Source organism: Nicotiana tomentosiformis, chromosome 10 (assembly GCF_000390325.3).
Source record: "Nicotiana tomentosiformis chromosome 10, ASM39032v3, whole genome shotgun sequence".
Classification (NCBI taxonomy): domain Eukaryota; kingdom Viridiplantae; phylum Streptophyta; class Magnoliopsida; order Solanales; family Solanaceae; genus Nicotiana; species Nicotiana tomentosiformis.
This window is the reverse complement of record NC_090821.1, coordinates 26409701-26481789: the sequence shown is the minus strand read 5'-3', so window position 1 is coordinate 26481789 and position 72089 is coordinate 26409701. Positions and strand designations below refer to the sequence as shown.

General features: G+C 39.6%; 2 protein-coding genes across 2 annotated transcripts; both read left to right on the top strand.

Annotated features, from left to right (window-relative positions):
• Positions 1-7614: 7614 nt before the first annotated feature.
• Positions 7615-10238, top strand: LOC138899906 (uncharacterized). Its single transcript, XM_070186605.1, has 4 exons — positions 7615-7954; positions 8403-8756; positions 9139-9350; positions 10059-10238. The coding sequence occupies exons 1-4, from the start codon at positions 7615-7617 to the stop codon at positions 10236-10238; spliced, it is 1086 nt and encodes a 361-aa protein (XP_070042706.1).
• An 18562-nt stretch (positions 10239-28800) lies between these two features.
• LOC138899905 (uncharacterized) lies at positions 28801-30833 on the top strand. Its single transcript, XM_070186604.1, has 2 exons — positions 28801-28986; positions 30600-30833. The coding sequence occupies exons 1-2, from the start codon at positions 28801-28803 to the stop codon at positions 30831-30833; spliced, it is 420 nt and encodes a 139-aa protein (XP_070042705.1).
• The last annotated feature ends 41256 nt before the right edge of the window (positions 30834-72089 follow it).

The following is a 72089-nucleotide window of genomic DNA, read 5'->3' as shown; positions in this document are numbered from 1 at the left end:
CCACAATGTGCTCAGTGTGGTAAGCAGCATGTCGAGCAGTGTTGTATGGGGTTGGGTGTTTCTTACTACTTGTTGTTCTCTAGGCCACATTCTGAGAGATTATCCGACGAGATATGGTGCAAGTATAGTTCAGCCAGCGGGATCTATAGCTGTTCGTCATCATCAGTACGCCGCCCTGGGCAAGGTTCACAAGCACCAATCGGTCGTGGTAGAGGCAGAGGTGGAGCATATAGCTCGAGCGCTTCTCAGAACCGCATTTGTGCATTAGCAGGTCGACAGGATCAGGAGTCGTCAACTGATGTTATTACATGTATATTATCAGTCTCCTCATATGATTTATATACATTGATTGACCCAGGTTCCACCTTATCATATGTCATTCTGTTGGTTGCTAGTAAGTTTGGGATAGAACCTGAGTTGGTTAAACCATTTGAGGTGTCCACACTTATTGGGGATCTAGTAATAGTTAGGCGGGTATATAAAGATTGTTCAGTATTAGTTCATAGTCCATCTACAATAGCAGACCTAATTAAGTTAGATATGGTAGAATTTGATGTTATACTGGGTATGGATTGGTTGTCTTCTTGTTATGCCAACGTTGATTGTAGATCAAAGATGGTTCGATTCCAGTTTCTAGGGGAGCCTGTTTTGGAGTGGAAAGTTAATACGGCATCGCCGAGAGGTAGGTTTATTTCCCATCTCAAGGCAGGGAAGTTGATTAGAAAGGCTATATTTATCACTTAGTTCGGGTTCAGGATGTGAAAGTAGAGTCACCAACCATTCAGTCTATCCATGTGGTTAATGAGCTTCCCGATATTTTTCCCGATGAGCTTCCAAGTCTTCCTCTAGAGCGAGAAATTGAGTTTTCTATTTACATATTACTAGATACTCAACCAATATATATTCCTCCCTATAGAATGGCACCTGCAGAGCTGAGAGAGTTGAAGGTACAACTAAGGGACTTGCTCGAAAAAGGCTTTATCAGACCTAGTAAATCACCATGGGGAGCATCTGTGTTATTTGTGAGGAAGAAAGATGGTTCCTCGCGGATGTGTATTGATTATAGACAATTGAATAAGGTGATGATCAAGAATAAGTATTCGCTCCCGAGGATTGATGATCTATTTGATCAGTTGCAAGGTGCCAAGTGTTTCTCGAAGATAGACTTGAGGTCCGGGTTCCATCAGGTAAGGGTTAAGGAGAAAACTATTCCGAAGACAGCATTCAGGACCAGATACGAGCACTTTGAGTTTCGTGTTATATCATTTGGTTTGACCAATGCCCTAGCAGTATTCATGGACTTGATGAACCGTGTGTTCAGACCCTTTCTAGATCTATTCGTAATTTTATTTATTGATGATATATTTGCGTACGGTGCTCAGAGTTCTACAAAACGAGAAGTTGTATGCAAAACTCTCTAAATGTGAATTCGTGTTATATTCTTTATCTTTCCTTGGACATATTATTTCAAGTGAGGGCATCCGGGTTGATACCCAAAAGATTGAGGCAGTGAAGACTTGGCCTAGACCCAAGACATCGACGGAGGTTTGTAACTTCCTCGGTTTGGGAGCAATGTTTCAATGGACTGGTGCTTATGAGCGGAGTTTCCAGCCATTGAAAGACAGATTAACTTCAGCATCGGTTCTAACACTCCCAGAGGGAACCGATGGTTATGCTATCTATTGTGATGTTTTGGGCATTGGATTGGGTTGTGTACTGATGTAGCATGGTAAGGTTGTAGATTATGCTTCTAGACAACTAAGAAAGCACGAGAAGAATTACCCGACCCACGATTTAGAGTTAGCTACAGTGATTCATGCACTAAATATGTGGATGCACTATTTGTATAGCATTCATGTTGATATCTATATAGATCATAAGAGCCTTCAGTATATCTTCAAGCAAAAGGAATTGAATTTACGTCAAAGGAGATGGTTGGAGCTACTGAAAGACTGTGATGTTGATATTTTATACCATCTAGGGAAGGCGAATGTAGTAGCCGATGCCCTCAGTCGTAGATCTATGGGTAGCCTATCATATTTACAGCCAGAGAATAGGGGGATAGCCCATGAGATTCATCAGCTAGCTAGTCTTGGAGTTCGATTACTGGATTCAGGTGATACCAGAGTTACTATTCAGGACACGACAACATCCTCTTTAGTAACTGAAGTGAAGTAACGAAAATGCGATGATCCTGTGTTAGCTCATTATAGAGATATAGCCCCTCAGAAGGAGAAGACACCATTTGAGATTACAGGAGATGGGGTCCTAAGATATCGAGGACGATTATGTGTCCCTAATGTTGCAGGGTTGCACCGACAAGTTATGGGAGAGACTCACTATTCTCGTTATTCTGTCCATCCAGGAGCAACAAAGATGTATCATGATATCAGGGAAATATATTGGTGGGACGGAATGAAAAAGGATATAGCGGAGTTTGTTGCTTAGTGCCCTAACTATCAGTAGGTTAAGATTGAGCATCAAAAACCCGGTGGATTATTGTAGGCTATAGAGATTCCGACTTGGAAGTGGGAAGTAATTAATATGGATTTCATCATAGGCTTACCTCATACCCAGCGTAAGTTCGATTCTATATGGGTGATTGTTGATAGACTTACAAAATTAGCCCATTTACTGCATGTTAGGACTAAATATACCGCAGACGATTATGCAAGGCTTTACATTAAGGAGATAGTATGATTTCATGGTGTCCCTATATCTATTATCTCAGATAGATGTGCTCAGTTTACAGCTAATTTCTGGAGGTCCTTCCAAAAAGGATTGGGGACTCAGGTAAGTCTTAGTACATCATTTTATCCTCAGACAGACGGGTAGGCTGAGCGTACTATTCAGACACTTGAGGATATGTTACGGGCTTGTGTGATAGACTTCAAGGGTAGCTGGGATGATCATGTGACGCTTATTAAGTTCTCATATAATAATAGCTATCATTCCAGTATTCAGATGGCTCCATACGAAGATTTTTACGGACGGAAGTGTAGGTCGCCTATAGGATGGTTCGATGCTTGGGAAACTAAGTTAGTAGGACCAGAGTTAGTACAACAGGAAATCGAGAAGATTAAGCTTACACAAGAAGGGTTATTAGCACCTCAAAGCCATCAAAAGGCTTATGCAAATAATCGACGGCGAGACTTGGAGTTTCAGGTTGACGACTGGGTATTCTAAAAGGTATCAGTGATGAAAGGTGTTATGAGGTTCGATAAAAAAGGAAAACATAGCCCTCAGTACATTGGACCATATAAGATCATACGCAAGGTAGGCTAGGTAGCATATGAGTTAGACTTGCCTTCTAACTTGGAGTCTACACATCCAATCTTTCATGTGTTTATGCTCCGTAAATGTATCAGAGATCCTTCCAGAGTTGTGTCAATCGACGATGTACAGGTCATAGAGCAGCTATCACATGAGGAAACTCATATTGCTATATAGATAGACAGGTTCGGAGATTGAGGACGAAAGACATAGCTTCCGTGAAAGTACTTTGGAGAAACAATATTGTGGAAGAAATGACTTGGGAAGCCAAAGAAGACATGAAGTCTAGGTATCCTCACTTGTTTCCTCTTCCAGAGGAGGATCCAACTGAGATATCACAGCCTTAAGGTGCGTGTATGGATTCTTGTGTTAGTTATTATCATTGGTCGTATGAGGCCATTGTCGTTATTGATGATTGTGGCCCTATGTGGCATTGAATTATTGAGTTTTCTACAGGAAGGGTTGGTAGTAGTACTGTTACAAAGGCAACTCTGCAAAAATATATATAGATCGTAGGGAGTTAAACATTTGAGGACGAATGTTTCTAAGGGGGAAAGGATGTTACATTTCGCTTTTTGTACGTTAAAGTTTCGTCGTAAGTTAATCGACGTAGGCTCGGGAATGAGATTATTTTGGAAGTTATAAGTATTTATGCCATTTATAACAGGTGATAAGTAAGTATCGTGAAGGTTAGAGGGTAAACAAATCGAAGAAAATGAGTTTCGTTGAAGTTTTACAATTTGGAATAAAATACGGTCCAAGCTATAATAACCCGTATTTATGGACTAGTGCCATACAATGTACCACATGACTATGACAGTAAGGTATATAAAGTGTGTTAAAAGTGATTAGTATTTTAAGTAATTTGAGATAATTCTGAATTATGTGGGTAATAGGATAATTATTGGTTTAGTGGGAGATTAACAAGCTAATTAGGAAATTGTGGATAAGCTTAACACCTCCCAACGTGGCAGTAAGTAGGGGCTCTTAATCAAGCCTAATATAGACTAGATAAGTTATGGGGCTAGGTGGCATATTTAGGGAATTCTTTGGCTAAGTCATCTTATAAAGTGGGGACCACGCCCACTATGATAAAGACACCTCCCTATATCATTAAAGGGAAATGTATATGCTTGCTATAACGGATGGAAATTCTCAAAAAAGGAATTCTTATGAACCCCTATAATGCTATAGCAGCGTGAGTTGCAAATTCTAAGGGAGGACGGTACAATCTTTCTCAAGAACATCATACGGATTTTCCCCTATTTCGATCCATCGTTATGTGTTTTGTCGCGATTGACGTGTGTTAGAGGGATTGTCAAGAGAATTAACTCAGGTATGTTAAGGCTATCCCTTATTTCATTTTGGCATGATCCATATGATACAACGAAACGAGAAAACATGCAACTTTCATAAATGACTCTATTCATAGAAGTACTAGGGGTGCCTATGTTATTGATTCACCATGTATCCTATTATTATATCGTCTGTTCATGGGTCTCAGAAAATACGTAAGTTAATAAAATTTATCCAAAGGCATATTGATCTTATGACATTCCAAGAAATCTTATTAACTTACTTTTTATGCATTTCATTCATTTATACATGTACATTGACCCATGGCTAGATGGCGTTATATACGCCTATATTATATGTATATGGGATATGGGAAAAGGTTACAGCATTATAAACGCACCACCACCTGATCAGTTGGTATACGATGATTATTCCGCCCACAGAGGTCGAGATGATATGATGGGATGCCCTCAGAGGCTTGATGATATTATATACACATATACCTATACATGATACGACATTTATACGCACATGCATGACTTTATAATATTTCAGGATTCACAAAGTTATTTAGACTTACAGGAGGATTCCTTTACTCTATGATTCTTTTATGTCTTTTGTACTAATTTTCATGCCTTACATACTCAGTACATTATTCATACTGATGCCCCTATTTCCTGGGGCCTGCATTTCATGCCCACAGGTGCAGGTAGACAGGCTGACGGTTTCCCTTCTTAGGATCCTTGCTCAGCGAGAGTTGGCATGCTCCATTTGATTCGTAGCTGCTTTTATGTTTTGGTACGATATATTTGTATACATATATGGATATGATGTAGCCTAGTCATGTCCTTTATACATATGTACACTCTATTAGAGGTCTGTAGATAGTCATGTATAGTCGGATAGTATGTGGCCTTGTCGGCTTGCCCTACCGTATTCTGTATATATATGTACAAATGTCTTTTGAGCACATTTTCTCGCTTATGTTATTCACACTATTAAGTAGTTTGCTGCCAGACGTTATGCATTTCCTACACTTATTTCATGTTTTATCTTAGACATATGCTTAGGGGTATTCGACAGGTAGGCTCGGGCACTCGTCATGGCCCATCGGTTTGGATCGTGACATAAGTGGTATCAGAGCAGTTCTATCCTAGGGTTGTCTACATACCGTGTCCAGTAGTGTCTTTTTTATGAGTGTGTTGTGCACCACAATTATAAACAAGAGGCTACAGGACATATAGGATGTTATCCTCCTTTCTTATCTTAGATCGGGCGATATAAGGATTCATTTTCCTAACGATATGTTATGTTTTCAGTGATGCCTCACGAAGGCTACAGCTTCCCGGAAGGGCTAGTCCTTGGCTGATGAGACTACTAGTCGAGTGCCACGAGTTACCAGGGCTCGGGGAGGGTCTCATAGTAAGATTCCATATCAGACTTCACATACCCCGCCCTCTCCAGAGGAGCTCCGAGGTGCACCAGCTCCAGTGCCTGCCCCTGTACACCCAGCTCCTCAGCCAGATGCACCGGGTCAGGATATGAGAGATGTTATTCGGCTATTGACTCGATTAGTAGCCGCACAATCTCAGCATCAGAAAGTAGGTATTGGTCATGCAGATAGGGCCATTAGTGCGAGGGTTCGTGATTTCATTAATTTGGACCCTCCGTTATTGACTAGAGCGGATCTAAATGAGGACCCTCATGTATTTATCGATAGGATGCAGAGGACTTTGAGGGTAATGAAGGCCACTGTGACTGAGTCAGTTGAGCTAGCTTCTTATAGACTTCAGGATGTTACAGTTAATTGGTAGGACTCTTGGGAGTTGTCTAGAGGTGAAGATGCTCCTCTAGCGATATAGCTTGAGTTTACAGAGGTTTGGCTTCATCATTATCTGCCACCAGAGCTTAGACGGGCTAGAGTTAATAAGTTCTTGACCCTTCGGCAGGGTAATATGAGTGTTCGGGAGTACAGCCTTCAATTTGATTATTTGGCGAGGTACGCTCCCATTATTGTAGATAAGATGGAGGATCGGGTTCACTAGTTTGTGATGTGGTTGGAGCCGCACTTTCTTAATGACTGTATGTCGGTCTCACTTCAGCTAAGCATGGATATTTCTTATATTCAGGCATACGCTCAGGGTGTAGTGGAGCGTAAGCAGAAGTAGAGGGCCAATCGTGCGCAAGATAGGGGCCAGAGTAAGAGAGAGAGATCTCCGGGTCCTTCTGGTGAGTTTCGAGGTGGTCAGAGACAATAATACCCGAGGTATCCAGGCCATCCATCAGCTAGCGCACCCCCTCAGTTTGCCAGTAAGAGATTTGATCGTTCCACATATTCAAGGCCTAGTCAGAATTCCAGGGCCTTAAGTTCTCAGTATAGGGGTGAGTCAAGTCATATGAGGCCGCCCTTTCCACGACGTGCTCAGTGTGGTAAGTAGCATGTCGGGCAGTGCCGTATGGGGTTGGGTGTTTGTTATACTTGTTGTTATCTAGGCCACATTCTGAGAGATTGTCTGGCGAGAGGTGGTGCAAGCATAGTTCAGCCATCAAGATCTGTAGCTAGTTTGTCATCATTAGTACGCCCGCCTGGGCAAGGTTTACAAGCATCAATCGGTCGTGGTAGAGGCAGAGGTGGAGCATCTAGCTCGAGCGGTCCTCGAACCGCATTTATGCATTAGCAGGTCGACAGGATCAGGAGTCATCACCTGATGTTATTACATGTATATTATGAGTCTCCTTATCTGATTTATATGCATTGATTGACCCAGGTTCCACTTTATCATATACCACTCCGTTGGTTGCTAGTATGTTTGGTATCGAACCTGAGTTGGTAGTTCATAGTTGATCTACAGTAGCAGATCTAATTGAGATATGGTAGAATTTGATGTTATACTGGGTATGGATTGGTTGGCTTCTTGTTATGCCAACGTTGATTGTAGATCAAAGATGGTTTGATTCCAGTTTCCAGAGGAGCCTGTTTTGGAGTGGAAATGTAATACGGCATCGCTGAGAGGTAGGTTTATTTCCTATATCAATGTAGGGAAGATGACTAGAAAGGGCTATATTTATCACTTAGTTCGGGTTCAGGATTTGAAAGTAGACTCACGAATAGTTCAGTCTATCCATGTGGTTAATGAGTTTTCTGATGTTTTTCCCAATGAGCTTCCAGGTCTTCCGCTAGAGCTAGAAATTGAGTTTGCTATTGACATATTTTCAGATACTCAACCAATATCTATTCCTCCCTATAGAATGGCACCTGTAGAGCTGAGAGAGTTGAAGGAACAACTAAGGGACTTGCTTGAAAAAGGATTTATCAGATCTAGTACATCACTGTGGGGAGCACCTGTGTTATTTGTGAGGAAGAAAGATGGTTCCTTGTGGATGTGTATTTATTATAGACAGTTGAATAAGGTGACGATCAAGAATAAGTATCCGCTCCCGAGGATTCATGATCTATTTGATTAGTTGCAAGGTGCCAAGTATTTCTCGAAGATAGACTTGAGGTCCGGGTACCATCAAGTCCGGGTACTATCAAGTAAGGGTTAAGGAGAAAGATATTCTGAAGACAGCATTCAGGACCAAATACGAGAACTTTGAGTTTCGTGTTATGTCATTTGGTTTGACCAATGCCCCTGTAGTATTCATGGACTTGATGAACCGTGTGTTCAGGCCCTTTCTAGATCTGTTCGTGATTGTATTTATTGATGATATATTTATTTACTCCCGTTCAGAGGCTGAGCAGGTAGATCATTTGCGTACGATGCTCAGAGTTATACATAAAGAGAAGTTGTACGCAAAACTCTCTAAATGTGAATTCTGGTTGCATTCTGTAGCTTTCCTTGGACATATTATTTCAAGTGAGGGTATCCTGGTTGATACCCAAAAGATTGAGGCAGTGAAGACTTGGCCTAGACCCGCGACACCGATGGAGGTTCGTTGCTTCCTCGGTTTGGCAGGTTATTACAGGAGATACGTAGAGGGATTTTCTTCTCTTTCAGCACCACTGACAAAGTTGACTCAGAAGGGAGCTAAGTTTCAATGGACTGATGCTTGTGAGTGGAGTTTCCATGCATTGAAAGATAAATTAACTTCAGCACTGGTTCTAATACTCCTAGAGGGAACCGATGGTTATGCTATCTATTGTGATGCTTCGGGCATTGGATTGGGTTGTTTACTGATGCACCATGGTAAGTTTGTAGCTTATGCTTCTAGACGACTAAGAAAGCACGAGAAGAATTACCCGAATCACGAGTTAGAGTTAGCCGCGGTGATTCATGCACTAAAGATGTGGAGGCACTATTTATATGGCATTCATGTTTATATCTATACAAATCATAAGAGCCTTCAGTATATCTTCAAGAAAAAGGAATTGAATTTACATCAAAAGAAATGGTTGGAGCTACTGAAAGACTATGACGTTGATATTTTATACCATCAAAGGAAGGCGAATGTAGTAGCCGATGCCTTCAGTCGTAGATCTACGGGTAGCCTATCATATTTACAGCCAGAGAAGAGGGGGAATAGCCCATGAGATTCATCAGCTAGCTAGTCTTGGAGTTCTCTTACTAGATTCAGGTGATACCAGAGTTACTATTCAGGACACGGTAACATCCTCTTTAGTAATTGAAGTGAAGGAACGCCAAAACAAGGATCCTATGTTAGCTCATTATAGAGATACAACCCCTCAGAAGGAGAAGACACCATTTGAGATAACAGGAGAAGGGGTCCTCAGATATCGAGGACGATTATATGTCCCTAATGTTGCAGGGCTGCGCCGACAGGTTATGGGAGAGACTCACTATTCTCGTTATTCTGTCCATCCAGGAGCAACAAAGATGTATCATGATATCAGGGAAATATATTGGTGGGACGGAATGAAAAAGGATATAGCGGAGTTTATTGCCCAGTGCCCTAACTGTCAGTAGGTTAAGATTGAGCATCAAAAACCCAGTGAATTATTGCAGGTTATAGAGATTCCGACTTGGAAGTGGGAAGTAATTAATATGGATTTCATCATAGGCTTACCTCGTACCCAGCGTAAGTTCGATTCTATATGGGTGATTGTTGATAGACTTACAAAATTAGCCCCCTTTTTGTCTGTTAGGACTACATATTCCGCAAAGGATTATGCAAGGCTTTACATTTAGGAGATAGTACAATTTCATGGTGTCCCTATATCTATTATCTCGGATAGAGGTGCTTAGTTTACAGCTAATTTCTGGAGGTCCTTCCAAAAAGGATTGGGGACTCAGGTAAGTACATTATTTTATCCCCAGACAGATGGACATGCTGAACGTACTATTCAAACACTTGAGGATATGTTACGGGCTTGTGTGATAGATTTCAACGGTAGCTGGGATGATCATCTGTCGTATTCCAGTATTCAGGTGGCTCATTACGAAGCTCTTTACAGACGGAAGTGTAGGTCGCCTATAGGATGGTACGTTGTTGGGGAAACTAAGTTAGTATGACCAGAGTTGGTACAACAGGCTATCGATAAGATTAAGCATATACAGGAAAGGCTATTAGCAGCTCAAAGCCGTCAGAAGTCTTACGCAGATAATCGACGGCGATACTTAGAGTTTCAGGTTGATGACTGGGTATTACTAAAGGTATCACCGATGAAAGGTGTTATGAGGTTCAGTAAGAAAGGAAAAATTAGCCCTTAGTACATTGGACCATATAGGATCATACACAAGGTAGGCCAGGTAGCATATGAGTTAGATTTGCGTTCTGACTTGGAGTCTGTACATCTAATATTTCATGTGTCTATGCTCCGTAAATGTATCAAAGATCCTTCCAGAGTCATGTTAGTCGATGATGTTTAGGTCACAAAGCATCTATCATATGAGTAAACGCCCATTGCTATACTAGATAGACAGGTTCAGAGATTGAGGACTAAAGACGTAGCTTCGGTTAAAGTACTTTGGAGAAACGATAATGTGGAAGAAATGACTTGGGAAGCCAAAGAAGAAATGAAGTCTAGGTATCCTCACTTGTTTCCTCTTCCAGAGGAGGATCCGACTAAGACATCACAGCCTTAAGGTGTGTGTATGGATTCTTGTGTTAGTTATTGTCATTGGTCGTGTGAGGCCATTGTCGTTATTGATGATTGTGGCCCTATGTGGCATTGAATTATTGATTTTTCTACAAGAAGGGTTGGTAGTAGTACTGTTAAAAAGGCGACTCTGCAAAAATATATATAGATCCCGGGGAGTTAAACATTCGAGGACGAATGTTTCTTAGGGGCGAAGGATGTTACATTTCGCATTTTCGTACGTTAAAGTTTCGTCATAAGTTAATCAATGTAGGCTAGGGAATGAGATTATTTTTTAGGTTATAAGTATTTATGCTATTTATAACAGGTGATAAGTAAGTGTCGTGAAGGTTAGAGGGTAAACAAATCGAAGAAAATGAGTTTCGTTGAAGTTTGACAATTTGGGATAAAATACGGTCCAAGCTATAATAACCTGTATTTATGGCTTGTGCCATACAATGTACCACATGACCATGATAGTAAGGTATATAAAGTATGTTAAAAGTGATTAGTATTTTATGTAATTTAAGATAATTCTTAATTTTGTGGGTAATTAGATAATTATTGGTCTAGTGGGAGAATAACAAGCTAATTAGGAAATATTTGGATAAGCTTAATACCTCCCAACGTGGCAGCAAGTAGGGGCTCTTAATCAATCCTAATATTGAATAGGTAAGTTATGGGGCTAGGCGGCATATTTTGAGAATTCTTTGGCTAAGTCATCTTATAAAGTGGGTCCCACACCCACTATGATAAAGATATCTCCCTATATCATTAAACGGAAATGTATATGCTTGCTAGTAATGGATGAAAATTCCCAAAAAGGAATTCTTATGAACCCCTACAATGCTATAGCAGCGTGAGTTGCAATTCTAAGTGAGCACGGTACAATCTTTCTCATGAGCATCATACAGATTTTTCCCTACTTCGATCCATCGTTACGTGTTTTGTCGCGATTGACGTGTGTTAGAGGGATTGTCAAGAGAATAGGCTCATGTATATTAAGGCTTCCCTTCTTTTATTTTGGCATGATCCATATGATACAACGAAATGAGAAAACATGCAACTTTCATAAATGACTCTAGTCATAGAAGTACTAAGGGGTGCATATGTTATTGATTCCCCATGTGTCCTATTATTATATCGTCTGTTCATGTGTCTTAGAAAATACATAAATTGATAAAGTTTATCCGAAGGCATATTGATCTTATGACATTCCGAGAAATCTTATTAACTTACTTCTTATGCATTTTATTCATTTATACATGTACATTGATCCATGACTAGATGGCGTTATATACGCATATTTTATATGTATATGGGATATGGGAAAAGGTTACGATATTATATATGCACCACCACCTGATCAGTTGGTATACGTTGATGATTTTGCCCACAGAGGCCGAGATAATATGATGGGATGCCCTCAGAGGCTTGATGGTGTTATGTACATATATACCTATGCATGATTCGACATTTATAAGCAAATGCATGACTTTATAATATTTCAGGATTCACAAAGTTATTTAGACTTACAGGCGGATTCCTTTACTCCGTGTTTCTTTTATGTCTTTGATACTGATTTTCATGCCTTGCATACTCAGTCCATTATTCGTACTGACGCCCCTATTTCCTGGGGCATGTGTTTCATACCCCTAGGTGTAGGTAGACAGGCTAACGGTTTCCCTTCTTAGGATCCTTGCTCAGAGAGAGTTGGCGTGCTCCATTTGATCCGGAGCTGCTTTTAGGTTTTGGTACGATATGTTTGTATACATATATGGGTATGATAGGGGCAAGTCTCGTCCTTTATACAGATGTACATTCTATTAGAGGTCTGTAGACAGTCATGTATAGTCAGATAGTATGTGGCCTTGTCGGCTCACCCTACTGTGTTTCGTATATATATGTACATATGTCTTTTGGGCACATTTTTTCGCGTATGTTATTCACACAATTAAGTAGTTTGCTGCCAGACGTTATGCATTTCCTACACTTATTTCATGTTTATCTTAGACATATGCTTAGGGGTGTTCCACAGGTAGGCTCGTACACTCGTCATGGACCATCGGTTTGGGTCGTGACAGATATGTTCATGACATGTATCAATATCTGGAACATCCACCCCAAGTGGGGAAATAAAGGCCACGGTAAGGCTACTTAAGTTCAACCAAACAAGAGGGAGACCATATACCGATGATGTCTGAATATTATGGTGAAGTCACACATGGGTTGGAGGGGTTCTAATGGTTAATTTGATGCTCTGGAGAGAAATGCAAAAGATAAACCCATGTCCACCTAAGGATGTGGAATGCTAAAGAAGGTAAACTCTCCGCACATGAGAATGTATATGACATGGTAAGCGATCCTAGAAGCAGAGCATTAAAAATAATGGAACCCGGGGAAGTACTATAGAGTAGATAGGGAAGGTTCGCGTGTGTTCATAATAAGTCCACAATAGGTTTGTGACTTGGGAAGCACCTAGATGCCAAAGAAAGATGGGACAAGCATGCGAAACATATGTGATGTTATAGTAACCCAAAAGTGTATTCGGACTTAATGGAGAGCCTATTAAGGATCCTATGAGAAAGAGAGTGTTAAAGTGCTACATGGAAGGACACTCTCCCTCATGGGCACCCCAACAAGTGTCCAGAGACTAGCAGAATCAATTTATAGCTAAGGGAAAATAGTCAGAACATGTTGTAAAGGTGGAAAGAGCGGATGAACACTTGTTATGAGCTAGACATATTTTTGCCATAATAACTCTCAAGTTGTAATACCAGGCCATATCATTGGTAGCTACAATACTAGAAATGAGGTGAGTTACTTTTGTTGAGGATGGAATCAGGTGGATTTAGGGCACCACATCATTCGTGCAAGAATCTATTCTATTCTACTAGTGAACTACTGAAGATCCATCAGTACATCCATACCATACGACTGCACCATATTCCGAGATAATAAACCACGCACCCACATCCCGTAACATCACAAGCAAAACCTTCTCGTTATGGCAAAGCTCTTCAAGAACAGTCCTTAGATGCATAACAGTTATCATATATTCGCCTCGCCATTCTTCCACGACATCAACACAAGCAGTCGGTGCCCAATGAATAACATGCCCTATACAATAATATGAAAGAAATAAAGAGAAATCTAAGATTAAACTTTAATTGATTCAATGTCATAAGATAAGGGAAGAAAGAAGGTGAAATTTTCTATCACGCCAAATTTGGGTGAGGCAGATCGGCACCCGATGCCTTAACTTGACCGAGCAAACCAACCTGTCATATCTCTTCTAACAATCATATAAACCTGGAACATCTGTAAAGAGAAGATGACAACATTCTTCTATAAAGAACTGTTTGTATATAACAAAAACTGAGGATCTAAATTCAAAAGACTGAAACATAACTTATTCAAAGCCGAGTCATAGAATCTATACATATCAGAAAGCATCAACATATGTCTTTGAAGCCCTTAGGATAGTCTAAACTATATAAGTGTCACGACAGGGCCCTGAACTACCCAAAACATATATATGCATAAAAAACTATAGGATGGACCCTAGGTAGTAAGTGGTGCTCATCAACTATAGCTGAAGTGTAGCAACTGCCTAGCGGGAAGGATTGATGCTTTGTGCATCTAAAGCTGCATCATGAAATGGAGCACCCCGACAAAAGGGACAATGATGAAAGATATAATTGTTTAAATGCGTTGAAGCTAATAAAAGTGACAAATGAAACATAATCAAATGAGTATACCTTGTGCTGCTAGGAAACAGCCGATAGAAACACATGTTATGTCTTACCATTCTTATGTTACAAATACTTTTGGAGTACTTTTTGAGTTATGAGAAATCATACGACTCGTTAAGATGAATCATTACCTAACTTTTAGATTCTTTCAATTCATGGATATGATAAGCCACGTAGGGCACATAACATGTTAAACCATTCTTCTATATATATATATATATATATATATATATATATATATATATACATAGATACACACACACATAGACCCGAGCAGTCCTGTGCGAGGCATGACCTTCAAAATATAACATAAAAAATAGACCATATACCCGGGCGAGGCACGACCTTCATATATCATATAGATAAATCGACCCTATTGGGCCCCGTGTGAGGCATGACCTTCATATATCATGCAGATAAATAGACTGTATTAGCCTAGTGCAAGAGCGACCTTCATATATCATATAGAAAAATGTACGTAAAGGTAACTTAACAAGGTTCTTGTTTCTTAGCTTCTGAAACATGTTCATAATTTACTAAAGTAGTTATGTATGTGAATGGTTCGTTGATACAAGTATGTTACGGATCCTTCATATCAAGAAATCTAAACACTTTGAAGACACTAAGAATTGTACGAAATCGTCTGAAGGTTCGGCACTATAGAATCAATTTCACACGAGGGGAAATAAGGAATATCGATTATATGAATGGAAGCTTCACGACATTTCTCTCTTTAGCATTTTTATTAGGAGGAAATATATGATATGGACTCATACCAAGGTAACAAAAACAAGATAGCTAAAACACACACTCGATTCGAATCCTTAGCATACTACAATGATCAAAATACTTCTTTGCAGCTTCAATCTATAACAATAATGATAATAGAAATTCATGTTATAAACCTAACACATGCTCTAGCAATTTAGGAAATTGTTTGAACATTTAACGAGCATAAAGTTCCAAGTTTCTTTAACAATGGTGTTTCACCCCACCTTTCCTCTCTCATAGCTTACAACAGCACACTAAACATCTTATGAGGACAAGCAATTCCTCCCTTATGGCATTAAAATATAAAACAACCCCTAACAATCTCAAATAAATAACAAAACTTGGACTACCGGCTTCTGATCACTGTCCAGTGAGCCCTCACCATAAAATATACTAGAAATACTCATATGAACCCATGTTATAGATTAGAAGAAGATTTCTTACCTTGTTGAGAGATCCCTAGAATTGTTTCATGCAAATTTTCTAATAGGAGGACCTTGCTTCTGAAACCCAATGGATTGAGGTGAGATTTGTGTCCTTGATGAAGATATAAGCAAGAGGAGTAGTTGTAATACTTACCTCGATCTTGAAGGGTGAGAGAAGAGGAGAAAATTGAGATATTCTGGACCAAAACGGTTAGAAAGTGACTAAGAATGAATTCTTAAATTTCACCTTATAAAACATAAAGTTTGGCCGACTTAACCTAGGAGGTGTCACGTGCCCCGTATACATTTGGCACTGCATATGTTCATAGTAAAACACGCATAACTTCTTTTACCATGATTGGATTAACAAATTGTTTGTTGCGTTGGAACTAGACTTGAAGACCTTCAATTTGATAGGTACTTTACCACCGAAATCATCATACACAAGTAGGTATGCTTGTTTGAAGTTGAAGCTTGTGCAAGCTCCTTCAGAATAGGGGGTCCGTTGGTTAACTTCTCAATTGACTTTGTGCTTGGGATCTCCTTGTATCTTAATTAACTTTCAAACCACCTCCTACACTTATTATTATGACCATATGATATGCTATTATTCTGTAGCCTCCTTGGGCATGCAAAACAATATATCTAAACATCGTTGTAACATCTTAATGTCTTAAATTGTTTAGTCACTTTTGACTTTATTATCATTGTTGGTTCCTACACTTCCAATCTTGGTTTTATTATAGTCACATCATACGGATAAACCCTTAGCTTGATATTACAGACAGTTATATCATCTCCCAATTGGGAACATTCATCCTCGAATAAGAGTTGTACCTCAAGAAAAGTCTATGTCTGGAGTTTTCTAGAAATTGCAGCAGTCCTTTGTAAATAGGACTATCTAATATTGTATCAGCAAACCAGAAACAAATATATGAGCCTCATAGGGTATAAAAATACTTGCAACATGCAGAAATGAAAGATAAACATATAATTCTCCTCCTGGACATGCAAAATCAGAAATAACTTACCTTTCAACACAACTTACCTCCTACTTCTTTTCTCAGTATCTTGATGCTGGGTTCTAAGGACTATCATGACCCAACCTAGGGCGATGATGGATAACCAATACTAAGTGTCGATCATCATTAAACCTGCTGATAATATACTAATCATGAATATAAACTGAACAAGCATAAGCATAGCTGATAAGGCTAACACAAGTTGACATATAAAAATATACTAACTGCATAGGTGCATATCTACATGCCTCTAGGAGTATTGAACTGATCGAGTACCGAACTAGAGAGGGCCCCGCCATACCCAAACTAGTTGACTATACACATACCAAAAGATAAGAAACTCCGGGAGTAAGCGGAGTGACTCCAATAGCTGGTGGATGGCCTACTGATGTGGATTAAGCATTGATCTATCTGTACCTACACGGCATGAAATGCAACTCTCTGGAAAGGACGTGAGTATGATATGTACAAGGTATGTAGGGTAGAAAGCATATGTAAAGCATATTAAAGTATGACTGTAAGCTAGAAATCTTAATATAAGCTGAAAGCTAATCTAGAGTCTGAACTAGCAACTGATCTAGAATAGAACCAAAGTTTAAGCTGAAATTGTGCTGAAACTGGACTACTATCTGAATTGGTACATGTCTGGCATTATGGACTATATCCCCCCAATTAGGTAACTATACATTTGACCTAGCCTCATGTATGGTCATGCAATACAAACTGTATCTATATACGCATATAGTATATAACATTCCAAACTGGTGTTATGGGCTATATCCCCCCAACATGAAAATATATAGTCAATAGATCCGGCTAGTGTTATGGGCTATCTCCCCAAGCATATAATCAATAGGCTTCGCTTGCGTTATGGGCTATATCCCCCCAGCATAATCAATGTAAGCATGTATGAGGCATAATACATGTCGCAACATCATATGGGCTCAAGAGACCATGAAGGAAACCATAAACAGAATCACAAACGTAATCTGACGCTCGTCGTCCATAAGTTGGATGGAGGAGCCTGTCCCTATTTTATGGAGAAACGGAGTATGTACATGAGATATTAAGTCAAATTAACTCATTAGGATCTCTCTTGAATCAATTTAGAACCAAGTAACTCAAAATGTGTCCAATTGTTCGAATTTTTAAAAATTTTGGCATAGTTTCCCCTAAAACTAGATGATCCCCTAAAAACAACAGCAAGAACCACAATATACGCGGGAATGGACACCTAGAAAAGATGATAACATCAAACTATAGGAGATCAAGTTATCCACAATAGTGTCAAACGATAGACAAAATGAAATTATGAACGTAATATCGGCTCATAGCAGCTAACTTGTGACATGAAAGTCTAAATATGATATAGGAATAAACAAAGAATCAACATATGATAATTAAGCTTATATAATCTTAAATGAAGCTATTAGGATCATGTGAGGGTTAGGTATACATAAAAATATTAAAGGAACGGAACAAGCGGAAGTCCGGATGGCATAGGCCAAATGGCCGATTTGCCCTATTCGTTTTTGTTGTGTTATGAAGTTCCAACCTAAACTAGTTTCTTCCATACTTCACGTATGGAATTGAATACTATACAAGGATACAATACATGCTGAAATTTCCTTTAAATAAATCTTAAAAGATCAAGAAGAAAGCCGAAAATGAAGCGAACACCCTATATACCTATTATGTTCTTTCTTCCAAACTTTTAGTGCATGAATATTCATGGCTAGATCCAAGTCATAAACATGAACGCAATAGAAATAGTGCCTCCAAATCTTCAGTGCATGAATATTCACTGCTAGATCCAAGTCATGTGTAGGATAATTCTGCTCGTGCTTCTTCAACTGTCTGAAAGCATAAGCAATTACCTTTCCGTGCTATATTAGCACACAAGCTAGGCCAATCCTAGAAGCGTCACAGTAAATAACATAACCCTCGGATCCTCTAGAAGTGTAAGAACCAGAGCTGTAATCAACATGTTCTTCAACTCCTTGAAACTCCGCTCACATTCATCTAACCACTGAGAATTAGGCGCTTTCTGTGTTAATCTAGTCAGTGGCACTGCAAGTGAAGCAAAACCCTTCTACGAACCTCTGTAATACCCTGCAAAACCCAGAAAACTACGTACCTCAGTTGGCATCGTTGGTCTGGGCACATTCTTCAGTGCCTCTATATTCTGACCATCTACTTTGATGCCTTCCGATGAAACTATATGTCCATGAAATGCTACTGAACTCAACCAAAATTCACACTCTGTGAATTTGGCATACAACTTCTGGTCTCAAATGATACATAAAATTGTGCATAGATGCTCTACATGTTCTGATTTAGACATGGAATATACCATATTATCATCAATAAACACTATCAGAAACAGGTCCAGATAAGGCCTAAACATGTTGTTCATAAGATCCATAAACACTGCTGGGGCATTAGTCAGCCCGAACGACATCAGTAGAAACTCGCAATGGCCATACCTGGTTCTAAATGTTGTCTTAGGTATGTCAAACTCTTTGACTCTAACTTGATGGTAACCTGATCTCAGGTCTATCTTCGAGAAGCACTTGGCAACTTGAAGCTGGTCAAACAAGTCATCAATTCTGGGAAGAGGATATTTAATCTTGATCGTAACCTTGTTCAGTTGTTTGTAATATTTGCACATACTTAGGGAGCCATCTTTCCTTTTCAAAAATAATATCGGTGCTCCCCAAGGAGAAGTGTTGGGTCTAATGAAACCATTATCTAATAGATATTTTAACTCCTCCATAAGTTTCTTCAATTCTGCTGGTGCCATCCTGTAAGGAGGAGTAGATATTGGTTGCATACCTAACTATATCGATGGGAAATTCAATTTCCTGCTCTAGAGAAAGGCCTGGAAGATCATTTGGAAATATGTCAGGGAACTCATTCACTACTGGAACTGATTTAGGAGTCGTTGTTCCCTTCTCTATGTCTCGAACATGAACTATATGATATAATCATCCCTTGGCGATCATCTTCCTCGCCTTAAGGTACGAAATAAATCTACATTTTAGCAATGCAGAAACACCTTCCCATTCTATATCTGACCCTCCTGAAAAATTGAACTGGACCGTCTTCGCTCTACAGTCTAATTAACATAGCAAGAAGATAATCAATACATACCAAGTATAACATCAAAGTCAACCATTTCTAAGTCAATTAAGTGAGTTGTAGTAAAACGGTCGACAATCACAACAGTGCAATCGCTAAAAACACGCCTAACACTATTGTATCACCAATTGGGATGGCTACCTCAAAAGGTTTAATGTCTTCTGGTTCTATCCCAAACTTAGTAGCAACAAAAGGAGTAAAATGTGATAGTGTAGAACCAGGATCTATCAACACATACACATAATGAGAATTCACTCATAAAGTACTTGTAACCATGTCTGATGAAGCCTCCCTTTCCTGACGACCAACCAGGGCGTAGTTTTGGTCTCGGGGACCGCGTGTAGTAAGAGTTATGCCTCGACCTCTACCATGGCTCACTAGTGTATGAGGAACTTGCCCTTGCTGGCATGCTAGTGCTGAAGAAGATGTAACTAATATTGCTGGCTAAGCTACACCACTACCACCCCTAGACGAGCAATCTCTCATAAAATGGCCTGAACATATATGCATCTACACCTAACTGGCATCGGCCCAAATAGTGTCTACCATAAACAGAACACCTAGGGTAAAGTGAACCACCCTGACTAGAAACACTTAGATGTTGGGATCCTGAAACCTGTGATGCTTGACTAGATTTAGACTGTGGGGTAGATAAGATCTCGGCCCCTAAAATCATGAAGGAGTACTACCTATTGGCTGCCTAACACTCTGGTGTCCACTAGCACCAGATGTCTCACCAAACAAACTTGAAAATCTGCCATTGTTCCTTGAGCTTCTATCTCTGTCAGCACTCTGCTTGTGTTTCCTTTCCTCAAGTGCTAAGGTGAATGCATGAATACGTGAAAGGTCACCCGACTACATAGAACATTCACACACTCATTTACTAAGTGAGGACTATGTCCCACTACATACCTGTGTACCCTGTCCTCCACATCTGATACAACTGCAGAAGCAAACTTCGCCAAAGAATTAAAGCAGAGGTTGTGTTCTGCAACACTCATACCCCCTGTCTTAATGTTAGGAACTGATCCTATCGTACTTTACTTATCTCTGTAGGTAAGTAATGGTGGAGGAATGCCTCTAAGAACTCCAATGTAGCTAAAGTAGCATTTTATCCCCTAGACATCTCCCAAGTGATATACCAACCTGCTGGTAGATCCTGTAATCTATTTGCTACCAATTCAACTTACTCTCTGTCTGTGGCATGCATAACTTTGAGGGCTCTGGCTACTTTGTTTAGAAAATCCTAGGGATCCTCTACTGTACTGGATCCTGTGAAAGGAGGCTCTAATCTGAGGAAATCACGAATCCTGGCACCTGTATTGTCATACTGAAGACCTGTATGCTGTCGTTTGGCCTGAGTAGTTGCAATGTGAGCCAACAATCTGATGACATCCCTCATGTCGTCATGCTGAGGAGCCGGAGGTGCGATAGCTAGTGCACCCCTAACCTCTCCCTGAACAGACAGAGTCTGTGAAGCTCCGGATGGAACCTCACACTTGACTCCTCATGCTTTTCCAACTCAGAGGGTACTCTACAAGTACCTTGTCCAGCAACAGCTTTGCCCTTTGATAAGTTGGTATTTTACCAACTTATCTCTTCTTGATACTTAAGCTTTTGTATAATTTTGTTGAGAAACTAAGGCATTTACTGAGGTTTATTGGCATAATTCAGGTATCAAGTGATTTAGAGAAGATACGGAAGAAATCAAGTCAAAATGTGCTAAAATTAGAAAAAATGACTGCTGCTAGTTAATGCTCTTTGCGATCGCGGATGTCCAGGAAGAAAGCTGATCAACAGCTGTGAAGTGTCCTATGCAAATGCAATGTTTCGTTTGCGGTCGTAGTTCATTGTAGGATTACTCTTCGCGATCGCAGGCTTGTTTTCGCGAACACAATTCACATGTTTGGGTAGAAATCTGGGCAGTTTTGGCATTTCTCATTTTTGAACACCAACCCATTTAATACACGACCTAGCTCATTTGTAAAATATCTTGGCCGATCTCTGAACATCTTTGGCTAATTTTTCAGTCTTTTGACTAGAGAAGACAAGTATTGGAGCTAGGGTTCTTGCACACACACTTGGGTCTTTAAGATTTGATGTTTTTGGTTGAGAGTTTCTTACTCATTTATGTTCATTTCCTCATTTCCTTGCTTTGTATTGTATATCTAACTGTGTAGTATTTTTTCCAACACTTGAATCTTGTTTATGGGAATATTCATATTTAAAGTGTGGATTAAATATCTTGTTGTACTTGTAGCCATATTCGGGTGTGCTTAATCTCTTAATTATTTTAGGGATAATTCAATTAGGAAGTCTTGTTAGTCTTTGGAAGAATCTAATAAAGAATTATTACCCGAGGCTAATTAACATAAACTCGCTCATATTTGTAAAATCGTGAAATACATTGGATCATTACTTGAGTGTAATTCCCATTGCATCCATGCTTGAAGCCATTGATCATTTTACTTGCTTTCTAGGTTAGTTTAGATTTTCATATTTAGATATAAATATTTCTCAAAAAATCCTCTCTAAGTGTTTGGCTTAGCAGAATAAGTGATTATTCTCTTACACGCCTAATCGCCTACATATTGTTCTCTCTGGGATTCGACCCCGACTCATAGTTGGGTATATTATATTGCATGCGACCGTGTCTATTTACTTTTTAGTAGTGAATTTGGATGTCATCAAATTTGGCGTCGTTTCTGGGAAATAATTTGGCATATTTAGGTTGTTTGAGAAGTAAGCGTACGTGCTTTGGTCCAAACTTGTGAATATTTGTATAATTATTTTCTTATCTTTGTTTATCTACTTAATTTTTTTCTTGTTTATTTTCTTAGTTTTGAAAAATGGCATCACATAATAAAAATTTGTCAAATGGTAGTTGTTCATACTTTGATGACCCTTGTCCTTATTATGGAGGACCACACTTGTGGCAAAATTATTTAAATTCTCCCGGGGGCAGATTATGCGTACAATCTCAATCCATGAGTGAAGTATTTGTGATAAGTATGGTGGTCAAAATGGTCATTGGACTAGTTGTGGTTATTTTTCCTTCCCTTCCCCAAACCCCCAATATGATGCTTCTACTTTTTGTGATAACAAGTATAGGGATATGGAAGTGGAAGAAATTGAGCGTGGTAAAAAATGAAAAGTTCAAGCTCATGATGGAATGCCTACTTGAAAGAGGAAACAAAGAGCAAAATTCCTTGGAGGAGCTTTAGGAAAATAGTCTCCAAAATGATTTGGCGCTTGAAAGGTTGAACTCAAAAATGGGAGAAATACTTGAAGCTTTAGAGGTCCAAAAAGCCTCGAAAGTGAATGATAGCCAAGAACCTTCCTTAGAGGTTGAAGCCAAAAATCCTCCTTTGGCACTTGATCCAAATCAAGAAGAACTCTCAAATTCTCAAAATGAGAGGATGATGCTCATGTTGGAGGCCATTCTTGAAAATGAGGAGAAGCACAACTTGGCACTCGAGGGCTTGAAACAAGTTTTGGCTCAAAATGATGAGAATATCTGCACTTTAGAAGATCATATAAAAATATTGGTTGAGGCTCCCTATGCCCACCAACTTGAGAGTGAGGAAAGAGGTCAAGAAGAGTCCAACACCGAGGAAGAAAGTGAGCTTTATTTTTAGGAATCAAGAATTAAAAATCCACCAACCGACTTCATACTTGTTGGTGATGCCGAAAAAAAATAGAATTAGAGTCAACCGGTATAGTTGAAAAGATGGTTGAATTTGACTCTAGTTCGGGGGACCAAGATGATGTCGAAATCTAGAAAGAATTACAATTTGGAGGCTTGATGTCACATTCCAAGCATTTTTCAACATTGTAATTGTGTGGTGATATGGGAATTGAACTACACGGGTTAATGAGGGATTGCGAAGAGGAAATGCAAGGGCCATACATCTTACAATTTGAAGGTACAAGAAGGCAAAATGACATTCTTCACATGAAAGCCAAGAAATGCAAAATGAAGCAAATGGCATGTGGCTTGATCGTCTACTTATCACTCCCCGTCGCTCGTGGTCACAAACTTGATTCCAAGTTAGGTGCCCAGTTCATATCTTCCAAGTGGTGAGAAAAGTGATAAATTTGATTAATGCGGCACTTGGTGGGAGACAACCCATTGTTTTCAAAATTTTTAGTCATTTTTCAAATCTTCCTTTTTAGAATAGTTTAGTATATTATTTTTGACTAATCTGCCAAGTTTTATAATTTTCGGAGTTGAATTGAGCAGGTCGGGGTGACCAAACAACCAAAAACCAGTAGCTGAAGAAAACTGCAGAAAACTGTAGAACTTCGCGATCACATAAAAGGTTCTGCATCCGCGAAAAACAAAAAATTTCCCTTCTCTATGCGATCGCGTAAAGACAAATGCGGTCATGTATGTTTGGTAAGTTTGTTCTTCGCGAACACTGGTTTTGAAACGCGATAGCGTACAGGTAAGTTTCTAAACATTAAACACTAGAAATAAAAATAAAGATACCCACTTTTGCCCAAACAAAGAAATGATTGTTCCCACTCTTCTAACCCCTGAGAATCATCCCCAACTTTTCATTCTTCAATTTCATCACCATTTTCACTCATCATTCTTCAAGGTATGTGCTTCGTCACTCTACTCGTTCTTGAATTTCAACTTCTCCCTTGTGCTAAAAGTGTAAAAGAGCAGCCATGGTTTTGTTTTTCTTTTGTTATTTCATGCTTTGGTTGTAATTTTGACTTTCTGAAGTGCAAATCATGTGTGAAATTATTCTTGCTTGCTGGGTGAGGTTGGTTGAGTGTGAGCGTTTTGTTGTTGAAAATATTTTTGGCAATCTTAACTGGACTAAAAAAATGAACACAAAATTGGTGCACATGAAGTGTTTGATGGAATGTCCAAACGAACTGTTACTAAGCGAGGAAGAAGACCCTCGTGTTCGCGATGCCCCATTCTGCGATCGCATAGGTCTAATTATGCTGAGAACCAAAATTGCCTATCACGATCGCGGATTCCCCTCTGCGATCGCGTAGCTTTAAATTTGTTGAATATCAAAATGCTCTTCGCGATCGTGTGGCCATTTCCGCAATCGCGATTTAATAGTGCCCAGGCAGTAAAACTGTAAAGAACCAGAAAAATTTCGCTAAGTAATTTAAGGTTTCATGGTGACAAGGTAGGCCAATGTATTATAATTTTGGATTTTTTGGGTTGAACAGTGTGTTGGGGAGTTGAAATTTTTCACTCTCACGTCGCCCAGCTTGTAGCGCGCTAGACCGTGCTATATCCCTCGCCTAGCCAGGTCTGTAGAACCCTGGACCGTGCTATATCCCTCGCCTAGCCAGGTCTGTAGCATGCTAGACCATGCTATATCCCTTGCCTAGCCTAGTCTATAGCTCTCTACAGAGCGTGCCTCGCCTGGTCTATGGCTCGCTACAGAGCGTGCCTCTCCTAGTCTATAATTTGCTACAGAGCGTGCCTTGCCTGGTCTATAGCTCACTACAGAGCATGCCTAGCCGGGTCTATAGCTCGTTACAGAGCGTGCCAAGCTTGGTCTGCAGCCTGATTCGGAATTTCGGAGTATCCATTCTCCTTTCTTTTAAACCCGACCCTATTCCGTTAAAACACCTACCTTGGACCATTTTGAACGTATTTTCTGATTTTTTTAGAGTGAGAGAGAGGGTCCTAGAGGAAGAAGTGATCTTCATCAAAATTGCTCTTCAATTCTCACTTAAAACCTTGAAGATTATCAAGAGAGGCACCTAGGTCTTCTTCTGAGAGGTAAGAATCTATATCCTAGCTCTCGATTTTGAAAATTTACAAAAATGGGTTAATTAGAGCGACAATTATTGGGTGTGAGGGTTTTTGTCTTGCATGTATGTATCCTTGAAGTATGTGGGGAGTTTGTGAGCTAAAAATGGTAGAGAATGGTTTGGGGAAAGATGTAATCTTCAAAAAGGGGGCTTAAAACATTGATGCATACCTAGTGTTTGACAATATGATCAAATGAGCTAAAACCATGTTGATCTTCTTAATCTTGGTCCAACTTGTTATATTTCTAAATTAGATCAAAGTTGCTAAGAATTCCAGAATATTTCAGAGATTAAGGAAGCTCAATTGAGGTATGTATGGCTAAACCCCCTTCTTCTTAGAATCGAATCCCACGGTGTTCACATAATTGAAGTAAGACCTTGATAATTATTGAATTGGCTATTCCTAATGTGGTTGGGTCGAAGGATATATGTTCAATTTTTATTCTAAATGCTTCATCATGTCATCTTTCCATTTCAGGATATGTTCAAAATGTGGAATATGTGTTAGAAATGTTAAGACTTCATGTCAAGATCGAAATAAATATTTTTATGCCAAATTGTATGAAAAGCCTCTATGTGCCTAAGATTCCCAAATTGCTGTGTTATGTGAATTTAATGTCTTGAACGGGAAGTCTTATTGTTGTTGATAATGATTATGATAATGATATTTGAATGTTGAAAAAGGGGACTGGAATTATGAAATACGGCCAAGTGCCAAGAATCATTTTGTAATCGTGATCACTAGTTCCAATGAATCGAAAGAATATGAAAGAAATATGATGTGAGATAATTGAAATTGTGGTTATGATTGATGTCTCAAGTGCGATGGCCTAGCCGATCGGGCCGTGATCGGACGCCATGTCGCACACTTAGTGGTAACTGTGCTGGAAATGATAATTGAAATTGTGGATATGGTTGATGTCTCAAATGAGATGACCTAGCCGATCGGGTCGGGATCGGACTCCATGTAAGAACATGGTATTGTGGATTGTGGCATATGGCACTAAAGATTACCCAACCTAATAAGATGGAAATTGTCTTAAGAACTTATGTGATCCTTACTTGATGTTTTAGTATTGTTTTGAAGCTCTTATTGAACTCATGACTGTTTTCCCCATTGTATTATTGTCCATTATATTGAGATGGTGTTTTAGCTTTACATACTAGTACTATTTGACCGTACTAACGTCCCTTTTGTCGGGGGCGCTGCATCTTTAAATGGATGCAGGTAGTTACATAGCAGACAGTGTTGATCGCAGTTAGTGGTACATCATCATCTTCCCAGCAGACTCGGTGAGCCCCATTTCATTCCGGGGTCATGTATTGTACCTTTTATTTATAGTTTAATCACTTTTTGAGGTATAGCCGGGGCCTTATTGCCGGCACCATCTTTACTCTTTTTTGTATCTTTAGAGTCTCCGTAGACACTATGTAGGTTGTATATGGGTGTTGGGAATGTTAAACTAGTTATGTTGTGTTTGATCACTTGTTCCATTCGAACTATAAGAAATATGTATTTTGAGACTTAAAGGCGCAGTGGCTAATCAAATGATTTAGCATCGTATGTATGAACTTCCTGCTGTATAATTTATGAAATTATGTCTTTTCTTGATCATGGGTGAGTTGGGTAGAAAGAATCCAACATTCTTGCTCAACCGAGTTTACTCGGCTGAGCGCCGGTCGCGCTCCTCGATTTTGGGGCGTGACAAACTTGGTATCAGAGCCTAAGGTTTTAAAGTGTCCTAGGATGTCTTGAAGCCGTGTCTAGTAGAGTCCTTATTATTGGTGTGTTGTCAACCACATCTATAATTATGATGCTACATGGGCCTTTAGGAACAATACCCGTCTTGCATGTTCTTGATCGTGCGATCAAGCTAATTGTAAGATATTTCCTCCTTTAACTCGTGCTTTACTTTAACTTTCAGTACATGGCACCTAAGAAGAAGGCAAGGACTGGCCAAAGAGCCAATGTCACCCCAGGAGTGACAGTTGACCCTATAATTGATTATGCGGGTGAGCACCCGAGGAGTGAGAATATTCCTCCAGTTACTACAACTGATCAGACCATACCTGTCCCTACTCCTACTAAGGATACAACGGTCCCTTCAACTGATATACCAGTTCCACCTCCAGTCCCAGCTTCCGATTTTGGTGTTTCTAATGTTGATCTTAGGGGAGATATCGAGATGCTAACACAGATAGTGGCTTCTCAAGCCCAGAGATCAAATGTTGCACCCACTTCTTCTAGCCAACCAGGGGATTCTAGTGGTTCCAGGGTGAACAGATTTCTTCAGTTGGATCCTCCGGTATTCACGGGTGTTAATCCCGAGGAGGACCCACAGGACTTCATTGATGAGATGCATAAGACTCTCCGGGTTATGCGCGCTACTGAGACGGAGGGAGTGGAGTTGGCCGCCTACCGCCTGAAAGGGGTGGCCTATTCTTGGGTTGAGCTGTAGGAGGACTCTCGGGAGGCAGGGTCCTCCAGTGAGGTGGAGCAAGTTTGCTGACACTTTCATGGACCTTTTCTTGCCGGTCGGGACTAGGGCAGCTCGTGCCGCAGAGCTTGAGAATCTTAAGCAAGGGAGTAGGAGTGTGTGGGAGTATCACATGGAGTTCGTGCGCCTGTCAAAATATGTCATTCTAATGTTGCTTACTATGGAGGCTAGAGTGCGCCGGTTTGTGCAGGGCCTTATCCCCTTGGTTATCAATGAGGTCGCTACAGCTGCCTTGAATTCATATATGAACTATGGGAAAATAGTAGAATTTGCTCAAGCTACAGAGGACCGTAAGTTGAAGAACAGAAGGGAGCGAGAGGGTACCAGCAAGGCCCGGTCCGTGGGCAACTTTGGGGAGTCATTTGGTGGGGGAAGATAAGCTTTCAGGGGAGGGTCATCAGGGCCATCCCAGTCTTTTGCTCATTCTTCAGCCAGTGCACCGCCAGCAGGGGCTAGTCAGCAGTAGGCAAGTCGTTTCAGGCCCAATCAGGGCAGCAGGGGACCCCACCAGCATGGCCGATTATGAGGGAGATTCCAGTAGTAGTAGAGGGCCCCATGCCCCAAGTGTGGGAGGATGCATTTGGGAATCTGCTATATGGACCTGCCAGTATGTTACGGGTGTGGATTGAGGGGTCATATTCAGAGAGAGTGTCGTGTATCCCTCCATCCAGTTCAGCAGCTGCTACATATTCAGCACCCCCTCCAGCTCGAGGCACTCAAGCACCAGCAGGGTGTGGTGCACCTAGTGGTGGTGCGTAGGATTCAGGAGGACCCAGCCGTTTCTATGCTATGAGTGGTCGCCAGAGTGTAGAGGCTTCTCTAGATGTTGTCACGGGTATGTTGACTGTCCAATCTCATGATGTATATGCTCTTATTGATCCCGGTTCCACTTTGTCATATGTCACTCCTTATGTTGCTATGGAATATGGGATAGAACCGGAACAACTTCATGAGTCATTCTCTATATCCACTCCGGTTGGTGAGTCTATTTTGGCCGCACGAGTTTATAGGTATTGTGTTGTCATGTTGCGTGGTCGGGACACCGTGACCGATCTTATTGAATTTAGAATGGTCGATTTTGATGTGATAATGGGGATGGATTGGATTTATTCTTGTTTTGTCAAGCTTGATTGCCGAACCAGGACTGTTAGTTTCGAATTTCCAAATGAGCCAGTTATTGAGTAGAAGGGTGATGATGTGGTACTAAAAGGTAGGTTTATTGCTTTCCTTAAGGCCATAGAGATGATCAACAAGGGGTGTATTTACCATTTGGTCCGGGTTACGGACACCGATGCTGAGACACATACACTTGAGTCTGTGCCAGTGGTGAATGGATTTCTGGAGGTCTTTTCTGATGAGCTCCCTAGGATACATCAAGATAGGGAGATTGATTTTGGGATTGATATGATGCCAGACACGTAGCCTATATCTATTCCACCCTATAGAATGGCACCGACAGAATTGAAAGAACTAAAGGAACAATTGAGAGATTTGTTAGAAAAGGGTTTCATCCGACCAAGTGTGTCGCCTTGGGGCGCACCTATTCTCTTTGTAAGAAAGAAAGATGGGTCACTGATAATGTGTATTGATTATCGGCAGCTCAATAAGATCACAATCAAAAATAAATACCCACTACCAAGGATAGATGACTTGTTTGATCAATTCCAAGGTGCCAGGTACCTTTCCAAAATTGATTTAAGATGCGGGTATCACCATTTGAAGATCAGGGAGTAGGATATTCCGAAAATAGTTTTTAGGACCCGGTATGGGCATTTTGAATTTCTGGTGATTTCTCTTGGGCTAACAAATGCCCCAGTAGCCTTCATGGATCTTATGAATCGAGCTTTCAAGCCATTCCTAAACTCTTTTATGATAGTGTTTATTGACGACATCCTTGTGTATTCACGCAATCGAGAAGACCATGTCGATCATCTCAGGGTAGTTCTACAAACCCTATATCAGCACCTGTTATATGCAAAGTTTTCGAAGTGTGAATTTTGGCTTAAATCTGTCACATTCTTGGGTCATGTAGTCTCTAGTGAGGGAATTAAGGTTGATCCTCAGAAAATTGCAGTTGTGAAGAATTGGCCGAGGCCTACAACTCCAACAGAGATTCGCAGTTTCTTAGGCTTAGCTAGATATTAGTGAAAGTTTGTGGAGGGGTTTTCTACTCTTGCCTCTCCATTGACTATTTGACGCAGAAGATAATTAAGTTCCAATGGTCAGATGCTTGTGAAAGGAGTTTCCAGGAATTGAAAGCAAGATTGACTACGGCACCGGTATTGACCCTACCAGAGGGTATAGATGGATTTGTGGTATATTATGATGATTCAAGGATCAGGCTTAGGTATGTATTAATGCAACACGGCAAGGTGATAGCTTATACTTATAGGCAACTCAAAAATCATGAAAAGAACTATCCAGCACACGATTTAGAACTTGCGGCGGTGGTATTTGCATTGAAAATTTGGCGTCATTATTTATATGGGGTCCATGTAGATATATTCACGGACCATAAGAGCCTTCAATATATTTTCAAACAAAAGGAATTGAATCTGAGGCAAAGAATATGGCTTGAGTTACTCAAGGACTACGACATTGATATTCTATATGATCCGGGAAAGGCTAATGTTGTGGTAGATGCCCTTAGCAGGAAATCCATGGGTAGTTTAGCATACTTGAAGGCATATCAAAGGCCATTGGCCAAAGAAGTTCATCGATTGGCTAGTTTGGGAGGTCGTCTTGCGGACTCTCGTGAAGGAGGGGTGATTGTACAAAATAGGGTTGAATCATCACTTATTGTGGAAGTTAAGGAGAAATAGTACAACGATCCATTATTGGCATAACTAAAAGTGGGGATTCATAAATATAAGACCATGGCCTTTTCTCTTGGCATGAATGATGTTCACGGTCGAAGCCAAGACTTGGCTCTCCATTGTCTGTGCTCGAGTCATGCCTTCTCGTAATGAGACAAAGGTTACACTTGAGAAGGCAAGGGTGATTTGCGCGATTATAGTGGGCACAACAGTATATGTGGGACAGCTTATTGTTGATGAGATAGCAGAGGTTGTTGCGGAAAAGACTAGGAGTTTATTCTTTCCCTCCTTGATCACTCATTTATGCTATGAGGCGGGGGTGGAGAGGAGGCCTACAGAGAAAGAAAAGAACCCCGAGAAGGTCATTCATCCATTGCTGAGAAAGGGAGCTAGGAATGCACAAAAGAAAAGAAAGATTGATGTCTCATCTCGCTCATTTGGCCAGTTTCCTGACACCATTACTGAGATGCTTGATTCTCCCGCAGATGCCACAGGGACTTGTACTGCTATTGTACCACTTGAGCAGGGACCTCTCACACTCAGGTACATCTCTCACCAGGTCTATGGCATGGAGACACAGGTCCGCCAGCTTGTAGCTGGTCTCACTTTTGGACCGTCTTGAGAGAGCACATCTATAGGTCCACCTGTCCAAGGAAAGGTTCCATCTTTGACAGATATTATTAAGGAGAAGCAAGCCATTAAAGCCAAATTCGGTAAGATTGAGCGGAGGTAGCTGAAGCAGAGAGAACATGAAAAGAAGAAGAGCAAGTTCTTGACAAAAATGAGGAGCACACTGAGGAAATTTTGTGGATCAGATGACGATGACGAGAATGATTTGGAGCTCATAGTTCCCAGTACCTCTATCTCGGAGTGATGCATTTTCAGGGATCACCTATTTCATTTTATCTTGTTTTTTTTAGTTTTATTGAGGACAATGCAACACTTTAGGTTAGGGGTTGCTCTTTTACATGTGATGATGTATGTGGAGCATGACTATTTTTTGAAAACTTGGGTAGATTGGTTAACGTTTGTAGTTTATTAGTGATATTTTGTAGTTTATTTCTAGCATGTTAGCAATAGTTTTTATTTTCTTATTTTTTTTCTTGATTTACTTGTAGTAGTATAAATTAAACTCCATGGTTTTTCTTTTTCCCGCGGTTGTTTTTCAAGAAAATAATTTGTGTCTAACCGGGTGACTTTTTCCTATGATGAATGGCGTGACAACTTTCTTAAGGGATTAGTCTTGTCAGTTTTTCTCTTTTTAGGTAATTGTTTTTTTAAAGTTAGTTCAGTAGCTAGTAGTGAATAAATTAGTTATTGGGTGTGATCTTTTTTGTCTATAAACCAACGTGTGGCTTGTTTGGTACCAACATGATTTAAACTTTGGCATATGAAGTCTTGATCTTTAAAATGAAAAATGAATGAAGTGATAATCCTTGTTGTGACTTTTAGGTTTTATTTTTGGCTCTTTGATTCATTAAATAGTGTTTTAGTCTATATATGATTTTCTTTGGGTTCATTAGTTTTAATTAGATTTTGGATTTATATGTCACTCGAGTTTGCATGTGCCATGTGTGCTGAGATTTGTTGTGAGTTCCTTTGCATTATTTGTAGTCTAGAACTTGCCCAGAAAGTGCTTCAAGGAGAAATCCTAGACTAACTTGGTTTGAAAAATGATGTTAGGCCTTCCTTGGACCGTTATTATGCCTTAAATTACCTACCCTTGCATATTTTCCCTAGTCAATCCCTTTTGAGCTTTTAAACTTTTTCTTTGGCAACCATATTACAAGCTTTAACCGTTCGTTCTTTATTGATCTATCTTTTGGCATCCTACCTCCCTAAGTACTTTGAAAGTGTAAACATAGGCTAAAAGCCTAAGTTTGGGGGTGAAGGTTGGAAAATTTGTGATGTGAAAGTTGCTTAAAAGGTGAAAGGTAATATAAAAATAAATAGTGAAACCTTCCTTGGTTTTTGAAAAAACAAATAAGTAAGAAAGAAGAAAAGGGAAGGAAAAATAAGGAGTTGTGAATAAAGAAAAGATTAGGTGTGGAATGAAAAGTGAAGAAAGGATGGAATATCTTTTTGAAGGAAGTGTGCTTTAATTGTTGCAAATTGTTGTGCTTAGGGAGGTTTTGAGTCACTCTTATCCAAATTGTGCCCTACCTTAACAAAAAAACCTACATTACAATCCTTTAAGTCCTACTTGATTTTGAACCAGGTGTGTCTACGTTAGTGGAGAAATACATGAACGGCAAGCCTATGGCACTACTTATATGCATTTGAATATCTTTGTGTGTGTGTGTGAGAGAGAGAGAGAGAGAGAGTTAATTCCTTCCATTCGATACCCCATTTGTGTTTAAATTGCAATTTATAAGTTGGGATTCTCTCTTAAGTGTGAGGTCACATGAAGATTTGGGTTGTGAACTTAATCCAATCTCCAATTGGGAGGAATGAACAAAAGAAAATTATTTGTGATAATGAGGCAAATTTTGAAGCTTTAGTATCATGACTTGGTTACTACTTTGATGGTGTTTGAGCACTTGAATTGAAATGAAATTTGTGAGAAGTAGTTGGCAATTCATATGTTTAGGATTAATTGTTGGTACCAACCAAAGTCACTAGATTGTGTTTAATTTGAACCTTTTTGACTTGATATGATGTTTGGTATGCCATTGAGCTTAATTGATGATTTTATTTAAGGATGTTCTTAGTTTTTGAATTGATTGAGGACAAGCAATAGTTTAAGTTTGGGGGTTTGATCAGTTGGTATTTTACCAACTAATCTCTTCTTGATATTTAAGCTTTTGTATGATTTTATTGAGAAACTAAGGCATTTATTGAGGTTTATTGGCATATTTAAGGTATCAAGTGATTTAGAGAAGATACGGAAGAAATCAAGACAAAATGAGCTAAAATGAGAAAAAGGGACTACTACCAGTTAATGCTCTTCGCGATCGCGAAGATTCGCACGTGATCGCGTAGTCCAAGAAAATTCACATCGCGAACGCGGGGCAGTTTCTACGAATGCAAGGAAGAAAGCAGAACAGTGGTTGTGAAGTGTCATACGTGAACACAATGTTTCATTTGCGATCGCAGTTCTTTGCAGGATTACTCTTCGCGATCGCAATCTTATTTTCGCAAACGCGATTCAGCAGTCTGGGCTGTTTTGGCATTTCACGTTTTTTTACCCCCAAACCATTTAATATACGACCTAGCTCATTTGTAAAATATCTTTGGCCGATCTCTGAACATCTTTGGCTTATTTTTCAGTCTCATGACTAGAGAAGACAAGTATTGTAGCTAGGGTTCTTGCACACACACTTGTGTTTTGAAGATTTGAAGCTTTTGGTTGAGAGTTTCTTACCCATTTATGTTCATTTCTTCATTTTATTTCTTTGTATTGTATATCTAAGTATGTAATATTTTTTCTAACACTTTAATCTTGTTTATGGGAATATTCATATTTAAAGTGTGAATTAAATATCTTGTTGTGCTTATATATTGAACGATTTTTATTTATTATGAAGTGAGTTATTGTTTCTTTAATTATTCTTGTTCTTTAATGTTTCCAAAAAGATTAGCTAACCCTAGGAACCGCCCATTAACTTCGAATTAATTTTGGAAAAGATAGTTTGGGGTTGAAAAATATTAATTAATAAGAACTTGAGACGTTAACCCTTACTTTATAGATTCTACCTAGGGATAGGATTGAACTACTTGTAGCCATTTTCGGGTGTGCTTAATCTCTTAATTTTTTTAGGGATAATTCAATTAGGAAGTCTGGTTAGTCTTTGGAAGAAACTAATAAAGAATTATTACCCAAGGCTAATTAACATAAACTCGCTCATATTTGTAAAATCGTGAAATACATTAGATCGTTACTTGAGTGTAATTTTCATTGCATCCATGCTTGTAGCCATTGATCATTTTACTTTATTTATAGGTTAGTTTATATTTTCGCATAATAAGTATTTTTAGATAAACATTTCTCTAAAACTCCTTTCTAAGCGTTTGGCTCAGCATAATAAGTGATAATTCACTTACACGCCTAATCGCCTACATATTGTGTTTGTGGGATTCAACCCCGACTCATGTTGGGTATATTATATTGCATGCGACCATATCTATTTACTTTTTAGTAGTGGATTTGGACGTCATCACCCTTCTAGGCAGTTGTGAGTCTCTTCGGCGGCATCTCTATAGGTAAAACATTTTGTTAGAAGATTGAATTCTTATAACATAGTTGTATCACACGATCTAGAGAAGAAGGAAGGACAACCATCCTATAATGCCTTGTAGCCTCATGTTCATAAGTATGGCAGGCAACATACTCCTGAAAAAGACTCTACTAGACACGGCTTGTAGACACTCTAGGACAGAACTGCTCTAATACCATGTTTATCAAGACCAAGCCTAGGGCTACGACGGATAATCGAAAAGTGTCCATCATCACTAAATCTGCTGATAATCTACTAATCATGAATATAAATTGATAAACTGAATATACATAAGCATAGCTGATAAGAACTGTACAGTCTGGAAAGCCGACAAGGCTAACACAAGCTGGCATATAAAAACATACCAACTACACTGGTGCATAGCTATAGGCCTCTAGGAGTGCTGAACTGAACGAGTACTGGACGGGAGAGGGCCCCGCCATACCCAAACTAGATGATTGTACACATACCAAAGGATAAACAACTCTGGGAGTAAGCGGAGTGACTTCAATAGCTGGTGGATGGCCTACTGATGTGGCTCAAGCGTTGATCTATCTTTTCCAGCACGACATGAAATGCAGTGCCCCATAAGGGACGTGAGTATGATACGTAGAAGGTATGTAGGGTGGAAAGTATATTAAGCATACTAAAGTATGAGTGTAAGCTAAAAAATTGAATATAAGTTGAAAGCTAAAAAAGAGTCTGAACTAGCAGCTGATCTAGAACTGAACCAAAGTTTAAGCTAAAACTCTGCTAAAACTGAATTACTATCTGAACTGATACTTGTCTGGTGATATGGGATATACCCCCCCCCCCCCAAATCAGGTAATTGTACATCTGAATAGCCTCATGTATAGTCAAGCAATGCATTGTAGCTATATACATATATAGTATATAACATACCTAAGTGGTGTTATGGGCTATATCCTCCCAGTAGATAAATATATAATTAATAGGCCTGGCTGGTGTTATGGGCTATCTCCCCCATCATATATTCAATAAACCTCTCTAGTGTTATGGTCTATATCCCCCTAGCATAATCAATGTAAACATGTATGAGGCATAACACACGTGGCAGCATCGTATGGACTCAAGCGATCATGAAGGAAACTATAAACGGAATCACAAACGTAATCTGACACTCGTCATCCATAAGTTGGACGGAGGATCCTATCCCTATTTTTGGGAGAAAGTGAGTATGTACATTAGATACTAAGGCTAATTAAATCATTAGAATCCCTCTATAATCAATTTAGAACCAAGGAACTCAAAATTTGTCCAACTCATCGAATTTTCAAAAACTTCAGTAGAGTTTTCCCTAAAACTGGTTGATCGCCAAAATAACAACATGCACCATAATGTACAAAGGAATGGATACCCAGACAAGATAATAACATCAAACTAGAGGAGATCAAGTTATCCACAATAGTGTCAAACGATCGACAAAATAGAATTATTAACATAATATCGGCTCATAGTGGCTAACTTATGACATGAAAGTCTAAATATGATTTAGGAATAACTTAAGAATAAACACATGATAATTAAGCTTTTATAATCTTAAATGAAGCTATTAGGATCATATGGGGGTAAGGTATACATAAAAATATTAAAGGAACGGAACAAATGGAAGTCCTTTTGGTTTTTGTTGTGTTTTGAAGTTCCAACCTAAACTAGTTTCTTTCATACTTCACATATGAAATACATGCTGAAATTTCACTTGAAAAACTCTTAAAAGATCATGAAGAATTGCTAGAACATAGCTAAACCAAATCTTGCCGAAAACGAAATGAAAACCCTATATACGTCTTGTGTTCTTGTTTCCAAACCTTGTTCCCTTTGATCCACACACATCTTTATGCTTTTATAGATAAAATACAGAGGTAAAAACCTTGCTTAGCCACAAAGCTCTTTCCAAAACTCGAGTTAAAAGGATAAAGGAGTATGGCAAAGTCTTACCTATGTCCTAAGGATCGCGTTGATGTGTTCGCTTCTTTATTTTGACTCGCGGATGATGGACTTACTTCAAAGCCCTAAGGATTTTATTGGAGAGCTATGGAAGCTATTCTTGTGCATCCATTTTCTGTAAAAATGAGGAAAAATAAGACAAATTCTTCTACTTATAGTAAGGTTAAAAAGTCAACCATATGTGTGCTTCACCGGCCCTTCTTCCGACGCTCATATCTCTTTATGCAGACGTCATATGAACGAATGGACAAGATCTTTGGAAACTAAATTTCAAGACCTTAAATTTGGTATATAATGTGTCCCCAAAAAACTTCATATAACAGAAGAAATTAATTGCTCAAAAATCATCGTTACGAGGCAAATTCTTAGTCGAATTTTCTGCAACTTAAATCCGATTTTTCTTTAAACTTCATATTCTATATCCAAACATCATATATAGTCATATTATGAATTTAAACTCATTTAAATCATGCTTTGCATGTAATTTAAAAAATATACGACATCACTAAAGTACAAGGTGTAACAAGGACAACTTCTTTTAGCATGACTTATCATTTCGTTATAACATTAATGTTATCATCAGACACTTAAAGACTAGAACATAGATTTTTTTTACATAACCATGCTAGATACATGAGATAGGAACATGGCTTGAACTTTAAAAGTATGTATATCTCGGTGTGAAGCATAGCATAGAAAATATACATGAATCATAAGGTATGAATAAGATGTTGACTCTTAGGTTATGAACATAGAACATTGAGTTCGAGCCTATGCGTAACATGAATACATCAAATCTGAATACAATACTTTTGAGATAAGTACCACGGGGTACCTGAAAGGAATTCCTTTTGGAATTGGAACATAACATTGCTTAGACCTTATCTTACTCATTCTAAACATTGTATACGGTGAAAATCGAGCCCACCCAATTTTTCTATCTGACAGGCACCGGGGAACTCCATCGAAGGTCGGCCCCGTAGTGGATGAGACCAAGGTACGAGGATAAGGTACCAAGTTCGGGATTCGAGGTACCTGTCGAGATCGAGGACAGCAGCGATCGAGATCGAATGAGACAGACATCGAGCAAGATCGAAGATAACATAATAACGGAAAGGCAAAATATTTGTGACTGGTCAAAGATCATAGCGAAAATTTTGGAACGGATCAAATTAGGAACGTTTAATTAGCTAATCATGGGATTTTCTTCTGTAATTAGAGTTATACCATTAGTAGAATTCCTCTACTATATAAAGGGGAGTATTAACCATTTGTAAGATACATTGTTCTAACATAAAAAGCCAATATAACGCTCTCTCTTTAGCTTATACTCACTTGTTCATCAGCTTGATTTATTTTTAACTATTTTGGTATCAATCAGTTCGAGGGAACCCTAGCTCGAGGGTTGAATTTTATTTTAACACTGGTTCGCTTTACTTTATAGTTCATTTCTGTTATTAATCTTCATATTTATCAATTGGTATTAAGTGAAATCACGTATCCTTAGAACCTCATTATAAGTTTAATTGTTATCCAATTTAAAGGGTAAACAATTTGGCGCCCACCATGGGGCTAAGGATAATAGTGATTGCTTAATACTGATTCTAATAACACACGTTGCTTTATACTTGTTCTCGTAAGAATCTTTGTTTTCAGGATAAACATGTCAAACTCACAAGTAATGCCTACACATGGTGACAACGACCTCGGATTTCACGGGAAAAATGACAATATAGCCGCCCCAAAAATCGAGGTGCCTAAGGCTGACCTCGAGGAAGCACCAATTGCAAATCCCATCGATGTCAGATCACATGTCGCACTAAATGCAAATTTGGGCGTGGATCCCGAAGGTAGCATACGCAGGGGAAGTTCAATCAGGTGGTCGGGGTACGCAGGGCGGAGAAGATGGTGGAGTTAGCCTCCAATTGATATTCGAAATGTTACAGGTTCAACACCCTCTTCACAGACGGTGCCTCGAATGTGAAGGGGTCTGGGCTAGGCATCGTTTTGATGCCGCCCATGGGTAATGCAATTAGACAAGCTATCAAAACTTCCATGTTAACTAACAATGAGGCCGAGTATGAGGCCATGATTGTAGGTTTTGAGCTAGCTAAAGGTTTGGGAGTAGAGGTTATCGAGGCCAAACTACAGGTGACTCTACATCGGTTTAAAGAATGGACCCTACAGCATGTGCCTCGAGAAGAAAACAGCGAGGCCGATGCCCTTACAAATTTGGGGTCATCAGTCGAAGACAACGAGATTAGCTCGGGAACTGTCGTATAACTTTCAAGGTCGGTAATCGAAGAAGGCCACGCCGAAATCAACTCCACAAGTCTGACCTGGAATTGGAGGAACAAATATATCGAGTACCTAAAGAATAGGAGGCTTCCTCCGGATCCTAAGGAATCAAGGACTCTACGTATGAAGGTCACACGATTCACATTGGCCGAAGATGGAACACTATATAGAAGGACGTTCGATGGACCATTGGCAATATGTTTGGGACCAGGAGATACCGACTATGTCCTACGAGAAATCCACGAGGGCACCTACAAAAATCATTCCGGTGCTGAATCATTGGTTCACAAAGTCATCAAAGCAGGATTCTATTGGGCCGATATAGAAAAAGATACAAAAGAGTTTGTTCGAAAGTGTGACAAATGTCAAAGGTATACGCTGATGATTCACCAACCTGGAGAGCAACTTCACTCAGTCTTATCCCCATGGACATTCATGAAATAGAGAATGGATATCGTCAGCCATCTACCATCAACCCCAGGTAAAGCTAAATTTATTTTGTTTATGACTAACTATTTCTCTAAGTGGGTTGAAGCACAGGCTTTCGAGAAAATTAGAGAGAAAGAAGTCATAGACTTTATCTGGGACCACATTCTATGAATTTCATTATCAAATCTATGAATTTCAAAATAGAAATTGGGGGTTTTGGATATAACTTAGGAATTTCTTAAAATTGAGATTTAGACCTCGAATTGCGGTCGGATTTCAAAACAAATCACATATACGGGCTCAGGCGTGAATGGGTCATCGGAATTCGATCATAATCTCAAATTTTGACCACGTGAGCTCGGGTTGACCTTTTGTTGACATTTTCAATTTAGTTAAAGATTAAACATTTTTCATTCGTGAGTAATTTCTAAAGATTGGTTTGAATTATTTGAACTAGATTTGACTGGTTTGGAGGCTTTGAATATGAGGGTGATTCCATGCAAATTCGTTGATTTCCTTGCGATTTACCTTGATACTTGGAATGTGAACTTAACTTGGTGGTTTCGTTCCTTACTTCGGAAAGAGGTTACTCGGTGATTCTTTACTTGTTGTTTTTTCTTGTAGTCCCTTTTACATGTCCCTATCCCGTTGTCATATTTGATTCTTTATATTTTATTTTGTTATTTTCTGGTATATAACTGCACAGGTTTTTAGTAGGTATCCTATCTTAGCCTCGTCACTACCTCATCGGGGTTAGGCTCGACACTTACTGAGTACATTGGGTTGGTTGTACTTATACTACACTTCTGCACTTTTTGTGCAGATCCGGATATTTGTACCGGCAGAGTCTCGAGAGTGTCACGACCCAAAACTATGTGACCGGCACCCTGCATAGTACCTAATCCGGGTGGACCAACCCGTACAAGAATACCCAACTATATGCCTAATAGATGCATGTAGAAGTCATTTGGAAAACACAATCATTTTAAATGATTAAGACCATACATTAAACATAATCTTTAAATCCATCATCTTCAATATTTGAAAATACATAAAGATAAACATATTCCTTTTATACATGTAATATGAATAACTCTCAGTTACAACCAAAAATAATGATAATTGTCTGTGGAATATCTATGACACAAGAATAGAATAAATACTTGGGACAAATCCCAACTAGAAGAAAGTAAGATCAACATGATAGCTACCACGAAATAGAAGTAGTGCCTCACTATATACCTTGAAAATAGAGTCATCCTAGCCTCATCCGCTCATCACATACCACATCTCATCCTGAAAATATGTAAAGAAAATAGGACCCTGGAGAGGGGACCCTGAGGGCTGAGTACACCATCATGGTACTCAATAAGTATCATAGACTCTCTCTAACTCGAGTTCCTGGGATAAATCTTTACAAAACATATGCAACCAACATTTTATATGAAGTGATAAACCATTACACAAGTTCATACTCTTTAGCATTTTAAATAAAAAGACTAGTAAAATTTAAATCATGATACAAACTTTTAAATTATTTATATCAACCCATGATTCTAATAAAATCATGCAAAATTATTTTAACTTCATTAAATAATTAAGATCACAAAATAGCACAAAATAGCACCTCTCAAGGAGGATACTCTACCGTAGTCTATACCATAAAGTGGCCATCTACGCCTACACCGGCACGTGTAGTTTTATGATGACGAATATAATATATCTAAAGCCAATGTTGGTGAACACAAGTAACTCCCAAAACATTTGATACTCCAAAAATAGATCCACAGCTAAATAGCCTCAAAGTATATATGTTATCAAATCATGACATTTATAGTCAATCCAAATCATTTGAATAAAATCTAATAAGGTCTTTCCTCATTTCATATTAAGCAATTAACAAAATGATCTTTCAATCCTTAAATATGTAACAAGTGCTACTTCGAAATATAAAGATTTAGAAATATTACATTTCTCATTTTATAAAACAAAGGTAACAATAGAACTCAAAAGCTTAATACATTTATCATCAACATAAGTTTTTAATAAAACTTATAATATTTACCTCAAACATCATTTGCTAACAAGTTTTTGAAAACAAGATTTTACAAAACAACATGACACCATTCCATAAGCCGCACGATGCAAAGACCATGGTAAAATCCCTCCCCACTTGTCCCAACGATTGCGGATGCACATTTATGAACAATCTCATGTATCAAGTCAAAATATGTGTTTAGAGAAAATCCCTCAAGTAGAGTAAGTTTTAATCAACTTACCTCAACTTCAAGTTCCAAAATAGTATTATAAGGCTCCAATTCATTTAGAACTCTCAAACGTCACCAACAATCTAATATCTACATAACAACTCATATTCATCAACGACATGTTACGATAAAACCAACTAACTTGTATGTCCAACTTTACAAGTCTAGTAAAAATCGATATTCCCACCGTAGAAGTTGGTTCTTGAGTTTTTAACTCTATATCTCTTATTGCATACCCAACAATACGATATTCAATAATTGAATTGCTCACAAGATTATAAAGAATATCATTTAACTCATTTTCACCAAATCGAGACTATTCATCGTCTCTACCCACTAGTCAATCATATTCACAATACCCATCTCTAGGTTTCATCTCCCAACTCAACCAAACTATAATATTAAATCCAAATCACCTTCTATATACTTATTTATACACAATAGATGAATATTGAGTAGTGGGATTACCTCTTGAAGACAAATCTTGAAAATGTCCATTTTTGAGTCCTTGGAGGATTTGGAATAATCTAACAAATTCTATGGTTGAATCTTGTTACTAGTGGTGTTAATCAACTTGAATTATCCTAAAACTTGGATAAAAACTCACCTTATATGATCTAAAGTTAAGCCTTGGTCGAAATCCTCTTCAAAATCCCCAAAGAACACCCAAAATTTGGCTCCAAATTATCTCTCCCCGACCTAGGGGGTATATATAACCTTCCCAGGTGTGCTTCCGCATCTGGGACTTAAACGCGCATTTGGGTGCACACTTCGGGCAGTCGACTTCTTCAGATGTGCTGCCGCGCAGTCGGGCGCGCATCGGACAGTGCTCAGTAAATTGGTCATGTGTGACCTTAGGCACCTTCTTTCTGGTAACAATTTCAACTTGTTCCAAAGTACTTTACCCCACTTCTAAATGTCCTTATATCCTTTCAAACCATTTCCAGCACATGCCCATATATCCAAATGGATTTATCCATAATCGTAGTTATTGTTAGCTTATAAATAATACGATTAGTGCTTAATGACCTTCTAATGAGGCCTTTAACATTTGAAAAATTTTTGGGGCGCTACATTCTCCCCCACTTAAGATCATTAAATCCCCAAAGAACACCCAAAATTTGACCCCAAATTATCTCTCCCCGACCTTGGGGGTATATATAACCTTCCCAGGTGCGCTTCCGCATCTGGGACTTAAACGCGCATCTGGGTGCACACTTCGGGCAGTCGACTTCTTCAGATGCGCTGCCGCGCAGTCGGGCGCGCATCGGACAGTGCTCAGTAAATTGGTCATGTGTGACCTTAGGCACCTTCTTTCTGGTAACAATTTCAACTTGTTCCAAAGTACTTTACCCCACTTCTAAATGTCCTTATATCCCTTCAAACCATTTCCAGCACATGTCCATATATCCAAATGGATTTATCCATAATCGTAGTTATTGTTAGCTTATAAATAATATGATTCGTGCTTAATGACCTTCTAATGAGGCCTTTAACATTTGAAAAGTTTTTGGGGCGCTACATTCTCCCCCACTTAAGATCATTCGTCCTTGAATGACATTTCATGATTGTGTTCTAGTCCAAAATCTAATACGTAAGCCCTATTTTACTTCCCAATCCTTAAGGCCTTAACATTTGACTAACTCTCTAAATTTCTAAAAATTTCAGCAGAGTTTCCTTTGTTTTTAGGCCTATCCAAAAAATTTAACCTGCCACCGAGCCACCAGAATACAACACAACAAGCCCCACACGGATCTATACATTATAGATATGCCTTAAATTCCTCCATGGGGCCTCATATGCCTCAATACAACTAAATAGCCACTCTCGGCATCACAATGATGAAATATACTACGATGAGGCAAGTCCAGCCACCATTAACAATAATGAATCAACCAACAACAACAACCCAGTATAATCCCACTAGTGGGGTCTGAGGAGGGTAGTGTGTACGCATACCATACCCCTACCCTGGGGTAGAGAGGCTATTTCCGATAGACCCTCGGCTCCCTCCCTCCAAGAACTCCCCAACTTGCTCTTGGGGTGACTTGAACTCACAACCTCTTGGTTGGAAGTGGATGGTGCTCACCACTAGAGCAACCCACTCTTGTCAAATAATAATGAATCAACCATACAAATAAAATGCTTTGATTCTCAATTCATAAGCAATGTAAATAGATTACTTACTCAATCCATAAAACTAATACATAATATTCATCGAACTTAAAATTTCTTGGAAATAGTCATACATGTAGTCGCAAACATGTATAAACTTTGAATTTTCAACTTATTGGCCACCCAAGTGGCCTCCTCAACGTCATGACCATGTCACAAAATCATATTGAAGCAATATCTTTAGTTCCCAACATACAACCTTGAATATCAAGAATCTCAACCGGTTCTTTCTTGTAAGTCAAACCATCATTCACAATATAGGAACATCCATACCAAGCATAAAATGGAATTATCTCTAAAGTTATTATCTCATATTCAACAAGAATCACACTTGTCCTATCATCAACATATTTTCGTAGTTAGGTAAATAGAAGATTTAATATACTAAAGGTAGTGACAATGTAAACTCATTTGCTTACCCCTGCTCTTTTTAGAAACCTCACACACCTCAAAGGAGTATGCTTTAACATCTGAGCCCCATTACACCTTTTTACGATTCTCTTTTAAGGATACCACGTCATATCTCTTACACCCACGTTGTAGGTAACGTCCATCCAAATAACGGCTTTTATACTTGAGATATTACATATATTTTTTCTTTCTACATCCATATTAAACTGTGAATTCACTATAATACTGAAAGTGATATTACATAACCCATTCTCTATTTTCCAGATTTTGATGAATTCATACTTGAGAATTTGATGTTATGGCTAGGATCCTATTTTATTTCACATAAGAAAATTTTTAACATAATACCCCCATAGTACATGTGTTATTCTCTGACACATTCATCCATTCGAGACTCTTGCGACTCACAATCATCCGAATCTATCTAAAATATTCCTTTATTCTTCCGAGAGCCTAGCATGATATTATCTTTTCTTGATCATATTATCACGACCCCAATTCCCCACCGAAGGATGTCATGATGGCATATAGTCTCTAAGACTAGGTAAGCCTAACATGCATGAAGAAATAGCGGAAATGATAATAGATTCTTCAAATTTAAATCATCTAGCTATCATAAAAGATCTGAACAATACCGTTGACAATAACTCCCAAAATCTGGTGAGACTGAGTCATAAGCTCAACACGAATATACCGTAAAATCCCCAATACATCATTGTCTAAATAATGAGTAAGTAGTGAAAAAACAAGGACAGAGGGTGACTTCGAGGCCTGCGGACTCCAAACAGGTATATCTTGAAGTCTTTGAGATGTATAGCCAAATCACTGATGCCTAGCCTGATATGAGGTACCTGGATCTATATAAAAAGATATGCAGAAGCGTAGTATGGGTATACCACATCGGTACTCAGTAAGTATCAAGCCTAACCTCGGTAAAGTAGTGATGAGGCTAGGTCAAGACCCCTACTAGGATAAGAAAAAGAAGCTGAACAAGTATAATACTGTCTAAGAATGGAAACGAGGAAAAATGAGGCACTGAAGAAATACAACAAGACATACCACAACTGAATTTAAAGCAATAAATGCAACAAGGAAGAAAGACATAATAAGAACATCAAGAAAACAATATGGATAGATACAAGTGAGATAAATGAGAGATAACAACAAGAATCACAACCAAGGTACCGCCTCGTAATCTCATTGCACAATCACAATCACAATCACAATCTTTCATTATACCGCCGCGTGAGCCTTTCATTTAGATAGTTTTGAAAATAATTTTTTCGAGATAGCTACATGCACTTTAGCGCATCTTATGTCGCCGCGTGGCTTCAAGTAATTCCCTTACTAGCAACACGCACATAAATCCCACCTTATGCCACCTCATGCACATTAATATGTATCCTTATACCGTCGCATGCGCATCAATATCATAACATAATCACAACTCGCACCACAAGTGTCCATATGCCACAACTTGCCAAAAGAATCAACAATACCAATGTTTCCACAACAAATAGCCCATGACTCAACCACAATGTATACAAGAGTCTCAACAATAGCAAACTGAAAGTGAATAGCTCAACAAGAATGGTATTTAAACAATAAACAACTTTGTCTCAATGTGATCACGACTTTTACAACTTCAACACCAATAACTCAGCAAGAAGCTATTTGATGAAAACAACAACTTTAAGTAAATAATTCAACAATTAAAGAAATAACAGAAAATAAGGAAGACAATAACTTCAATTAAATAGTATAAGAGCAAATAACAAGTAAAAGGTAGAACAAGTATTAACAATGTCAAATAAGGCATGTGAGAGGAGATTAATACATGTAAGGGTAGACTGACAATGAAAAAAATAACATGCTATGACAATTCAATTAAAGGCATGAAAAGAGTGCAAATATCCTGAACCAGTCAAATACGACATATAGCTCGTGTACCCACTCGTCACTTTGCGTACATGGCATTTACATATCACAAATAGCACAATCAACCCAAATTCTAAGGGGTAGTTCTCCCACACAAAGTTAGGCAAGATACTTACCTCAAACATAAGCCTTTTCCGCGAATATTCAACTTCGGACGGCTCGAATCTACCCAAAATAATTTTATACCATAAATACAACTATAGGAAACTATTCCGGATAATAAAGTTGTAATCTTTAAGGAAAATCAAAAGGTCAACCAAAAGGTCTACCCCGGGCAACGTACAAAATCCGAACACCCATTCAATAACGAGTCCAACCATACTGAAATTATCCAAATCCGACCTCAAATCGATCTTTAAATCCTCAATTTATAGTTTAGGAAGTTTTCACAAAATTCCCCAATTGTTTCAACTCAAAACACAAATTATATGATAAAAACAATGATGGATTCATGTAATATAATCAAATCCGAGTCAAAAATATTTACCCCGATCAACTCCTTGAAAATCCTCTCCAAAATCGCCCAAAACCAAGCTCTCTAACTCAAAAGATGAAAAGCACACGCGATCGCGTAGAACAAACTCCACCAGCTCACAAAAGACCCTACGCGATCGCGTGACTACAGACGCGAACGCGATGGAAGAACATCCCAAGGATTCGCTATCGCAACCAACTCTACGTGAACGCGATGAATAACGCGTGCCATCCCACAGACCCTCCTTCCTCCTATGCGAACGCGATCCCCCACACGCGTTCGCGATGCACAACCGCCCAACCTTCCGCGAACGCAACCAAACCTTCGCAAACGCAAAGAGCAAAGATCGTCTTCCAGCAAATACCATACGTGATCGCGTCCTATTCTCCGTGATCGCGAAGAAGGAAACCATAAGCTATGAAACCAGCAATCTCAACACATGCATAAATGGTTCGAACTCAATCCGAAACACACTCGGGACCCCCGTTACCCCATCCGAACATACCAACAAGTCCTAAAATATTATATGAACTCGCTCGAAGCCTTAAATAACATCAAACAATACCAAAACCACAAATCGCACATCGATTCTAGCCTAATAAACTAATGAACTTACAACTTCTAAAACTAATGTTGAAACATACCAAACCATCTCCAATTGACCTCAAATTTTGCACACAAATCATAAATGACACAACGGACCTATTCCAACTTTCAAAATTGGAATCCAACCCCGATATCAATAAAGTCAACTCTCGATCAAACTTCTCAATCTTCCAAACCTTCAACTTTCCAACTTTCGCCAATTCAAGCAAAAACAACCTACGAACCTCCAAATCAATATCCGTACTAAGTCCAAAATCATCATACGAAAATGATAGAACCATCAAAACTCCAATCTGGGGTCGTCTACATAAAAGTCAAACTCTGGTCTACTCTTTCAACTTAAGCTTCCAACTTTGGGACTAAGTGTCCTAATTCATTCCGAACCTCACCCGAAACCAAACCAACTACCCCGACAAGTCATATAACCATAATATAACATAGAGGAGGCAATAAATATGCAAATGGGGATAAAATACTCAAAACGACCAGCCGGGTTATTACACATATCAATAACACACAGTTTATTTCACTGCATTCACAATAATTGCAACTAGATTGCCTTCAAATCCTATAGATAATTCATCATAACTAATAAGTCCACTTCGTGGAAAGTTATCCAGTCTCCACTATTATGAAGCTCGTGAAATGCCCTAGCTATTGATTTCTGAACGTCGATGTCATTTCTCCCGTTCTCTTACTTTAAGAATTTTCTTTTTATAATCATCATAATAACACCAACCATAGACCTTCAATGCTTGGTCATTAACGTGATCCTGATGATATTTACACCCTTTAAGGATTTCTACTCCCTTCCAACATCGTGCCCTTCTTCTTTTTTTTTAAGTGACCACGTCTTAATTTACATAACTCATTCCTTGATTAGGAATATACTTTGAAAATATTTCCCTATTTCATCTCGCACTAAGTGTGCACACATGACACTTTCATGTTTAACTCTCGAAACTGGTGTTCACATACTCAACTCAGGTTCATACCCGACCCAAACTTCTAGGACATCATTCGAACCATTCGTTCGTTCATTAATAGCTTGTTTGAAAAATAGCGTTCCACCTTTTTAACTTCCATAACAAAATATCGTACCTCTTCCACTTACAACAAATTTGTAACCTTGGTACAACCTCTCTTGTTCTTCTTGTACTTTGTCTTCTCTAGAAAAATATTTAACAAATTCAACTTGCCCCCCTTTTTTCTCCTTCGGGTATGTAATATCTCTCTTTTACAACCCATTACCTTATGGTAAAAATCCATGCCCGACTCTCCCCCAATTAGGAGTAAGTCCATTCTAAAGCCTTTGCGTATTGTCTATAGACTTTATAAAGTCTTTTTACGGTAAGTAAACTTGTCTTGACCACTTACATGCCCACCTAGATGTTAGGGATCATTTATTTCTAAACCATGAATCTCATCTCACAATTTCCACTTCCGAAAAAACTTGATTACACTTGTTTTACCTTCTAATTCCGATAATAGAATGAAATTGATATGCTCATCTGAGCTCACTTGGTTCTTTTCCTGTTTAAGTACCATGATGTTCCCTAACAATAACTTATGTTGCCAAGTGTCATCTTCCTCTGCTCTTACAACAGTAATAAGATTAACACGTTATTCATCTATATCCATACAATCTGTGTAACCATCTTAACGTCATGCTCCTTAGCCCATGCTCAAATATACTTTCGGTAAGTACAACTCTATTGCACTTTTCATCAGTCCATACTCACATATTTTCTACAAGTACCACTCTTTTATGCCTCTGAGTCCATGCCCAAATATGACATCGGCAAGTACGAATCCTTGGTGCCCTTGATTCCATGCTCAACCATCTGAACAAATACAACCCTTCACGATAAATTCGTATATCATCTTCGTGAAAATTTTTATAGTGAATCATGTTTTCACAATAATAAATGCAAGCAACTCACCATTTATCTTTATATGCCACATAAATTTTTGAACCACATCCACGTATGCATTCTCGGGGCATACCCCTACTATCCATAAAATTTAATATGTAGTTACACCATGAGGATATTCGCATCTTATAAGATACCCTTAGCCTCATTCCCTTTTAGGATGCATGAGATATTGCTACATATGATTGAACCACTTGAATTTCTTTGACTCCTGAAATGTATCATTATTGTTCTCCATCTCTTTAACCTTAAGTCATTCCTGTAATATTTACAACCCATCAAAAGCATTTACTTAGCCTCGTACATCATCGAACACATTCAACCTCTTTGCACATTTAACCAATATTCAAGCGCTCTATTGACATACTTAAGAGAGTTTTAGGGCATACTCTCAAAACTTCATCTTTCACGAATATATTAACGTTAAAATGATATATTCCCCATCTAGACAAGTTAAGTGTTGTCCTTCCATGACGGCTTTTCTCTCTAAACAATCTATGTTACTCCTTTAATCTCTGAGTTAATGCCTCTTGTACACTTTGTACTTTGGCATGTATTTCACTTATCCATTTAGGCGTCTTTACATTGTTCACATGTATATCTATACTCGTTATTGATAATTTATGTCATCCAAGTTACCTTGAGCATTTGAAAAAGTACTTTAATACTCTACACATGTCGTTTGCTAACTCATGTGGTATGATAGTGATTACAACCGGTCATATCAAGTATTCATCAAATTCTTAATATCAGAATATGCTCATGATCATGCATTTACTGTCCCAATCATGCCTCATTTATATGAGTCATACTAACGCTTATTATATAGGCTTTGATGACTCACACTCCTTTACCAATAAAGTCTATATCACCTTTCGATGCTCGTTACAAAAATCTTAAAATACAAACATCTTTAGTCAACACATGACTATCTTATTCTATCATCTGAACTTTAGCAATTTCATGCACTACTCATCCTTCACCTCTGGTGGTCATCAGTGTGACTATACACCCTTGCCTTGAGCAATTTATACATATCCCCTGGCCATATCTTCTTAAGATGCCCTTATTTGTTTCTATAGCACTAACATTCTTTGATTCCGGATATCAAAATGATATTTCCTTCTCACCTTTCATTAGACATGTCATTAGCTCTGGGCTAATATTTTCAATCAATGATTGTCCCATTTGGGATGCACACTCTTTCTTTCATTCATAACCATAACCTCTATATTCACGTTGTAGACTACCAACATTTTCTTACTACCCCTCCAGTAGCTAGTTTCATTACTTGAATCTCAAGCCTTATGCTTAGCATTCTCCTTTGCTAATCTCGTCTGAATTTCGATACAGATTGAAAAATCTCTTCTTGCTTTAAGATTTAACGCACGATCTAGAGTAAGAATAAAGGAATAAGATAATACTACAATGTCCATGTTCCCTTCCCGATATGGGTGTAGTGCACATCACACCGATAAGGAAAACTTTACTAGACACGATTCCATAGACTTCCTAGAACTCGAATTAGAACCTAGTGCTCTGATACCAAGTTTGTATCGACCCAAAACTACGTAACTGACACCCGGCATACTACCTAATCTAGGTGGACCAACCCGTATAAGAATACCCATCTATATGCCTAATAGATGCATGCAGAAGTCATTTTGAAAACACAATCATTTTAAATGATTAACACCATACATGAAACTTAATACTTAAATCCACCATTTTCAATATATGAAAATATATAAAGATAACAATATTCCTTTCATACATGTGATATGAATAACTCTCAGTTACAACCCAAAATTTGATAATTGTCTATGGAATCTCGATGACAGAATGATAGAATAAATACATGGGACAAATCCCAACCAGAAGAAAGTAAGATCAACATAACAACTACCACGTAATAGAAGTAGTGCCTCACTGTATACCTTGAAAATAGAGTCATCCTAACCTCATCCGCTCATTATATGCCACATCTTATCCTGAAAACATGTAAAAACAAAGTGGGACCCTAGAGAGGGGGGACTGGGGGCTGAGTACACTACCATGGTACTCAATACGTGTCATAGACTCTCTCTAACTCAAGTTCCTAGGACAAGGCTTTACAAAACATATGCAACCAACATTTTATATGAAGCGATAAAACATAACACAAGTTCATACTCTTTAGAATTTTAAATAAAAAGACTAGTAAAATATAAATCATGATACAAACTTTTAAAATATTTATATCAACCCATGAGTCTAATAAAATCATGAAAAACCATTTTAACTTCATTAAATCATTGAAATCACTTTCGGCTCCTTAGGCCTAAACATAACAAAATCACCATTTACCTTTCACCGGGGGTACTATACCACCACCGACACAAGAAGATCAACTAGGTTATGTACCTAGCAGCAAGTATCATATACCCTACTTTCTCAGGTCATCTCATCGCGGTGCCATACGAATCGGGTCAATCATGCTATCAATAGCACAAAATAGCACCTCTCAAGGAGGATACTCTACCGTAGTCTATACCACAAAGTAGCCATCTACGCCTACACCGGCACGTGTAGTTTCATGACGACGAACACAATATATCCGAAGTCAATCTCGGTGAACACAAGTAACTCCCAAAATATTTTATAATCCAAAAATAGATCCATAGCTAAATAGCCTCAAAGTATCTATTCTATCAAATTATGACATTTATAGTCAATCCAAATTGTTTGAATAAAATCAAATAAGGTCCTTCCTCATTTCATATTAAGCAATTAACAAAATAATATTTCAATTCTTAAAGATTTAGCAAGTGCTACTTCGTAATATAAATATTTTAGAAATATTATATTTCTTATTTTATAAAACAAAGGTAAACAATAGAACTCAAACGCTTAATCCATTTATCATCAACATAAAATTTTAATAAAACTTAAAACATTTGCCTCAAGTGTCATTTTCTAAGAAGTTTTTAAAAACAAGATTTTACAAAATAACATGACACCATTTCATATGCAACACGACACAAAGACCATGGTGACATCCCTTCCCTCTTGTCCCAATGAGTGCGGATGCACATTTATGAATAATCTTATGTATCAAATCAAAACATGTGTTTAGAGAAAATCCCTCAAGTAAAGTAAGTTTTAATCATCTTACCTTAAGTCCAAGCTCCAAAATAGTACTATAAGGCTCCAATTCATTTAGAACTCTCAAACGTCGCCAAGAAGTCAATATCTACTTAACAACTCATATTCATCAATGATATGTTATGATAACACCAACTAAGTCAAGTATGTGTTCAACACTTAGGTCCAACTTTACAAGCCTAGTAAAAATCGATATTCCCACCATAGAAGTCGGTTCTTGAGTTTTTTAACTCTAAATCTCTCGTTGCATACCCAACAATACGATATTCAATAATTTAATTTCTCATAAGATTATAAAGAATGTTATTTAACTCATTTTCACCAAATCAAGACTATCCATCGTCTCTACCCACTAGTCAGTCTTATTCATAATACCCATTTCTAAGGTTCATCTCCCAGCTCAACCAAACCATAATTTTAACTCCAAATCACCTTCTATATACTTATTTATACACAACAGATGAACATTGAGTAGTGGGATTACCTCTTGAAAACAAATCTTGAAAATATCATTTTTTGTGTTCTTGGAGGATTTGGAAGAATCTAACAAATTCCATGGTTGAATCTTGTTACTAGTAGTGTTAATCAACTTGAATTAACATAAAACTTGGATAAAAACTCACCTTGTATGATATAAGTGAAGCCTTGGTCGAAATCCTCTTCAAAAGCCCCAAAGAACTCCCAAAATTGGATCCCAAATCATCTCTTCCCGGCCTAGGGGGTATATATAAACTTCCTAGGTGCGCTGCCGTGCAACTGGGACTTAAACGCACATCTGGGCGCACACTTGGGGCAGTCGACTTCTTCAGATGCTCTCTCATGTGTGATGTCGCGCAGTCGAGCATGCATTGGACAGTGCTCAGTAAATTGGTCATAACTTATAGTACAAAAGTCCAAATGATAAACGGTGTAAGCCATTGAAAACTATACAAAAAGTGTTTTAATTTGATAGGCTGAACCAGCGTAACTCAGTATACACATAGAGATATAATCGTTTCAAGTTAGGTAATGTGTGACCTTGGGCACCTTCTTCCTTGTAACAATTTTAACTTGTTTCAAACTACTTTTTCCCACTTCTAGATGTCCTTACAGCCCTTCAAACCATGTCCAACATATGTTCACATATCCAAATGTATTTATCCATAATCGTAGTAATTGTTAGCTTATAAATAATACGCTTAGTGCTTAATGACCTTCTTATGAGGCCTTTAACATTTTGAAATTTTTCGGGGTACTACAGAGAGGTACTTAGCAGATACCAGGTAGTGATTCAAGGTAGAGTTGCATTCTGTTCACAGGCCTTAGAGTCACTTTCCTAGTTCCCATATATTGTTTTCATTTAGTTTTGGACAGTGTTGTATTTCCTTTCAATACATTTTATTTAGTATAATCTAGAAGGTCGTGTACTTGTGACTCCATATCTTGGGATATTCGTGTTAGATTTTGGTTTTATACTTGTTGTGTTTGTATCAAAATTGCCTTTGCGCTCTGTTATTGTTCTATTGTCAGTCTTTTATAGTGGTTCTTCCTATTTATCTATTATGTGTTGGCTTGCGTAGCAAGCAGTGTTAGGCGCCATCAGGACCGCGATTGGTTGGTATTTTGGGTCGTGATAAGTTGGTATCATAACATTAGATTGCCTTGGTCTCATAAGTCATGAGCAAGCTTAGTAGAGTCTTGAGGGTCTGTATGGAGACGTATGTACTTATCTTCTAGAGGCTATAAAGCTTTAGGAAAATTTGCACTTTCTTCCTTTCTTTATCATACAACTTTGTTCTATTGCTCAGTTCTAATCATTCTTCTCTTATTCTCTCATAGATAGTGAGTACATGTACGGCATCTACAGTTGATCAGGAGCCGGGGCCCAGGTTGCGCCACAACTAGGGGTAGGGACCGGGGCTGAGATAGAGCCAGAAGTAGGGGCAGAGCTCAGCCTAGAGCACGCGCAGTGGCACCTGTAGTTGAGTCTAAAATAGAGTAGTATAATGAGATATTTGTTCCGACCGAGCTAGTAGGACCAGCTCAGGTCTCATATGGGTTCATTGCTACCCCAATGCTCTAAGAAGCCTTAGTCCGCATGGTTGATCTTATGGAGAGTATGGCTCAGGCCAGTGTGTTTCCTGTTATTTCTCTAGCTGGGGGAGGAGCCAAGACTCTCGCTACTCACACTCCAGAGCAGATGGCTCATGGGTATCAGACCCCAACAGTTCTACAAGTTGGGGCAGTTTAGCCAGTTGTTGCTACACAGCCTGGGGAGAGACCCACGATGTCAGCTGAGGGGCTGAAGATGTTGGACATGTTCACCAAGTTGTTTTCCCCTCACTTTAGTTTTGCACCTTCTGATGACCCCCCCCCCAAGACTTCTTGGACTATTGCCATCAGATATTGCACAACATGTGTATAATGGAGTCGAACGGAGTTGATTTCATAGTGTTTCAGATGCATGGTTCAGCCAAGAGATGGTGGCAGGTGTATGTATAGGGTAGACCAGCAAGTTTACCTTCTCTCACTTGGGCTCAGTTCTTGCAGTTATTCTTAGAGAAGTTCAATCCCTTCACTTAGAGAGAGGAGTTACGCAGTCAGTTCGAGCACCTACGACATGGTAGCATGACTATTACTCAATATGAGACTAGGTTTGTGGATTTGTCATGACATGCAGCTATCCTGATCCCTACTGAAAGGGAGAAGGTGCAGAGATTTATAGATGGTCTTACCTACGGTATCAGACATCAGATGGCCAGAGACACCGAGGATGAGATTTCTTTTACTCGGGTTGTGGAGATCGCCAGGAGGATTCAGCGCATCAAGGGTCAGACTTGGGAGACGGCCTCTAATAAGAGGCCTCATCATTTTGGAGGATTTAATGGTGCCCCGTCTGGAGGCAGGGGTTCTTTTGGTAGAGGCCATCCTATCATGCCGGTTCAATCATCTCTATATGTCACCCATAGTGCTTCAAGATGTCACGATGCTTATGGATCGCATCCCGAGCAATTAACATACAGTGCACCTTCAGCTCTAGTTAATGTACCTCTGATTCAAAGTTATCAAGGTGGTTTTTTAGGTCGACAGAGATAGTTCTAGGGTCAGGAGTCATGTCGGTCGAGGGTTTGTTATACTTGTGGGGATCTGAGGCATGTCGTGAAGTCTTGCCTCATGTCACAAAGTAGCATGCCACATTAGGGTACTCATACCATGATTCCAGCACCAACGGATTCACCACCTGCACAGTCTGCTAGAGGCAGGGGTCAGGTAGCATGAGGTGGTGGTCAAATAGTTAGAGGTGGAGGCCGGTCAGGGAGAGGTCATCCCAGAGTTGGAGGACAGATTAGTTGGGCTCAGCCCCATTGTTATGTATTTCCGGCTAGACCTGAGGCGGAGTCATCTAATGTAGTTATTACTTGTATTATCTCAGTCTATCATAGAGATGCTTCAGTATTGTTTGATCTGGATTCTACATATTCTTATATGTCTTCACATTTTTCTTTGCATTTGAGTATGCCTCGTGATTCTCTTGATGTTCATGTTTCTGTGTCTACACCAGTTGGATATTCTATAGTAGTTGATCAGGTGTACAATTCTTGTGTAGTTACTATTAATGGTTTTGATACTGTATTTGATCTTTTATTGTTGAATATAGGGGATTTTGAGGTTATTCTTGGTATGGATTGGTTGTCCCTATATCACGCTATCTTGGATTGTCATGCCAAGACTGTGACTTTAGCCATGCCGGGGTTTCATAGATTTGAGTGGAGAACGACTCTCGGTCACTCCACTAGCAGGGTGGTTTCATTTTTGAAGGCTCGATGTATGGTCGAGAAGGGTTGTTTTGCATATTTGGCTTATATCCCTGATTCTAGTATGGAGGTTCCTTCTATGGATTTGGTTTCGATTGTGAGTGAGTTTCTGTAAGGCCCTGTAAAATTTTCACCAAAGAATTTAAGGTTTTGTGGTGCCAAGGTAGGCTTATGTGTTTGAAGGTAGTATTTGGCAGAAGAAGGCAATTCTGTGGTCAAGTCCGCGACCGCAGAACCATTCCGCGGGCAGCATACCCATCGCGGAGTTGAGTAGAAAAATAGTTGAATTTTGAAGGTTGTTTTGCTGTACATTATGCGATCGCATATCTATTTCGCGTCCGCACTTCTGTCGCATATTTGGCATGAAGAATTTCTGAGGGTGATTCTGCGGCCCATTTCGCTGCGGCATAACCGGTCTGCGGACTGCAAACCTGCCGCAGACTAGTCCAGTCCAGCCCAGTTTTTGGTATTATTTCTGCGGTCCATTTTGCGGGCCGCAATTCTGTTTGGTCCACTCTGCGACCACAGAGTTGAGTTCGAAGGGTCCATTTTCTATTTTTATAACCCGACTCCATTTCTATTAAAAGCTTTTGGGGCTTATTTTGAAGGCAAAATCTGATGTTTTAGAGAGAAGTGAGAGTATCTTAGAGAGAGAGGGAGAAGACCTAGAAATTCTAATCATCCACTCTTATCCCAATCTTCAAGAATCATGGAATCCACTCATTAGACCATCATCTATCCGGGTAAGTCCTTCTCCTAAACTTTCATGCAAGGTATTATGGCTCTAAATGTGTTGTAGAGTTGGAGATAGTACATTCATGTGGCTATAGGTGGTAGTATATGGGGTTGCTAAACTATTTTGGGTAGTCTCTTGTTGAAATTGGTTGAGGGAGGAAGGTATTACCATTGTAGAGCTTTGTAGTCGATTTTGCATAATAGGTATTTGATAAAATTCCCAAGAGACTTATGTCATGAGAATCCTTCTAATTATTATCCGATTTTTGTTATCTTCCTATAGATTGAGGTTGCTAGAAGTAATGGGACATTGTAGTAATCTAAGGAAAGCTCAATTAAGGTATGTTGGCTAAACTTCTCTCTTAGAATCGAATTTCATGACGTTCCCATAAGTGTCAAGTATGGTTGGCCCAGGTTTCTAATTCCCATGTTCCGAGTTGTTCCTAATAAATTCGATTATCGCAAATAAACGAAGTGTTGAAAGACGTATATACTCAAAATATGTTCTAATTGCTCCTATCTTATCATGATCTCTTTCGAGAATGTGTTCAAGTATGGTTTATGTATTAAAATGTTATAACTTCAATTCATGTTTCAAATAAAAGTTCATTTGTAACGACCCAGTCAGTCATTTTGAGAATTTAAATCCCGTTCGGCGGTATAAGGCCCTGAGCAGCTTCGTATTATGTGTATTGACTTGCGTGCGTGGTTGAATTCAGTTACTGGATGATTCAGAGTGATTTGGGGCACTTAGTCCCTAAAACGGAAGCTTAAATCTTAGGATTTTGATCGTAGTTGGAACTGTGTGAAGATGACTCCGGAATGGAGTTCTGGCAGCTCTGTTATCTCCGTTGGGTGATTTTGGACTTAGGAGCGTGTTCGGACGGTGAACTTAAGGTCTATAGCTGATGTAGGCTTAAAATGGCAAAAATTAAATTTTCGGAGATTTTAACTGGAAGTGGACTTTTTTATATCGGGGTCGGAATGCGATTCCGAGAGTTGAAACAGCTCCGTTATGTTATTTGGGACTTGCCTGCAAAATTTGATGTCATTCTGGGATAATTTGATAAGTTTCGGCACGAGTTTTAGAAGTTGGAAGATTTGGAAGTTCATAAGTTCGATTTATGGTGTGATTCATAGCTTCGTCATTGTTTGATGTGATTTGAGACCCTGATCAAAACCGTGTTAGATTATGGAACTTGTTGGTATGCTTGGACGGGGTCCCGGGGGGCCCAGGTGTGTTTTGGACGAGTTTTGGATGTTTTTCTTGGTTTTGAACATGTCTGGTTCTGGTGTTTTCACACCTGCAACACTTTGGAGCGCAGGTGCGGCTCAACTTCTGCGTGATCCTGGTTTCTTCTGCGGTCATAGTAGCCTAGAGGCTTGCTCGCTTCTGCGGAGGCCGGCACGCAGGTGCGAAGGCCGCTTTTGCGGTCCAGCGATCGCATATGCGAAGAAGCTCGCTTCTGCGCTTCCTTTGGCGTTTCTGCAGGGCCGCTGGTGCGACTTTAATTCCGTAGATGTGGATCATGTCCTGGCTAGCTGAGTTCGCAGATGCTAATAATTTCTCGCACATGCAAGACCGCAGATGCACTTCCTTGTCCGCAAATGCGAAAGTCCTGGGTAGAATCATATAAGTAGAGGGTTTGGCCATTTTCTTCATATTTTGAGTTTTAGACTTTGGTTTTGGGAGCCTCTTTATGGGTTTTTCAAGAAAATCGATTAGGTAAGTATTCTTCGCCTAGCATTTATTATATTCCATGATTTTATCTATATTTTTATCATTTAGTTTGAGTTTTGAGTTGAGGAAAATGGAGGATTTTGAAGAAACATTTCAAATGACAAATCATGATTTGAGGGACGAAATGGTATCGGAATTTGATAAATTTAGTATGGTTGAACTCGTATCGGAATGGGTGTTTGGGTTTTATGAAATTTGTCGGGTTCCGAAGTGCGGGCCCGGGGGTCGACTTTTGGTTCGATTTTTAGATTTTGATAAAGATTGAGGCTTTATGATCCTGAATAGTTTCTTATGAGTTTTATTTGTGCTTTGAAGTTATTTTGGTTAGATTTGAGCAGTCCGGAGGTCATTTCACCCGAGAAGTTCATTTTAGAGTATCGGTTTGTCTTCTTTGAGGTACGTATCTTGCCTAACTTCGTGTGGGGGAACTACCCCTTAGGATTTGAGTCTTCTATGCTAATTGTAGTCCGGGTATGCGGGGTCACGAATACGTACTCGGACTTATTTGTGGAAAATTGGCCTTTTAGGGTTCTTAGGTCCTTGTATTCACTGAATATGCAGTTGTTCTCGTTATGATTACGTTTCTAAAGTGCTTGTTTCACTTCTACCTACTTTTATTAGAATTAATTGCTTCATGATCCACTCTTGGTATTCATTTGATTCATATTTGCCTTAATTGAAATTGTTATCTCTTCTATTGCCATGTTGTCTTTACCCTAAGTGCTTATCTTTATTTGAAGTTGTAGTTATCCCTTTTGTAAATGTTCACCCTTAATTGAGGTTATGGTTATCTTTCCGCTGCTTCTTCTTAGCTGAATTTGTTGCATCTCTTTCGTAATTGTCCAAACTTAAAAGAAGCTTAGATATCCTATGCCTTAGTTGACTTGCCCTTATTTGGAATTATTTGACTCGTGTTAGTTTCTTGTTGTTGAACCGTATATTGTGAGATCATTGTTACATATTATTTTCTTCCCTGTTGAGTTGTTCTTATTACGCCTAGTATTCTTTATTATGGCTATTCCTTGCAAACTAGTTTTACCGTTTCGTGCGATTGAAGGTTCTTGAGTTGATTTACTTGTCGTACCTTATTTTATTATCATTGTTGTTGTTGTACTTGTTGTTGTGATGCACGAGGTTTCTGTCGTGCGGTTGTTGTTGTGATGCACAAGGTTTTTGTCGTGCAGTTGTTGTTATTGTGATGCACGAGGTTTCTGTCGTGCGAGTGTTATTAGGTTGCACGAGGTTTCTGCCGTGCTATTGTTACTATTGATATTGCACATATGGCATGACAAGGCGGGATATATATATATATATATATATATGTGGGTTGCGCATGTGGCGAGACAAGGTGGGAACATTATTATGCGTGTGTGGCGAGACAAGGCGGGCATTCACTTTACTATTGCACACGTGGCGAGACAAGGTGGGCTATGTTAGGGATTGATTTGTGATGATTTATGATGGCCTGGGGGCATTCTTGTTGTTGATATTTGTGTAGTGGTACACTTACCTGTGTGAGCTTTATCTTGTGAAAGTTGTGAGAAAAGATTCTACGTGTTGTTCATTCCTTTTCTTATGCTTACTAGCTGGTATGAACTATGTTAGGACACTTGCACAAGTATACACGTAGTTAAGCACCCTTATCGATTAAGAGGTTTTCTTGATATTGTTGAGTATAGATGTACACCCTTGTTACTTGCCTTCTATGTGAGAATGGCTCTATTTGGCATGTGAGTCGTCAGTGCGGTTATGAAGTGTAATGAGGACACAGGATGCCAAGTGTTAGGGTTCAGTTATTGAGACCCGTGAATTTTGATTAGCCCGAGGTTCGGTACCTCGTGGAGTTTATTGACTAAAATCTGATGTGAAAGTGGTCGTTGTTGTGGAGTTAATACTTGTCCCTTCTTTATCTGTGATTTTTGGATTTAGGTTATGTTTCCATTCATTCTTCTGTGTCATTATTATGGTATTCCACAGATAATTGTTGTTTTCCTTTCTTATTGCAATTACCGCATTGTTTGCCATTTCGCGTAGTCTTTTTGTAGATATCATACTTTGTTGTTCCTATACTTATACTTGTTTAGGTTATTTAGTCTGGTAGGTGTCTTGACTGTTCCTCGTCACTACTCCACTGAGGTTAATCTTGATACTTGCTGGGTACCGTCGTGGTGTACTCATACTACACTTCTGCACATTTTTGTGCAGATCCAGGTATTTCGAAGTCAGCTGATCATTAGCTAGTTGTGCAGACTATTGTTGTGGAGACTCAAGGTAAACAAGTTGCTTCGATCACAGGCTTCAGAGTCACCTTCTGATTTGTATTCATACTGTCATTTTATTTCAAATAGTTGTATTTAGAAAATTGTAGCAAACTCTGTAGAGCTTATGACTTGTACTACCGGTTTTGGGAATTATAAATTTTATAGAGATTTCTATTTCAAAAATTGTTAGATGTTATTTAATTGTTGTTGTTATTCAGTAAATGTTAGGCTTACCTAGTCCCTAAGACTAGGTGCCATCACGATACCAAACGGAGGGTAAATTGGGTCGTGACATCATTATGCTTAACATGGAAAGAAAACCCAATGTTCTTAAGACCCATATTGCTCATATACATATCAAATCTCGATTTCCAAATGCTCTTATTGTTGATAAACTATGACGATGTTTAGAAGTGAAAGAAGTGAGAGTGAGATATAAAATGTGTCCATGGTTGTTGTAACTAGAGCGTATGATTTGAATTTGTGTTTCCATCGTAAATCACCATGATCTCCCTTATGAGAGTTTCCGATGCGTTTTGAGTTCTCATTTACCCATGAGTTGAAACTGTGCATTGCCTTTTTAGAAAAGCATTTCAAAATTAAATGGTGTATTACTCATTTATGATTTTTAACTTGTGTTGCGATTGCAAGTCATTTTGCTCCATACTTTGGAAGAAAATCTATTGTGTTTAAAGCCTTCATTACTAATGAACTTAAAGTTATGATTTCCGAAGTATTCTATATGTTGATGTTTATGATGATGATCCTTGAAAGTAAAGAAATGAATGTGTGGAATATGAGAAACGGCCATCGTGCCATGAATGAAGAATCATATGTATGGCCAAGAGAGCCAATGAGATAATGATGTTGTGAGTGGTTGAAAGTACTAATGAAGCGATATATGGTGTGAAAGGTTATGAGGTGAATGTATTTGTATTTCTGTTTCCTTTGTATGCAAAATAAAATGTTTTTGGGAGTATTATTAGCGAGCCGAGGAAGGGTGGGTCGTAAGGCCCACACCCGAAACTACACGTCCCAGTGTAGGAGTGGATTGTGATTATTCCCCTTAATTGGGATGAGATTGATGTGTGGAGATTATTCCACTTGATTGGGATGAGATTGTTGATAGCCTTGGATTGGAAGTCGACCCACACCACATATGTGGGAAGACGGCATAGCCGATCGGGTGGAGATTAGATGCCATGTCACGCGCATGGTGGTTCCTACTCTTTATAACACCCTTGTTTCGCATCACATGTCAATCCACATTGTTCGTGAAGAGATGACCAAGCCGATCGGTCCTGATTGACTCCGTGCTATAAACACGGTGGTATATCGGTGCTAATGATCTCCCAACCAAAAATAATATTATTTTCATATTTTGAAAATTATTATGTTTTTACTTGGCATTTGGATATTATTGATTCTTACTTGCTACTTCCATGGTTTTCCACTTCTTATATTGGCATTCTATTTCGAAAGAGGACATTTAGATTCACATACTAGTACTATTCCACATGTAGTAACGTCCCTTTTTGCCTGGGGCGCTGCATCTTCAATGGATGCAGGTGGTTCATCAGCGGGCAGCTTTGATCCTCGTTAGCAGTTACTCTCTATTCAACAGGTTTTGGTGAGCCCTACTCTGTTCCGGGCCTGATGTCACTTGATGTTGTACTTTGTGTTTTGAGGTATAGCCGGGGCCTTGTTGCTGGCACTTCCATACTACTCTTATGTTTTACTTAAAGGCTCCATAGACAGGTTGTGGATGGTGTACGATGTTGGCTAATGAACTAGAAGTATTGGTATTTGGCAAATATGTTTTCCTCGTATCTACAAACTTGTAATATTTTGGAAATTATAAATAAATATCCTTTCAGTAATGGGAAAAGAATGTGGAACGGTTTAATTTTCTCATGTCCATCTCTTGTTACTCATTCTTATATTGTTAATGGGAAAGGTTGGGTAGAAGGCATCAAGTAGTCTTGCTTGACCGGGGTATCTCGGTTGGGTGCCGATCGCGCTCCCTGAGGTCAGAGGGAAGGTGGGTAGGGGTCGGGGCCGTCCTAGAGGTGGAGGCCAGGAAGGTGGTGCTCCAGCTAGATTCTATGCTTTCCCGGCCAGACCAAATGCAGTGGCCTCAGATGCCGTGATCACAGGTATTATTTCTGTCTGCGGTAGGGATGCTTCGATATTATTTGATCCAGGGTCTACCTATTCATATGTGTCATCTCTGTTTGCTCATTTCCTGGATGTTCCTCGAGAGTCCTTGGGTACCCCTGTTTATGTGTCCACTCCAGTGGGCGGTTCAATTATTGTGGATCGTGTCTATCGGTCCTTCATTGTTACATTCTATGGTTATGAGACTAGGGCGGATCTTATGCTGCTTGATATGACCGACTTTGAGGTCATCCTGGGCATGGACTAGTTATCTCCATATCACGCCATCCTTGATTGTCATGCCAAGACTATTACCTTTGCGATACCAGAGTTGCCTAGATTAGAGTGGAAGGGTTCGACTGTCATCACACCTAGTTAGATCATTTCTTTTATGAAGGCTCGACACATGGTCGAGAAGGATTATTTGCCTTATCTAGCTTATGTTCGGGACACTACCACAGAGACTCCGGTGATCGATTTAGTACTCGTAGTCCGGGAGTTCTCCGATGTGTTTCCTTCTAATCTTCCAGGCATGCCACCGATCGTGATATCGATTTCTGCATTGATTTGGCTCTAGGTACCCAACCTATATCTATCTTACCGTACCGTATGGCTCCGAAAGAGTTGAATGAGTTGAAGGAACAGCTTGAGGAGTTGCTAGCAAAGGGGTTCGTCAGGCCAAGTGTATCGCCCTGGGGTGCACCAGTGTTATTTGTGAAGAAAAAAATGGGAATATGTGGATGTTCATTGATTACCGCCAGTTGAACAAAGTTATCATTAAGAACAAGTACCCGTTGTCGTGGATTGATGATTTGTTTGACCAGTTACAGGGTGTCAGGGTGTTCTCTAAGATCGACTTGAGATCGGGGTACCATCAGTTGAAGATTCGGGATTTGGATGTTCTGATGACCGCTTTCCGGACTAGAAATGGCAATTATGAGTTTTTAGTGATGTCCTTCGGTTTGACTAACACCCCAGCGGCATTTATGGATTTGATGAACAGGATGTTCAGTCCATACATTGATTCGTTCGTCATTGTCTTCATTAATGACATTTTGATCTACCCGTGCAGCATGGAGGAGCACGAGCAGCATTTGAGAGTGGTGCTTCAGACCTTGCGGGAACAGAAGCTATATGCTCAGTTCTCCAAGTGTGAGTTTTGGCTAGATTCTGTAGCATTTTTGGGGCATGTTATATCAGGCGAGGGTATTAAGGTGGATCCCAAGAATATTGAGGCAGTTCAGAGTTGGCCTTGTCCTACTACGGCGACTGAGATCAGGAGCTTCTTAGGGTTAGCAGGTTATTATCGCCGGTTTGTGGAGGGATTCTCATCTATTACAGCACCTTTGACTAGATTGACCCAGAAGGGTGCTCCGTTCCGTTGGTCCGATGATTGTGAGGCAAGCTTTCAGAAGCTCAAGACAGCTTTGACTACGGCATCAGTTCTTGTGTTGCCCTCTGGTTTGGGGATATATACTGTGTATTGCGATGCTTCACGTGTTAGTTTGGGTTGTGTATTGATGTAGGAGGGGCGAGTTATTGCATATGCTTCAAGTCAGCTGAAGCCTCATGAGAAGAATTTCCCTGTACATGATTTAGAGTTGGCCGCGATTGTTCATGCTCTTAAGATCTGGAGGCCTTATCTTTTGGGGTGTCCTATGAGGTTTACATCGATAACCATAGCTTGCAGCATTTGTTCAAGCAGAGGGAGCTCAAATGACAAATGCAGTGGCCTCAGATGCCGTGATCACAGGTATTATTTCTGTCTGCGGTAGGGATGCTTCGATATTATTTGATCCAGGGTCTACCTATTCATATGTGTCATCTCTGTTTGCTCATTTCCTGGATGTTCCTCGAGAGTCCTTGGGTACCCCTGTTTATGTGTCCACTCCAGTGGGCGGTTCAATTATTGTGGATCGTGTCTATCGGTCCTTCATTGTTACATTCTGTGGTTATGAGACTAGGGCGGATCTTATGCTGCTTGATATGACCGACTTTGAGGTCATCCTGGGCATGGACTAGTTATCTCCATATCACGCCATCCTTGATTGTCATGCCAAGACTATTACCTTTGCGATACCAGAGTTGCCTAGATTGGAGTGGAAGGGTTCGACTGTCATCACACCTAGTTAGATCATTTCTTTTATGAAGGCTCGACACATGGTCGAGAAGGATTATTTGCCTTATCTAGCTTATGTTCGGGACACTACCACAGAGACTCCGGTGATCGATTTAGTACTCGTAGTCCGGGAGTTCTCTGATGTGTTTCCTTCTAATCTTCCAGGCATGCCACCGATCGTGATATCGATTTCTGCATTGATTTGGCTCTAGGTACCCAACCTATATCTATCTTACCGTACCGTATGGCTCCGAAAGAGTTGAATGAGTTGAAGGAACAGCTTGAGGAGTTGCTAGCAAAGGGGTTCGTCAGGCCAAGTGTATCGCCCAGGGGTGCACCAGTGTTATTTGTGAAGAAAAAAATGGGAATATGTGGATGTTCATTGATTACCGCCAGTTGAACAAAGTTATCATTAAGAACAAGTACCCGTTGTCGCGGATTGATGATTTGTTTGACCAGTTACAGGGTGTCAGGGTGTTCTCTAAGATCGACTTGAGATCGGGGTACCATCAGTTGAAGATTCGGGATTTGGATGTTCCGATCACCGCTTTCCGGACTAGAAATGGCAATTATGAGTTTCTAGTGATGTCCTTCGGTTTGACTAACACCCCAGCGGCATTTATGGATTTGATGAACAGGATGTTCAGTCCATACATTGATTCGTTCGTCATTGTCTTCATTGATGACATTTTGATCTACCCGTGCAGCATGGAGGAGCACGAGCAGCATTTGAGAGTGGTGCTTCCGACCTTGCGGGAACAGAAGCTATATGCTCAGTTCTCCAAGTGTGAGTTTTGGCTAGATTCTGTAGCATTCTTGGGGCATGTTATATCAGGCGAGGGTATTAAGGTGGATCCCAAGAATATTGAGGCAGTTCAGAGTTGGCCTTGTCCTACTACGGCGACTGAGATCAGGAGCTTCTTAGGGTTAGCAGGTTATTATCGCCGGTTTGTGGAGGGATTCTCATCTATTACAGCACCTTTGACTAGATTGACCCAGAAGGGTGCTCCGTTTCGTTGGTCCGATGATTGTGAGGCAAGCTTTCAGAAGCTCAAGACAGCTTTGACTACGGCATCAGTTCTTGTGTTGCCCTCCGGTTTGGGGATATATACTGTGTATTGCGATGCTTCACGTGTTAGTTTGGGTTGTGTATTGATGTAGGAAGGGCGAGTTATTGCATATGCTTCAAGTCAGCTGAAGCCTCATGAGAAGAATTTCCCTGTACATGATTTGGAGTTGGCCGCGATTGTTCATGCTCTTAAGATCTGGAGGCCTTATCTTTTGGGGTGTCCTATGAGGTTTACATCGATAACCGTAGCTTGCAGCATTTGTTCAAGCAGAGGGAGCTCAATTTGAGGCAGCGCAGGTGGCTTGAGTTACTGAAGGATTATGATATCACCATTCTTTATCAGCCGGGCAAGGGGAATGTAGTTGCGGATGCCTTGAGCAGAAAGGTAGAGAGTATGGGTAGCTTGGCATTCATTTCAAGAGAGGAGAGGCCCTTAGATTTGGACATTCAGTCCTTGGCTAACCGACTTGTGAGGTTGGATATTTCAGAGCCTAACCGAGCTCTTGCATGCCGTTGCCCAGTCTTCACTATTGGAACATATCAGCACTCGATAATTTGATGATCCGCACTTGTTGGTTCTCAGAGAGACAGTACTACCGGGTGGTGCCAAGAAGGTTACTATCGGCGAGAATGGTGTTCTGTGACTCCAGGGTCGCCTATATGTTCCTAATGTCGATGGCTTGAGGGATAGAATTCTAGAGGAGGCACATAGTTCTCGGTATTCTATACATTCAGGTGCTACGAAGATGTATCGCGACCTGAGGCAACATTATTGGTGACGGCAGATAAAGAAAGACATAGTTGAGTATGTTGTGAGGTGTCTAAATTTCCAGCAGGTTAAGTATGAGCACCAGAGGCCAGGTGGCCTACTCCAGAATATGACTACACCTGAATGGAAGTGGGAGTGTATTACTATGAACTTCGTAGTTGGGTTGTCGCGAACCTTGTGGAAGTTTGATGCAGTGTGGGTCATTATCGACAGGCTGACCAAGTCGGCACACTTCATTCTAATTGTGACCACATATACTTCAGAGAGGTTTGCCTAGATTTATATTCAAGAGATAGTTCGGTTGCATGGTGTGCCTGTTTCCATCATATCAGATAGAGGCCTTCTGTTTACTTCGCATTTCTGGAGGGCAGTATAGAGTGAGTTGGGGACCCGGGTAGAGCTCAGCACAGCATTTTATCCACAGACCGACGGGCAGTCAGAGCGGACAGTTCAGATCTTGGAGGACGTGCTCAGAGCGTGTGTGATTGACTTAGGAGGGCAGTGGGATCGATTCTTGCCTTTGGCCGAGTTTGCTTACAATAACAGTTATCAGTCCAGCATCGAGATGGCTCCATTTGAGGCTTTATATGGTCCGCAATGTCGTTCTCCCATCGGATGGTTTGAGCCTCGCGAGGCTAAATTATATGGTACTGATTTGGTGAAGGATGCCTTGGAAAAGGTAAAGTTAATTCAGGAGCGACTTCGCACAGCACAGTCCAGACAGAAGAGTTACGCGAATCAGAAGATGCGTGATTTATCATTTATGGTGGGCGAAAAGGTTCTCTTGAAAGTCTCGCCGATGAAGGGGATCATGAGGTTCGGGAAGAAGGGCAAGTTGAGCCCAAGATTTATAGTCTCATTTGAGGTGTTGAGATGAGTTGGGGAGGTTGCTTATGAGCTTGCATTACCTCCCAGTCTATCAGGAGTTCATCCGGTCTTCCACGTGTCTATGCTCCGGAGGTATCATGCCAACAGGTCATATATGTTAGACTTCAGTACGATTCAGTTAGACGAGAGCCTGGGTTATGTAGAGGAGCCAGTTGCCATTATTGATAGGTAGGTTTGCCAGTTGAGGTCCAAGAGGATCTCCGCGGTAAAGGTTCAATGGAGGAGCCAACCAGTCGAGGAGGTGACTTGGGAGTCCGAGGAGGACATGCGGAGCAGATATCCATACTTATTCAGCACTCCAGGTATGATTCTAGACCCGTTCGAGGACGAACGTTTGTTTAAGAGGTGGAGAATGTAACGACCCAACTGGTCATTTTGCTTTCTAGAATCTCGTTCCCCCAAATAAGACTCTATGTATGTGATTTTACTGTTTTATGACTTGCGGGGATGGTTAGTTCGGGATTGGGAAGGGTTCAGGTTGAAATCGGAATACTTGGTTCCATGGTTTGGCTTTAAAAGGCTAAGTTTGATTTCGGTCAACATTTTGAGTAAACGACCTCAGAATCGGGATTTGACGATTCCAATAGGTTCGTATGATGATTTCGGACTTGGGCGTATGTTCAGATCGGGTTTGGACGATAGCGTTTCGGCGCCTAATAGTGAAAGTTGACTATTTGAAGGTTTTAAACTTCTTTAAATTTGGTTTAGAGTAGGTTTTGGTGTTATCGAGGTTCGTTTGGGATTCCGAGCCCAGGAATAGTTCTGTATGGTGATTTAAGACTTGCATGCAAAATTTGGTATCATTCTGAGTAGTTTAAGTATGTCTCGGCGCGCTCGGAGTAAGTTGAAGAACTTGAAGTTCCTAAGTTGATTCAATTTGGTTTGAGGTGTGATTCTTAGTTTTGATGTTGTTTTATGCGTTCCGAGGGTTCGAGCGAGTTTGTTTAATGATTTCAAACTTGTTGGTATGTTTGGCGGGGCCCCGGGGGGCTCAAGTGTCAATTGGACTAGGCACAAACCAAGTTTGGACTTAGGGGAAGCAGCTGAGGCACCAGGCTTCTGGTGTAACCGCACCTGCGGAGGGCTAGCCGCAGGTGCGAGCTCGCAGAAGCTGCCCAGAAAGAGCAGCCTAGGAACCGCATATGCGGGTGGGCGTGCGCACATGCGAACTCACAGGTAAGATAGAAGAAATCGCAGGAGCGGGCCAGAGGTCTGCAGAAGCAGAAGTAGGCCACTGGGCCAGGGCCGCATCTGCGATGACTTTTCCACAGATGCGGAGCCGCAGAAGCGGCCAACCCTCCGCAGGTGCAAAAATCGTAGAAGGTAGAACCTCATTTAAGACCGGACTTAGGCATTTTTAGCTCATTTATTTCAATCCTTGGGCAACTTTTGGAGCTCTCAGAGAGGGGTTTTCACCTAACACTTTGAGGTAAGTAATTTCTACACAATGTGAGTTAACTACATAGATTATGGTAGATTTAACATGAAAAATTTGGGAAATCATGGGTATAGATGTAAAATCTAGGTTTTTTATAAAAATCCACGAAAATGGTTATGGAATGTAGTGAAAATCATATATTTGAGTTCGTGAGGTTATGGGTAACAACTTTCTTCAAACATTTCTGGAATCCGGGCATGTGTGTCCGGGAATGAATTTTAGAAATTCTTCATTTGGGATTGGGTAATCACTTTAATAGTTAGAATATGAACTTTTGAGCACGTATTGATTATTTTATATAACATTTGACTAGTTTCGAGTCGTTTGGCACTGAGTTGAGGGTTTAATTCACAATTGTGGACAGAAAAGTAAGCTTTGAGACGAGGAAAGTCTCTTTTCTAACCTTGAAAGAGGGAATTAACCTCATTGGTGAATTGAATTAATATGGGCTTCTAATTGTGGGGGGCTACATACGCACGGGGTGACGAGAGTCCGTACGTAGCTACTAACCATGCTTATGTCCGGGTAGTTTAGGACCCAAATCATGTTATACTTGCGATGTTTGCACCCTACTTGTAATTTAAGTGCCTAAACCATATTGGAACTTGATAAAGGAATTGTAAAAGGCCGAATTTTATTTACTTGAGTTTTGGACGGGTTACTTGACCGTTAATGAGAATTTGTGTTTTCTTTGAATATTAGCCTCTTAATAGTCTTTGAATCGGTTGTTTATAAAGTATTTTCTCTTTTTATGGAGCGGGCCGAACGCCTCGGTAATAGATAGATGCATTTATGGTTCGTGTCGTTTGACCCTCCGCAGTGCGCAATTTATATATTTGTATGTTGGATCGGGCCGTACGAACTCGGCATAATTCATGCGTAATAATTCTTGGAGCCCAATTGTAATTGATATTGTTTCGGCTTGAGAGATAAATTTGTTAAATGATGGAAATTAATTTGGGATTTACTAATAGTCAAAGAATTGTTTAAATATTTCTTGTTATAGAGTTTTCAGCTATATTTCTATAATCCATGCTTAATTATAATTTTGGTATTTATTGTTAGCCCATAGTAAGTGTCGAAGTCGACCCCTCGTCACTACTTCTTCGAGGTCAAACTAGATACTTACTGGGTACATGTTGTTTATGTACTCACGCTACACTTCTGCACTAATCATGCAGGATCTGAGGCAAATGCATCTGGCTATCAGTCCGGCGTGCATCCTTGATTTCTTCGAGACTTAGCGGTGAGCTGCCTTCCTAGCCTTTTCTGCAGCACCCGAAGTCTTCTTTTTGTTTTTACTTTTTGTCTATTTCACTTCAGACAGTAGTGTAGTATTTATGTATATTCTACTAGTAGCTCATACACTTGTGATATCTGGTCTTGGAGATCATGCTAGTAGACACGTGATGATTTTTGGATATTTACTCATCTCATTTGCTCTTAAAATTATTTATCTCTCATTTTATTTAAACTTTTATTTCCTATGTATGCACTAAATAAAAATCAGCTATTTCTAAAATGTTAAAAGAAATAATCACATGGTTAGTTCACTGTTGGCTTACCTAGCGGTAACGTTGGGCGCCATCACGACCTATAGGAGGAATTTGGGTTGTGACACAATCCTTGGTCAACTCTAGCAACATAAGCTTTTAAAATGAGACTAAGTGTCCCAAATCCATATCAAACCTTTTTTAAACCAAATTAACCATCCTTGCAAGTCATAAAATAACAAATAAACATACGGAAAGCACCAAATAAGGGAACGAGGCTCAAATACTCAAAATGACCGGCTAGGTCATTATATCCCCCCCCCCAAACAAATGTTCGTCCTTGAACGGGTTTAGAATACCTACAATGCAAAAAAGATTGGGATATATTCTCCACATATCATGCTCGGTCTCGCAAGTCGCTTCCTTGACCGGTTGACCTCTCTACTGGACCTTCACCGATGTAATATCTTTAGACCTCAACTTCTGAACCTACCTATCCAAAATGGCCACCGACTCTTCTTTATCAGCCAAATTCTCGTCTAACTGCACTGAACTGAAATCCAACCCATGTAACGTGTCTTCATGATACTTCCGAAGCATGGAAACATGAAATATCGGATGAATTCCCGACAAACTGGGTAGCAAAGCAAGCATGTAAGCCACCTCAACAACTCTCTCCAAAACCTCAAATGGACCAATATACCAAGGACTCAACTTTCCCTTCTTCTTAAATCTCATCACGCATTTCATAGTCGAAACTCTAAGAAGAACCTTCTCACCCTCCGTGAAAGCCACATCACGAATCTTCCTGTCAGCATAACTCTTCTGCCTAGACTGCATTGTACGAAGTCGCTCATATATCAACTTCACTTTCTCCAAATCATTCCAATATGTGCCCAATAACCTAACCTCGCAAGGATCAAACCAACCAACCAA

Excerpts from the sequence above, each read along its gene's own strand:
- LOC138899906 (XM_070186605.1), top strand. The coding sequence starts at position 7,615 with ATGACTAGAAAGGGCTATATTTATCACTTAGTTCGGGTTCAGGATTTG. Across the intron at positions 7,955-8,402 it reads AGATGGTTCCTTGTGGATGT|CTTTCCTTGGACATATTATT; the intron begins GTATTTATTATA and ends TGCATTCTGTAG. Across the intron at positions 9,351-10,058 it reads TTGCAGGGCTGCGCCGACAG|GCTATCGATAAGATTAAGCA; the intron begins GTTATGGGAGAG and ends TTGGTACAACAG.
- LOC138899905 (XM_070186604.1), top strand. The coding sequence starts at position 28,801 with ATGAGTGGTCGCCAGAGTGTAGAGGCTTCTCTAGATGTTGTCACGGGT. Across the intron at positions 28,987-30,599 it reads CATTCTCTATATCCACTCCG|GACTACGACATTGATATTCT; the intron begins GTTGGTGAGTCT and ends GAGTTACTCAAG.